General features: G+C 37.2%; 6 protein-coding genes and 1 long non-coding RNA gene across 9 annotated transcripts; 4 read left to right on the top strand and 3 right to left on the bottom strand.

The window, feature by feature from the left end:
• Positions 1-5,976: 5,976 nt before the first annotated feature.
• grxcr1a (glutaredoxin and cysteine rich domain containing 1 a) lies at positions 5,977-11,282 on the top strand (the record flags this gene model as incomplete). Its single annotated transcript, XM_079839269.1, has 4 exons — positions 5,977-6,378; positions 8,336-8,575; positions 8,664-8,729; positions 11,103-11,282. 4 exons carry the CDS (start codon positions 5,977-5,979, stop codon positions 11,280-11,282), a joined length of 888 nt encoding a protein of 295 aa, XP_079695395.1.
• Positions 11,283-15,509: 4,227 nt separating this feature from the next.
• slc30a9 (solute carrier family 30 member 9) lies at positions 15,510-30,312 on the bottom strand. Of its 2 annotated transcripts, none has more exons than XM_079838416.1 (20): positions 30,192-30,312; positions 29,398-29,543; positions 29,074-29,265; positions 28,852-28,869; positions 28,726-28,764; positions 28,544-28,643; positions 28,354-28,446; positions 27,690-27,772; positions 27,531-27,589; positions 27,252-27,319; positions 25,250-25,352; positions 23,586-23,641; positions 23,362-23,497; positions 22,090-22,129; positions 21,927-21,998; positions 21,685-21,792; positions 19,285-19,450; positions 18,276-18,405; positions 17,954-18,067; positions 15,510-16,847 (listed from the first exon to the last, which is right to left on the bottom strand). In XM_079838416.1, the coding sequence occupies exons 2-20, from the start codon at positions 29,504-29,506 to the stop codon at positions 16,803-16,805; spliced, it is 1,731 nt and encodes a 576-aa protein (XP_079694542.1). In that variant the 5' UTR covers positions 29,507-29,543; positions 30,192-30,312; the 3' UTR covers positions 15,510-16,802. The 2 variants fall into 2 exon arrangements, with proteins under 2 accessions (XP_079694542.1, XP_079694541.1); XM_079838415.1 differs by having other exon boundaries at positions 29,398-29,546; positions 30,192-30,281.
• Positions 30,313-31,285: 973 nt separating this feature from the next.
• top6bl (TOP6B like initiator of meiotic double strand breaks) lies at positions 31,286-38,846 on the bottom strand (the record flags this gene model as incomplete). The annotated part of the gene is made up of 16 exons (XM_079839268.1): positions 38,134-38,846; positions 37,878-37,986; positions 37,714-37,764; positions 37,498-37,610; positions 37,237-37,314; positions 36,980-37,035; positions 36,300-36,368; positions 35,947-36,149; positions 35,629-35,760; positions 35,266-35,442; positions 35,060-35,181; positions 33,254-33,364; positions 33,025-33,123; positions 32,883-32,934; positions 31,445-31,719; positions 31,286-31,336 (listed from the first exon to the last, which is right to left on the bottom strand). Exons 1-16 carry the CDS (start codon positions 38,152-38,154, stop codon positions 31,286-31,288), a joined length of 1,719 nt encoding a protein of 572 aa, XP_079695394.1. The 5' UTR covers positions 38,155-38,846.
• On the top strand, positions 38,265-42,507 carry grhpra (glyoxylate reductase/hydroxypyruvate reductase a). The gene is made up of 9 exons (XM_079838280.1): positions 38,265-38,504; positions 38,859-38,989; positions 39,069-39,141; positions 39,245-39,361; positions 40,489-40,577; positions 40,909-41,010; positions 41,119-41,254; positions 41,436-41,566; positions 41,686-42,507. The coding sequence occupies exons 1-9, from the start codon at positions 38,422-38,424 to the stop codon at positions 41,805-41,807; spliced, it is 984 nt and encodes a 327-aa protein (XP_079694406.1). The 5' UTR covers positions 38,265-38,421; the 3' UTR covers positions 41,808-42,507.
• Positions 42,353-43,184, bottom strand: tomm5 (translocase of outer mitochondrial membrane 5 homolog (yeast)). The gene is made up of 2 exons (XM_079838281.1): positions 42,954-43,184; positions 42,353-42,645 (listed from the first exon to the last, which is right to left on the bottom strand). The coding sequence occupies exons 1-2, from the start codon at positions 43,180-43,182 to the stop codon at positions 42,611-42,613; spliced, it is 264 nt and encodes an 87-aa protein (XP_079694407.1). The 5' UTR covers positions 43,183-43,184; the 3' UTR covers positions 42,353-42,610.
• A 209-nt stretch (positions 43,185-43,393) lies between these two features.
• LOC307139553 (uncharacterized protein) lies at positions 43,394-45,674 on the top strand. Of its 2 annotated transcripts, none has more exons than XM_079838550.1 (4): positions 43,394-43,832; positions 44,680-44,871; positions 44,955-45,037; positions 45,147-45,674. In XM_079838550.1, exons 1-4 carry the CDS (start codon positions 43,649-43,651, stop codon positions 45,183-45,185), a joined length of 498 nt encoding a protein of 165 aa, XP_079694676.1. In that variant the 5' UTR covers positions 43,394-43,648; the 3' UTR covers positions 45,186-45,674. The 2 variants fall into 2 exon arrangements, with proteins under 2 accessions (XP_079694676.1, XP_079694677.1); XM_079838551.1 differs by having other exon boundaries at positions 43,451-43,832; positions 44,955-44,987; positions 45,147-45,576.
• Positions 45,675-51,880: 6,206 nt separating this feature from the next.
• Positions 51,881-52,722, top strand: LOC307139437. Its single transcript, XR_013818132.1, has 3 exons — positions 51,881-52,017; positions 52,101-52,183; positions 52,293-52,722. It is a non-coding gene; the product is annotated as an uncharacterized lncRNA (long non-coding RNA).
• Positions 52,723-65,439: the final 12,717 nt, after the last annotated feature.

The following is a 65,439-nucleotide window of genomic DNA, read 5'->3' as shown; positions in this document are numbered from 1 at the left end:
AATATGAATTCTGTTAAACACACATGAATGTCCAACCTTGTTCCCACTCCCACCCTCCATCTGTGCTGATCAAAAATGAGCGGACGAACATTTGGGGGGATAAAACTGCATAAACAATGCAATTTGAAAATTGTATTGACACCGTACCTTTATATAAAATAAAATAATTTAAAAGGAACCTAAGCAACATATTATTTAAAAAGTTAACTTTTTAAATGGACTTTTCACCTCAAAATGAAAAGATGGCTACATTTCATATCCATAAATGTCAATTCTCAGGAAAGAAACCATGTTTTTTAATATTTAAAAAATAAAAATGCATTATATTTAAAAAACACGCTATACTGAATCAATCTTGCCCTTAAATACAGTAATCTATTCAGATTGTACAGGCACGTATCTCCTTTCATGTCTTTCTGTAATATTTCCCCAGCAAAATTATTTACTTGTTTTTTTAACTGTTTATGTCATATGTTTTATGCACTTGTTATGCAATTAAATGAAGAAAAAAATACTGCCCACAATAGCAGCTCACATTAAAACATCATGACTCATTCATATTTCCTGCATGCACAAAAGTTCAAGCCACACAGTGACATCTTATTCTCCGGTAAACAGGGCCTGGAATTATCTGCGCTCAAAGCAGTGGTCAGAGGTCATCTCTGTGATAAATGAGCCATCCGCTGCAGCCCATGAGCCATCCGAACACTGCTCCTATCAGGCCACACAAGATCTGCACTCACTGCCGGCTATGAGTGTCATCTACACTTATTGACAGATTAATGTTTCTGTGTGCTTGGGACCATTCGATATTCAAAGGAATGCTCATGCATATTTATGAATAGCATGTTGATTATTTTTTGGAAGAATTTCTGAGGTGAGAATGAGATTATACTTTTAAATGGATGGCATCAATATATGAGTTAGAGATGGACTAGACTAGAATAGGACTCATCGAGGTCATGAAGAGTACCAAGAGCAACACCTGTCAGTCAACAGTCGGATAGCACCATCTGTCCTGGACAGAGCTGGCAACCTATCAGCCGATACAATAAGAAAGTCCCCTTAGAATTGATGGATCTGCTAATAGCTGAGGATTCTGAGACATTTAAAGCATGGGTGGAAAAAGACAGTATGCTCAACAGATATTGATTGATTAATAAAATTAAAAACAAAGACACTGTGCATGTTTATTTTGCTCATAAAAATGCAGGGTGTGGTGTAAGGTGATTGGGTATTTTGTGTCTCTAGAAAAGACTGTCACAAAATAAAGCAAATAAATGCTTCTTTTTTTTTTCGTCTTTTTTTTTATTAAATAAAAGGTACATTCATTAAATTGCTTATGTTGTGCTGGTCAGTATAGCTGTAGTATTGGGGTGCTCCCAATCAGTTCCCTAGCTTCCTAGGTCATGAATCAGTATATGGACAGTAAGGACCCTGGCTCACTACACTGGAACAAAGTCCTCATTGTACAATCGCTACTGGTATTTATGAACAACAGCAGAACTTATATATTGTTATTTATGGTAAAAACGTTGCTTGTTACGTACATCAATTGCTTTTTGTGTCATTATGTGTACATTGTGTAGGGCGTTGGCTTACGTGATTTATGTTTCACGCATATGTTTCACGCTTCAGAACTTCCTTGCTTATTGGATTGTGGGACTTTTTAGGGAGCAAACAGTACACAGGATTGAGACAGCCCTTAAAATGGCTGACTCCCTGATCAGTGCCCTGACTACTAAACTAGGGAGCTGATTGAGACACACCGATTGTGATTAGCAATGCAGTATACTAATTTTTACCTTAAAATGCCATTTCTACCTGATTTAACCCATAAACATGGTTTTGTTGGAATGAATTAATGTATTAAGGTTGATTTAGTTATGTTAAATAATATTTTGACTTATAAAACTGTTCAAATTCAGCTACCATTTTCAGGTTGCCATTGTTTTCAGTGTAGTAGCAAGTAGTAGCCTATTCACCTGGTCATGTGATTATGCTGCGTCCAAAAATCAATTTTGAATAAGTAATTACTTCACGACAGCTAAAAAAAGTATGTTCTATATAGTACGTGTGTGTAGTATGACCATGAATGTAATCCGGATTTACTACATTTGCCATGTTGTCCTTATCATGTGACCTACCAGCGTCAATTGCGTCGCTTAAATGCAATTCATAAATTCTCTCCTGTGGCCCCATCGGATACTATTCCATTGAATGCACACTCCATAATGTCTCAGGAAGAAGAAGGCCACCCGGGTACTTTTTATGAGTACTGTGAATTCGGACATAGCTACTTCTTTCACTCATTAGCACCAACGCAGTCCTGACAGATTGTAGCAATTGATCAGTAAGATCAGACTCTGCCCCCTGCTGGTGTAGGACTTGAAGTGAAAGATTGAACCCTCACATTTTGAATTGCCTGAGAACACCTTTTCAATTATACAAGTAATATGAAACCATATTTATCACTTATTTATCACTCATACAATTCAATAATCCTCTTATAAAATCCTGAGCCACAGGTTATGAATTTCACTGTTAAGCTCTGAAGCTCATTTATTTTGTTTATTGAACCATATGTATAAATCATATGAAATGCTCCATTGAATAATGGGATTAAGGCAAATTAAACCCTCAAATTTCTGTAAACAACATGGATTTATATTAATCTGCATTGTTCTTAAAAATGATGAGGTGGTTGGGTCAATCATCTCTGTGACTCATGGTGATCCTTGACTTAATCATGCTGGTGCGATGGTGAGGACAGACGTGTTGAAAATAGAGGTTGTTATAAAAAAAAGCAAGAAATTGTACAAATAAATACCAAGTGACCTGACATATTTTTTAAGTTCTTAGAAAAAGTCCAAATATGCTTTTGTAGAGAAGAATACAATCAAACAATAAAATTCTAAATTGAAAATAATCAACTAAACATTTTATTCTTTCAGATTTTCCCCGATTGAAGAATCCCTCAAACAAGTGACCTTCAGACACATTCGTCAAGTACATGCTTTTGTGTCAATGTTCTTTGTTGATCTTGAAGCAATATTCCTATAAAAAAAATCTCCTAACCAGTCTGACTGGATGGTTAGCAATGTTAGCCATATCAACAAGGATGTTGATTCAGGAACATTAATAATAGACATGATGAGCCTTGAGCACTGATCACTGACACTGACAGTCACAAACTCTGACATGAGATAATTTAGTGAGAGATCAGTGAGTGAAAGATGCTGGGGAACAGACACTGGCGTTACAGAGAAACCCCTGAACTGGAGATGAGAGAGAAGCATAACCAGGGCGGATTGAGATGATCATAGGCAGAGTTACTTTAGATGAGCTCTCCAGCTCATGGTTCACCATGAGGAAATTGAAAAAGTCCCTGAATAAAACGTACGCCTCTGTCTGAGTATATTGGCATGTGGCAGAAAATGGATGATTTATTGAACTTCAAAGTGAATATAGCCCAATATTCATCAGGCACCAGCAATCTGTTTAACTCAGATAACTCCTTTAGGAGTGGCTGACAGGCTGAGGGACTTCTTAAGAACAGACAGATGCAGCATGATAAATGAGAGGGCACAAAGAGGACATTTCCAGAGGTTTGTTTCTCTGTCATGTGCCATAATTACTGACTTAATGTCATTACTTCATACAATAATGACTTTATAGCAATGATGCTTCAGTGAGAATATGAAATTTAAAAAGGTGTAACTAAGATAATCAGCACTTAAAATAATCAGATCCATGAAAGCAGCTTTCCTGTGTTGATATATTTCATGTTGAAACAGGACGTTTGGGTGGGACATATTCAGTCTTTGAAGTAGCCAATAATATTCATGAACTACTGTATAATTTGCTACTTGCTAGTCGGTTACATAAAACACTACCATTCAAAAGTTTAGGGTCAGTAACACTTAATTTTTTTTAATGAAATTAATATTATTCAGCAGGAATATATTAAAGGAATATATTAAATTGATAAACATTTATAAGATTTATATTTAAAAATAAATGCTGTTCTTTTGAACTTTCTATTCATCAAAGGATCCTGAAAAAAATAATCTCGGTTTTTAAAAATGTTATCAATATTTCACAATATTGCTGTTTTGACTTTACTTTTCATCCAATAAATATACAACATTGGTAAGCATGTGCTTTCTTTTCAAATTAAACAAAAATAAAATCTTACTGGCCCCAAACAATAGAAGTGAAGGCCTATAATCTAGCTAAAATAAAATAAATAAATAATAATGGCCTCCTAATAATCCCTATATATATATATATATATATATATATATATATATATATATATATATATATATATATATATATATATATATATATATATATATATATATATATATATATATATATATATATAGGGATTATTAGGAGGCCATGATGGACAGGGGCCAATGGGCAAATTTGGCCAGGATGCTGGGGTTACACCCCTACTATTTATCGAAGGACATCCTGGGATCCTGAAGCTTTAACTTTCATATTCACCAAAGCCAATTTAGTTACCAAATTATAATTTATATAAATAAATTATTTAATTTAAAAAAATCCTAAGCTGCTATGACTTAATACATTGATGTAATGACGTAATAATTTGTAATGTTTTTTGTTATTTTTCTAATTAGTTTGTTCTATTTGTTATTAGCTTGTGCTATATTCCTTCGCCAATAAATTAATGAAAGTATAAATATATTCGGTTGCAGGTGGTATTGGGGGAGAAGCATTCTCATTAGAGAGCATTTGATTAGACAACAATCGCTGGAAGGAACATTTTAAATTTGGTCAATTTACACAAATAGATGACTTCAAAAGTAATAGATAAAAACAAGCCACAAATCTTTAACATAAAAAATGACAAAAATCTTTGATACTTTTGACATTTTCATTTCCTGTAAAAATGCTCACTTAAAAAGGCCCTACAGACCGTGCAGACAGAAAACAATAATCTATCTATAAATGGCTTTGTTCCTTTAACGGATAACGCATTTTCATCAAGTGACACAAGGTGTGGGTCGGCCTAGCGCGCCAACACACAATAATATGGCTCAGTCCACTTCTGCATTGCTGTTGAAGTCACAGAGCAGCTGCAATGCTACCTGCAGCCCCCACTGGAGGGCGGATGGGTGCAAATGCCAGCCAATGACAGTTGAGCTCCATTTCCCCTCATGCTCAAGCACAGCAGGTGTTTGCATGCAGACCGAGCGCAATCTTCTAAGTGGCATGAAACTGCAGTGCATTAAGAAGCTCTATGCATTGGGAACCACAGTTGCTAATTAAATAGGAAAATGTCTCTCCATTTTGCTGACAAGCAATCATAAAACATTTACCAGAACTTATAACTCTTGAAACCTTACAGAGCAAAGCAAATCAATGTCCCTCTCAAATTATATGAATGCACTGTAAATTGCTGTCTCAGCTAACAAACATAGCTAATATAATTTATAAAGAGAATGTTCAACTAAAACGGAAAATGATGTCAAGTTAATGTATAATTATTTCTAATTCTTTATCTATAGGCCTACTATGAACGCCAAAGTTGTTTTGCACATACAGGCTTTGTAACGACACGATTGTGAGTACATTTAAGTGATTTTTTTTCTCACCTAAATGTCACAGAGACAGGCAAACTTTCGGTCTGTGAGTCAAGGCTATTCATTGTCAAAAAGAGAAAAATCTATGGCATGATCAATTATTTAAAAAGACTATCAGTTTCTTCATGGTCGGTTTTCTCGGTAACCATGGCAAGGCCACATGCATTATTAACATGTACAGGAACACTGGTGGTGAGGCTGACGGTAACTCACAGATCAGTCTCTTTCCGGGTCTGCTCGCTGTGCCTGGGCTCTGGGGGGAAATCATGGAGCAATACCGGGGCTAACTATATTCATCCACCCATGAATCCGAGGGATTAAAATGGCTTTTTCTTTGTGGACCATGTAAGTCGACGCAATGGAGGAGGCTTTGTCGAGACCGGAGGATGGAAAGAGGCAGAAGAGGGTGAGATTCCGGGTGGCCTCAGGGAACAGCGGGCGGGTTTTGAAAGAGATGTTTAAGGATGAAGGGCCATCGGATTCCCTGGATTCAGACTGCACCAGCTGCTCCGAGGCAGACCGGGCCAGCACTCCATCCACCAGCGGGGAGGCGAACGGCCACTTGTGTGGATTCTTGGGCTCAGAGCTGGATGACAGTGGAAGTGAACCCGATGACTTGCTGATGTTTGCAGGGGGAAGAGACAAAGTGTTGAGTACCAAACGAGTGAATATCCTCAGTAAAAACGGGACGGTTCGAGGAGTCAAGCACAAAGTCAGTGCTGGCCAAACGCTCTTTGATAACTTAGCTAAAAACAATGGGGTAAGTCATTGAGGGTCAGCTTTCTCAAGCTAAAATCTTTCATCTTTGACTGTGAACGTCGATGCACATTAAATGGCAAACATTACCATTATCGGACCATTCACAGCCGCTCAAAAGCTTTCAGGAATTGTTTCTTGTGTCCTCAACAGGGTCAGAAAGAATCTCTTTCCTCAGCCACTATTGGTTACAGAGCCTGTTCTCTTCTCTCAGGTTTTGGCCAGACAAACAAGCTGTCCCACTGAGCAAGATCACTGTACGATGAAAGATTAATGATGCATTTCTTTAAGTGTTTTTGGCTAAGTTAATCATCTTAATGTATTCTCAGGACCTCTGCTTTGTTGTTGAGCACTAAAACAGCTGCTGAAAGCTTATGTCTGATATCAGATGTAATTTTATAGCCTACCATTTGTAACAGGGTAAATTGATTTTCAGGAACACAATGAAAACTACTACATATAAAGTCATTATTTAAATAATTTGATACTATATGGAGCCCATAAATGTACAGAAAATGAGACAGGAGGAAATATACGTCAGCGCTTTTACGTTTGCTCACAAAAATGCTGCGTTACCCCAAGAAACTTTTGCATTTGCTCGAGAGAAAGGATTTTGTATTCCTCCAAGAAACTTTGTAGAAGTTTTGCGAGCGAATGCAAGGTTTCTGCATGCAAAACTGTGACCTCTCACAAAAGGATAATTTTTCCCCCAATAAAATTCACACACAAAAGCATTGGAATATATGATGTAACCGTAATTACTAAGCATTGTAAATACCACGTGACCACTGCACCACCTGACCGCTGCAGATTCATTTGGCCGTTGATAGTTTTGCCATAGAAAGGCAACTCCCAGTCCGAGGACGTGAACAGCTTTAAGTATCATGTCACATGTTGTTATCTCTTTGATTTTCCATCATGTACCCTTAAAGGCTTCGTAAACAACTTTTGAAGATGTTGATTCTTTAGTTTGGGCAGTAATTGGTTTACATAAAATGTACACCTTACACTGCTAGTGAACTTGGGGAGAACTGACTTGACCATGACACCAGTTGGTGAAAAATCCATTGACTGCAAAAATGTCCGTTTTGAGAACAGTTCTAGCATCATTTGTTTGAGATGACACTTTTAGTTTGATATGTTGTTATTGGAATGAAATTCAGACAGTCCTAAAGTGTCCTGTCCAAATATTCACTGCATTTTCTCCTCCTGCAACACTGAATCTTTATCCACATGGTTCGGTTTGTTAATATAGTAAAACGTGTAAATGGTTTATGAGCTGCTATTTGATGTCAGATAAGGATAGTACAAATCAGTAGTGTGACAATATCTGTAATATGCACTGTCAATTAAAGTGCAGGTTTTATTGGCACGTCGTGCTTTAATCTTAACACATGCTTGACTTACAATGCTACTGTATTTGCACTATGATTGGAATTGCTCTGTTTATGTTCTTATTGAAATCTGAGGCCTAGTACATTTTTTCCTCAACTACAAAAAGTTTCTTGTAAGATCACATCAACCGAACAAACTTGCACAAGGTTTCAGGTCCATCCTCACATCCAAAATGTGTGAAGGTTGAGTCTATTTTTGTTCTTTGCAAAGGAAAAAAAAAAAGCTTCACACTTCAGGGGAGCTGCTCTACTAAGAAAAGATGCTGAAGGTCAATCTCAAGAACAGTGACTCACAAAATCAATAGATCCTGTTCAACTGCTGCCTCATGTTACCTGAAAAGGCTGCTGCAAACCTTGTACAGACTTAGAAAGCTAAAATAACGTTTTATTTTGCTTTTCACTTACAGTTAGAACTGCGCTTTAAAGATATTGAACTTATCTATTCTTTTAATACTAAATATTTTGATGCAAATTCCTTTGCTTGCTCTTGGAATCAAGCGAGATGTGATTGATTACTATTGAGAGACTTTCTTCTAACACCAGACGTCTATGTTTTCTTTCTCTCAGCCAGAACTGACTCTAGAGTTCGGGCGAATTGTAATCTACACCACCAGTTTTCGAGTGGTCAGGACTACATTCGAGCGATGCGAGCTGGTCCGAAAGATCTTTCAGAACCACAGGGTGAAGTTCATAGAGAAGAACATTGCTTTAGACAGTGAATATGGAAAGGAATTGGAGACACGCTGCAAACGAGTGGGTGAACCTCCCTCACTGCCTGTGGTCTTCATTGATGGACACTACCTAGGGGTCAGTGGTCAAACTATTGCTTCACAAAACATCATTTTGCCAATGTTTGAACTCTGAATAATGATTTGCGTACGTTTTGCTAATCCAGGGTGCAGAGAAAATACTTGCAATGAATGAATTAGGGGAGCTTCAGGATCTCCTCACCAAAATTGAGGTATTGATATTTTACACTGAAATATATATTCCAAAAGGGACTTTCTGTATAGATGAACCATTTTGGGTTAACAGTTCTTAAAATAACCCCCCCCCCCCTTTATTTGGCTCTTTACTGCGTCTATGGTTCTATGAAGAAACTTTAACTTCTGTAGAACCTTTCCATTTCTGCAAAAGGTCCTTTAGATTACTTTATTAGATTATTGAAATGTTCCTCGCACTAAGAAAAAAGGATCCTTTTAAGAACTGTTCACTGAAAGGTAATTTTTATTTTATGTATTATGAATTGTTATTTTATGGCATCTTTGCAGTGGCCCACTATACCTTTTATTTTTAAAGGGTTAGTTCACCCAAAAAATTACTCGTTCCAAACCCATAAAACCTGGTTCAACCTTAATTTTATGAAGCGACGAAGTACTTTTTGTTGCGGAAAAAACAAACAAAAATAACTACTTTATTCAACAATTTCGTTCTAGCCTGTATCAGTTTACCATGCAGTTTCCGTTGTAAGCAGAGCAGCGCTTGCAGCTCTGTCCTTCGGATGAGATGTTAAAACGAGGTCATGACTCTCTGTGGCCATTAAAAATCCCCTTCGATAAAGAGTAGGGGTGTAACCCCGGCATCCTGGCCAAATTTGCCCATTGGCCCCTGTCCATCATGGCCTCCTAATAATCCCCATTTACGATTGGCTTCATCACTTGGTCTCCTCTCCACCAATATACTGGTGTGTGGTGGGCGTTTTGGCGCAATATGGCTGCCGTCGCATCATCCAGGTGGATGTTGAGGAGATTCCCCCTTTCAATGTAAAGCGCTTTTAGTGTCTAGAAAAGTGCTATAGAAATGTAACACATTATTATTTATTTATTATTAGTGCTTTCGAGTTCTACGGCAGCCGATGCTGTTCACGTGAGCATCACGACGCATGCGTGTGATGATGATGCGGGAGCAGAACTGTATTTACAACGTAAACTGCATAGGAGACTGGCACAGGATAGAACGAAATTGTTGAATAAAGTCGTTATTTTTGTTTGTTTTTGCGCACAAAAAGTATTCTTGTCGCTTCATAAAATAAGGTTGAACCACTGGAGTCACATGGACTATTTTAACAATGTTTTTTTACTACCTTTCTGGGTCTTGAAAGTGCTCTAAGCGATGTCACACGTTTTTTAGGCCAAAACATTTTTTGTCACATACAGCAAACATCTCCTCGCTATCCGCTAGCTGCCTGTCCCCTGAACACACTGTAAAAAAAACGCAGTCTCTGTAGTCCGCCTAAGCTCCACAAACTGCAACAAAAACAAACTGGTGCAGGCTGGACCATGAAGCACAACAAACAGTGCTCCAGCCAATAGCCGACAAGAATGATTTCCACCCCCAAATCATTCTTGTCGGCTATTGGCTGGAGCACTGTTTGTTGTCCTAAAAAAACGTGTGACATCGCTTAGAGCACCTTTAATTAAATTGCTGTCTATGGAGAGGTCAGAGAGCTCTCGTATTTCATAAAAAATATCTTCATTTGTGTTCTGAAGATGAACCAAGGTCTTACGGGTTTGGAACGGCATGAGGGTGAGTAATTAATGACAGAATTTACATTTTTGGGTGAACCATCCCTTTAAGGGTGAGATGTGAAAAACATTTTAAAAATCAGAAGAACACTTTTCCATTACACCCTAATAAAATCCGTAAAATGTACTATATTAATTTGATAGAATTTCCATTATTGTACCTGTATTTTGAACTTCATTGCGTTGTGTTTTAGGGTTAATGAAAATGTCTGTAAAATTACTGGATAATGTTCTGGTAATTTTCTGTCAGTACATTATCCGTTTTCTTTTTTTACAGTATATAAAGAACCTTTTGTGCAATCAGAAGGTTCCATGGATGTTAAAGGTTCTTCATGGAACCATACATTTCAATAAAGAGCCTTTATTTTTAAGCGGAGTAACCAATAGCCTACTTAAAAATATTGAAAAGAACATTGGTTATAATTGCTCAAGTAAAGTCAAAAGTCAAATCTGGTTTATTGCCATAGTTTATTCTGTAAAGGAGAACAGAAGTGGTTAATGAGAGGAAAGTTTTATCATTGCTTTACACATACACTGTAAATATATCAGAGATTAATATTATTTGCATTACATTTTCTACACAGATACATTTCAATATTTTTCTATATGCTATTTTCAAACAAATAGTGTCAATACATATAATTACATTAAAAAAAAGAAATATACAGTACAGAGCAGCTCAGAATAGTGGATAAAGCCAAGATTGCATTTGTCTTATTTTATAATAAATATATAAAGCATCACTCAGATTGTATCTTAAAGAGCACCTGCATTCAAATTCACTCTCATTTCTCTCTGTCTGGTCGTAGAGGGTTCAGCACCCCGACACATGCCAGACGTGTGGGGGATTTGCCTTTGTCCCGTGCCCTATGTGCCATGGCAGCAAAATGTCTGTGTTTCGCAACTGCTTCACCGACTCCTTCAAAGCCCTGAAGTGCACAGCGTGCAACGAGAACGGTCTCCAGCCCTGCTCCAGCTGTTCTCACTAAGGTCCTCTCTTCAAGTGCCTGCAACCCGTTCCCAACACCATCTCCACCCCCAGAAGCCATGTATAAAACAAGAGATGCAAAAAGAACTGCTATTTGTGAATAAACCATTTTTTTATTTTAGAAAATGTCCTTTGTGTCTACAGATGTGGTTTTTACCATATTTGATATTTAAAAATGATTATTTATTACAGCATAGTTTTTTTTTGTTGTTGTCACATGCCAACAGATGTCTGGCAGCATTACCCAATCCAACAGCATGGATGCTGTCTGTCACTGTAAATAAATATAGCAATTAAGCAAATTAACTACTGGTTCAGAGAGGCATATCAGCTTTCCGAGCCCTATGATCCCAGCATGAACCAAAACTCCAAGCATTATCTGGTAAACATCAAAACGAGTGGTGCTGTTCCCTATTGTGAAAAGCTCAGGACTGACAAATGACACACAAAAAATTGACATATTAGTTTCATTATTTTCCAGCCAATCAGAGATTTTTTGTTACGTACACTATATTTAATTATTAAAACTTATGCAGGAATCAAATTGCATGACATTGAAACAGGATGACCTAATGTCTGTATACGAATATCGCTTTTCAGTTCAATTACAGGGCTGATTAAACAAAGCTTCGAATCTATTAATAATTCAAAAGAAGTCTAAATCAAGTGCATCACAATGATAACAAAAATAATCACCCATAAATATACTCGAGGTCGGCAGAAATCCCTCATAAACAGCCGGGCCGATATGGAAGTATATCTCTGTGCTTTCATAGCCCTGTACAATGCTGCTTGATTCTGGGTCTACAAGGCAGCATTGTAAAGAGGCTCAAAGCTCAGAGTCAACCATCTGTGCGTGATGTCTACTGAGGGTACATAATAAAACCACTGGCCGTCTCTCAAAATCTAGTGAGCAAGAGCAGCATTTTTGGACATCATGTTTGAGCAAATGGCTCATAATGTGGGTATGATGCCCCTTATGCTGTCTAGCTCGTTAGGTTTTCCAGACACAGCCAGTGTCACATTAAGGTTAGCCGAATAACAATACTGAAAGGTAAAAATAACACATAAATATAGTGATGTTTTCATTGAAATAATAAAGGTGGAGGACGTGGCCATCAAGACAAGGCATTTAGCGCCCCCTATTGTTGTGTTTGCAATGACAAACATCAATAACAATAGGAAAATTCACACGAATATCAAATATCGACAGTCGATAAACAATTCAAAGATGCAAACACGGGATATATAACACTTAAACTCAAACAATAAACCAACAGGGATACAATATTCATGTAATTTAGATAACATATACTGTGAGCAAAACACAAATATATCGTGTGTCTGTCATTTTATAAAGAAAAAAACAGCTAATTAAACAAAACGGGCGCCATGTACAAAATCGGCACATTTAAAGAACCTCCGCAGAATCAGTGATATGTTTTGATATATAAGAATGTCAACGACAATGTACATTTTCCCCTTACGATTTATAGAGGAAATAATATCCATTTGATCAAAAGAATAAACACTATACCTTAACAGGCGTGATTTTACCCTCAGCCGTGGGAAGAAATCCGACGTTCAGCCGCGGTGTCTCTACCTTTCTTCATGATCACCATCACAGATGCGCCACACGTTTCTCATGTCCCTCTATGGCTGTGTCTCATAGCCTTGTGTGCTTCCTACATAGAAAGCATGTTTGAAACCGTAGGGCGCAATCGAGTCAAATGCTCGCAACGCTGCTCACTAAAATTTGACACACAGCCTATGTACAATGTCTCTGCTGCTTAGATGCATCATGTACACCGCAAACTGAAATCACGGTTGCCATTGACCATAGCATCCTATATGATGCTACATTTTAGGTGTGCAAATCAATATGGTTCCATTATTTTCAGAAACGCCTTTATAATTGAAGGTTGCAACGCCAATGTTATTTTAACATCCTAAACTTAGTTGTTTAAAAAATAAAATGACATGAAATTACATATATATAGGCTAGGCAAAAACAATGGGATTTTTTTCATTCATCAATACATTTTCAGGTTTCGGGTTTAAAAAAAAAAACTGAACTTTGTTTAAAGATGATTCTCAACTATGTTATGAAAGATTACAGAATTAATTGATATACCATTTTACTTTATGCAATATGTGGGTATAATGGCCACACGTGGGTTTTCCCATTCAATGCAATGTCTCTATACACTGGATAAAATTGCCATATTAATGTATTCTTGGAGCTAAATGTAATGAAAAAAGAAGTGTAATAATGGGAGCAACATTTTCATAATAATATCTAATATTTTATAGGAACATTGATATGTAATTTCTTAACCTATTCACTTTTTTGTTTCTCCCAAAATGCCTGATAAACACGCTTTAACTCCCGGTGTCCTCTTTAATGGACATAATATGAAATCAACGCCCTGTTTTGAAACAGAAAGTCATATTTTGATTAGAAACCCCAAACATTTTTCTGAGATGTTGATTTATAACAAAATGTTTTTAAATGTGTCATATTTAAATAATCCCTGAATGTGCTCTTAACAGGACATGAAGACTTAAAGGGATAGTTCACCCAAAAATGAAAATTAGCCCATGATTTATGCCCATGAAGTCATCCGAGGGGTATATGACATTCTTCTTTCAGACGAATAAAATCTGAGTTATATTAAAAATGTTCTGGCTAATCCAAGCATTATAATAGCAGTAATAGTTGCTCTGTTTTTGAAGTCCATAAAAAATGCATCTGTCCGTCAAATAACGTGCTCCACGCGGCTCTGGGGTGTTAATAAAGGCCTTCTGAAGCGAATCGATGCATTTGTGTAAGAAAAATATCCATATTTAAACATTTATTTCATTTTTTTCCATGGCTCTGCATCAGCCATCCTCGCGCCATCACTTCCGGCGAATAAGGTCAAAATACATGCAAAATACCGGTGCGATCATAGATATATATACATAGATTCCTCATCAGTGCCTGCGCTGATCGGTCGAATGAGGAATCTACGTTTATATATCTTTGACCGCGCCAGTATTTTGACCTTATTCGCCGGAAGTTATGGCGCTGGGAAAACTAGATGACATTCGTCTGATAAGAGGTAAAAAAATAACAAATACTGTTCGTTTTCTCACAGAAACCGATCGTTTCGTGTCTTAAGACATCCATGTGTTGCCACGTGCCGCATGGTTTAATAAGGATTCTTATGTCTATGTGTTTTTACTCTTGTTGCTCTCATACTCTAAAATATCCCCATTGACATGCATTATACGACTATCACACTGCAACGGTTGGAGTTAAAAATCTTCATTTGTGTTCTACTGAAGAAACAAAGACACCTACATCTTGGATGCCCTCGGGGTAAGCAGATAATCATAAAAATTTCGTTTTTGGGTGAACTATCCCTTTAAAACTGTGACATGTATGGTGTTGGAGAAATTCACTAAAATAATGTCCTCATACAAGGACAGTGGCACCCAGGAGGTTAATAGAAAGACAACATTTCTCAATGTTAAGTGGTCTCTTGTATATAATTTGTCTGGCTATCACCAGACCAAGCTCAATTTAAGATTGAACATTGGTCTGGGGAGTCTGCTATGTACTGCACAAGAGGCGTGATAAAAGAGCATAATTCAAATGACTCTGTACGCAATTGGATAGTCCTTCAACCAATCAGACAACAAGAGGCGTGATCAACAGGCAACGACCCATCGCTTCTCTATCCGTCATAGTGTTATACCCGCCAATAGCGCGCCAGGTGGATAAGCCAGTCTGTGATTGGTTTCTGCAAAAGTGTGACAGAAGCAGTAGAAATGAATGTACAGGTTTCCAGACTGAGTTGCAGTGCGAAATCAAATCGCTGGCAGATCAGGCTGGGTTTACCCAGTCTAGTATATTATATATTATAAATGTAATTCATTTCTGTGAAGGAACATTTTCAGCAGCCATTACTTTAGTTTTCAGCACCACATAATTCATACAGTTTTGTGTGACAACCATGATGTATATTTTTCAGGATTATTTGATAAATAGAAAGTTCAAACAGAAATATTTGTAAACATTATGTACATATTTAATGTAACCTTTGATCAATTCAATGCATCCTCGCTGAACAAAAGTATAAATTCCTTTCATAAAAAGAAGAATCTTACACCAAACTGGTGCACAATAGCACATATTCACCCCCCCCCATCAAAACAGTAAAAAAATAAAAAGACAACCATTCAATGATTTAATAAATTATTTGCAATTTATTAATCAATTTTCTTCAGTAGCTCCAAACAGCTCAAAGATCAAACCAAACAATCAGACAGTCAAATAAACATATTTAAAATATATATATAGTCTTAAAGCCTTCTCCAAAACAAATGTCAAATTTTTAACCTTGAATGTGTTCATCCAACCTGCATTAGATAAGGAAATGTCTGACTGTTCTGAGCAAGTTTCAAAGCTCTGATCACATTACAATGTTTAAAAACCTTATACAGGTTAAGACTTCAGCACAAGAGAGCACATGACTACCACAAAATGTAATGTTTGCATGTGTAATGAGGGTATTTTCAACGGGCTTCTTTTTCAGATATCAAAACCAGAGTGTTGTATTTTCACAGTTAAATCATTTGAAAAAAAAAAAAAAAAAGGTGACAATTCAACAATGCTAACCCAGAATGTATTTGAGTGACTTTAGAAAGATGGATCTGTCTTTGCATATATACAATTGCTTTCTTCATTCAGTCACACAAAATGACAGCATAAACAGTGTCCCAAAAGCAGCATGAGGACATAAGTACTGTTAGCATAGGAAGGATGTGAAGATCTGAGCAGTCTTCGCCAGAGATGCCTGAGGTGGGCGATAGATACTGATAAATGTGGATATACTATATAAATATAGGTTATTAGTACTATTTTTTATCTATTTTAAATATGTGGGAATTCCAAAATAATCTTAAGTTTTTAAAACTATTTTAAAGCACAGCTCCTTTCTTTCAATAACGACATCGCCTGAACATGCCATCATCTCTCTGAATCCGGAAAGTAACAGAAACATTTTTACATGTAATTTGAACCTGTGCTTTTACATAGCAGAATGGACAATTTACCCTTCATGGGAACGATTCCTAGAGATATCCTGTTCACCAATAGTTTGGTGTTATGCAATAACTCCTGTGAAACATGACCGTTTATGCTGCTTTGCTTGCAAAGAGTAAAATGAAATAAGACATTGGTCCTTTTATATTTCATGGACATGATTTTCAGATTCTGATGGTACAAACTACCATCTAGAACTGTAATCCAATGACTGTAAAATAATCTTTATTGAACATGTCTCCATCCAGTTGGAGTTGTTTTTGTATCTGCTAAAGTTTTGCCATCTTAACCAGCTACTGAAACCATGTACAGATTAGTGCTTTGGTGATGTGGGATAGGTGTAACGTAAGACCTCAGCTGATCGTCTGTTTGGAGAGAATGGGACGGGAGGTTCTCCTTCCACTTCATCCTGATCCCCATATCATGGCATTATAAAATCTCCAGATCCACATGCCGCACCTCAGGATTACGTTGCTGTCGAAGATACAGGAGTTAGGTATCAGTAGAGGAAAAATAAAGACAAAAAAAAAGTACTAACTTGTTCTTAAAGACATTTGATTCAACAAATACATTACTGTCCAGAAGTTTGGGGTCAGTAAAATAAAAAAAATAAAAAAATGTTTTGAAAGAAATTAATACTTTACTGTTATTCAGCAAGGATCCATTAAATGTGACAGTAAAGACATTAACATTGTTAAAGGTGCACTATGTAAATTTTTTTCAGTAAAATATCCAAAAACCACTAGGCCAGTGTTATACATTTTGTTCAGTTGAGTACTTACAATATCCCAAATGTTTCCAACTATTTGTAAATCGTGAGAAAATTGCTATTTTAACCAAGGAACAGGGACGTGTGGGGAAGTCGCCTGTCAATTGCGTCATAGCTGCGTTACGCTTGTTTTTATTTTGCTGAAACGCTTTACTCTTACTGCTGTGTGCAACAAGTGTCATAGCAGCCGCCGAGCGAGTAACGTCATAACATGATTTTCAACACACTCAGATGTATATGATAAACAGAGCTGCGTTACCTCAAATTCATGACCGGAAAAGCGGAAGTGGCGCCGGGGACTGTGGCATAATAAAAGTCCCGCCGGCGACTATGCCATAATAAAAGTCCTGTTGCTCGCGAGGCTTGTGTTCCGCTCTTCTTATTAACAATCGCTCCAGTGGCCTTGCTCAGCTCCCACAACACACAGTCCTGCTCTGCTTCATACTACAGTAACGTTAATAAATCGCATCCATGAACATCCCAAGTCCTATCCCGATTCTTTTCCACCGGCTGTCCCACGATTCTGCGCCGAAACGTGGCGTCATCAAACTACGCCTTTGTTTTGAATAGGCGACCTCTAGTGGACGGAAAAGTTACATAGTGCACCTTTAATCAAAGTATCCTGAAAAAATGTTTGAGCAGGAAATCAAATATATTAGAATTACTATGGTGACTATGGTGCACCATTGTGGCGTCTGCTGAATGTAGTGCTGAAATTATTCTGACAGCTAACCATACATCATGCATGTCTGATGAGTCATGGTGGTCAAATTTACAGAGATAGGGATTTTGACTCAGTCTCATCAGATACCTTAAGTTCTTTCTCCAGACGGTCCACCTCTGCTCCTAAGGTGTCAATAATGTTCTCCCCGTGCTTCAGCATAAAGTTCTCCAGCTCCTCTGGTGTCTTCACCTGCTGAATCTCCTGCAAGCCAAATGCACACATTTAGCACACATAATTGTACAACTGACATGCAGAGCTCACAAAAATGGATTCTTCAGCAAAAAACTACCATCAATTGTTGAAAGTGCTAATAGTAAGTAACTTCTATGCAACCACAGACAGGCCTCAAACAAACACTAGTCACATCAGATGATCTGCATCAGATCAGAAGCCTCGTCTCTTCACATACGTTGAGGATCTGTTCTATGTCTTGCTTCTCCAGGTATGAGCGTGTCACCACTCTCCCATCAAAGTCCACCTCCGCCTTGAAGCGCACTTTGCTCAGCCCCATATCTGTGGCTTTGACATCATGAATCGCCCTGGAGACAAAATGACCTGCAGTGAGGACATCAAATCTAATTTCATCAAAGCAAGAACGTACAATGATGTAAATCTGTCCAGGCAAGCTTATATTTGAGAATGTGACGCATGCCTGAATTTGAAAAGCATTTGAATCTGGCTGCTTCTGCTTTGGTGATAAAAGATACATTTTTTGGGGGTGATTTTATTATTGGGATATTGCATTGTTCATTACAAATTATTTATTTGTGCACATCTTTATTTATGTTGTAATCTTTAATCAAAATAACTTCCATCTCTTTTCTTCTGATGACGTGTTTTCTGACACAAAGGCAGCACATCCTGTCATTCACATGAGATCACAGCAATAGCAAACCACAACCATCCCATATGCCAGGGAAACGGCATTCCCTGGTGGCCTCTTTCAGGAGGATAATGCGCCCTGCCACAATGCAAAAATGGTTCAGGAATGTTTTGTGGCGCACAACAAAGAGTTGAGTTTGAGGTGTTGACTTGACCTCCAAATTTCCCAGATCTGTGGGATGTGCTGAACAAGTCCGATCCATGGAGCCCCCACCGCGCAACCTACAGGACTTAAAAGATCTGCTTCTAACATCTTAGTGCCAAATCGCACAGCACAATTTCAGGGGTCTAGTGGAGTCGATGCCTCGACGGGTCGGGGCAGTTTTGGCAGCAAAAGGGGGACCAACACAATATTAGGTCATAATGTTATGCCCAATCGGTTCACGTCACAAATCAGTGAAGAAAAGACTATCGCAGCTTCCATTTCATGCTGACTTCAATGTACTCTTATGATCTGTAAAATGGCAGCTTGTTATGCAGACTGCAGGTACACGTAGAGGACATGCAGCAGAGAGAGGCTGGGACAGAGGACTGACCTGACAACAGGGTCATTTTCCAATAACTCTGTGAGCTTCTGCACATGCTCAGCCTTGATGGAGCGGCCCAGCAGAGCCTCTGTGTTAGTGTAAATGAGGAAAGCAGACACCGTTCCTAACAGGGTGCCCACACCCAGAGAACCGAGACTGTCATAGTAGGGACTACCTATGTAGAGGGAGAAAGAGAGAGGGGATCAATGCAGAAGAAATGCAGGTCATAATGAAAAGAATTTGGACATGAGCTGCATTGCAAGTCATGTACCATCCATCAGAAAATAGTATGTGAGTGAGACTAGTATTAGTAAAACCCAAACCAAAAGTGCTGATGACGTACTGTCAAATTAATATAGCAACTACCATGAATAAGATGTATTACCCACAGCCCATTGCATTATGGAAAGGTTAGACATTTTTAAAATGTTATAAACAGCAATGGCAACAGCATATTTGGTAACACTATTTTAAAGTGTCATTGTTACACGTTACATGTAGTTACTATAAATTGCTAATTACTATAAATTGAGTACATGTAGTTCCTTAATATCACTCGGTATTACAGTGTAACAAAGACACCTTAAAATATGCACATTTTTATAATAATGAACTTAAAGGGTTAGTTCACCCAAAAATGAAAATTCTGTCATTAATTACTTACCCTCATGTCATGTGACACCCGTAAGACCTCCGTTCATCTTCGGAACACAAATGAAGATATTTTCGCTGAAATCCGATGGCTCAGAAAGGCCTCCATTGGCACAATGTGCTTTACACTCTCAAGACCCATAAAAGGTACTAAAGACGTCGTTACAAAGTCCATCTCACTACAGTGGTTCTACAATAATTTTATGAAGCGACGAGAATAGTTTTTGTGCGCAAAAAAACCCTAAATAACGACTTATATAGTGATGACCGATTTCAAAACACTGCATCATGAAGCTTCGAAACGTTATGAATCTGCAAGTCGATTCATGATACGGATCGCGTGTCAAACCGCTGAAATCACGTGACTTTGGTGATCCAAACCGCTGAATCGACTCACTGATTCATAACACTTCGAAGCTTCAAGATGCAGTGTTTTGAAATCAGTCATCACTATACAAGTCGCACTAAAACTATTCTCGTCACTTCATAACATTATTGTAGAACCACTGTAGTGAGATGGACTTTGTAACGACGTCTTTAGTACCTTTTATGGGTCTTGAGAGTGTAAAGTACATTGTGCCAATGGAGGCCTTTCAGAGCCATCGGATATCTACTAAAATATCTTCATTTGTGTTCCAAAGATGAACGGAGGTCTTACGGGTGTCCAACGACATGAGGGTAAGAAATTAATGACAGAATTTTCATTTTTGGGTGAACTAACCCTTTAATGGTTAAGCAATAATGAATCTTGAGGTAATCAATTTGCCTAGATGCCAGCATAGACACATAAATTGTCATCCTATCTTACAACATTCTAAAAATTATGTAGCATCATCAGCAAAGTACATTCTTTAGTGTGCAGAAGTACAGTACCGTTCAAAAGTTTGGGGTCAGTAACATTTTTGTTTGTTTGTTTGAAAGAAACTGAGACCATTAAATTGATCAGAAGTGACAGTAAAGACATTTATAATGTTATAAAATATTTCTTTGTCAAATAAATGCTTAATGAGAAATGTTTCTTAAGCACCAAATCAGCATATCAGAATGATTTCTAAAGGATCACGTGATACTGAAGACTGGAGTGATGATGCCGAAAATTCACAGGAATAAATTATATTTATGATATTTCTCAACAGTTTTTACTGTACTTTTGAACAAATAAATATTGACTCGACATTAATAAGATTCTTAAAATAAAATGCACAAAATGGGAAGGGATGCAGAAGTCTTTAATAGCACAATAGAGACCTCTAGTGGTAGAAACAAAAGTGCTATTTTTCTTTTTAAGCTCTGCAATGTAAAATAACACTGCTGTTAGTTTCATGGTTGATTACACTTCAATAACATACAACTGTAGTAAAGCACCAGATAATAAACTAAGCTGAAACTGCCATCAGGGCTGTTCTCAAGCATGAAAGGAGGTTTACTGAATAGAGTATTTTCCAGATCTTTACACATATTTCCCACAAAGCCATGCAAGCCACAGGGCAAGAGGAACTAGCTTCTGCACAGCCGTAGATGTTGACTTTGTGAGAGAACACTAGTGCGTAGAGAGAGGTGGATTTACAAATTTAAAAAGAACATCAGCCGCTCTTACAATGTTATAAAGCTCAATCCCATATGCTTATTAAGCTTGACCCTGTGGCCGAGACCTTAGAAGGAGGAAAGAATGACATACATCATGAAACAGGGGGGTCAGGTATGATGACGCTTACTTTACTTCAAAAGTCTCATATTTATTCTTGAGTTTATTTTTACCTGTAAGAGACGTGAGTCCCATACATCCAGCTGCCAGCATCACTCCGAGCACAGCAGCAGCATCCTCCAACAGGACCACGTTAGTGCTGGGGTCTCGACTTTGCATCACTGTCGTCCACAAACAAACAAGAACTATCATCTGATCATCTCAAAATTGTGTTAAAACTATAATAACAGTCAATTAGCATCCAAGCTATAAAAAAAAAAAAAAAAAAAAAAAAGGTTAACCAAAAAGTACATACCATACTCATAAAAGGACACGTCTTGTTTACGTGCACTCTTCTTGATCTCATTAATGGCCACTAATAGTGTAGCTTTATGGGAAACCAGCAGATAGATGATATTAGTGACACTGTCAAACCTTTGTGAATGCTAATGAAAACATACAAGAAGAAACCACTTCACCTCCTTCAGAAACCAGAGATCCTGCTAAAATACAGTATGCCTAAAAAAGACAAAAGACAAAAAAAAGAAAAAAGAATAAATAAATAACAGTAAACAGCTATATACACTACTGGGGGGTATTCAAGAAAGCAGGTTATGTGACATACCCAGGTATGTTTAAGAGTAAGTAAGCAGATAACCTCAACTTTCGGTTCCAAAAACGGAGGTAACTTTCAGGGTATGTAAGTAGCCATAGCAACTCACTCTCTGAACATGCTCCAGAGCAGGTTATGTTCCAGGGTTAGTTTGGTTGAGAGGTATTCAGATGCGTGTTATATAATTAATGTAGTTGTACCTAATTTGTTTCAGTTATATAATATACAACATTATATATTAAGTCTAAAGAATTAGAATAAAAAAATTTATTCAATTCAAATATATTTATTATTTATTGTCATCTCACACATGGATCTGCATTCAATTAATTAGCATCACACAAACAATATAATCCTTATTCTCAGTGAATAAAGATTACTTAATAAATAAAGACATTGAAAAAAATGATTGCATAATCACCAAATAGGTGGTGATGTGCATTAAGTAGGTTATGTAACTCGCCATCAAACAAAAGAAGAAGAGTAAGTAGAATGGCACGCTTTTTCTTTGCGTCTGTTTCCATGGTGAATCATCGATTCATCGCTCTGTTGAGAATGTCTTGTGTGTTCACGGTTAACATACTCGGAGTTGTCTGAACTTACTCCCGGACTCGTTTTTGGAACCAGCATACCTTGAGTAAGCAAGGTTTGGGTTAATCAACTGAGAGTTCAAGGTATATGTGACGGTAAGTTAACCTTGCTTTCTGGAATACCCCCCTGTTCAAAAGTTTGAGGTCAGTAAGATTTTTTAATACAGGTTTTAACCCTTCAAAGACACATTACATTGATCAAAAGTAACAGTAGACATTTATAATGTTACAAAAGAAGATTTTAAATAACTGTAACTGTACATTTTAAATAAATGCTGTTCTTTTTAACTTGCCACTCAAAAAAACCTGCAAATAAATGTATCAGGGTTTCCACATAAATATTAGGCAGCATAACTGTTTTCAACCCTGATAATAATAATAAGACTGGAGTAATGATGACATTTCAGTTGTCATCACAGGGATAAATTACATTTTAAAATAGATATGGAAAAATTTTGGTTGTAAAAAAATTTAATTTTGTTTTGCTGACTTTACTGTTTTTGATCAAATAAATGCACATCTACAAGTTCTAACCAAACGCTACTAACCCAGAGTAGTGATTCTATTGGCTGAGGGTGCAGGAGTCCCATAATGCCGTGATACCAGGACAAGCCAGCACCCATCATGAAGATGCCCACTCCGCTGATGAGAGAGGCGATGTAACGCATGTTGGAGAAGCCGTACCTTTAATAAGAAAAGACAGTAGGTTTAGACACGACCTGTGGATATGGAGGTTAACACGGATGGATCAGTCTGCTTGAGTTGTACATACGGATGGATGGCATCTGGGTTCCGTACAGATTGACTGATGCCTATTGCAAGAAGTGCCTGTGAGAGATAGAGTAAAAGAGATTAATTAAAAGAAGGGACATGTATATACATGTCTTTCTAATAGGGATGCATTGAATGTTCAGCAACCGAAATAAGTGAAAAGGGCAAATAAATATTACTGAACAATTATGTTTTTGATAACGCGATCAAATAGCAACCAGTGGAAGAATTGCTGTTTGCAGACACTGTTCTGGTGAAATGACTACTTTAGAGGGGGTACAGCTGCAAAAACTTACAGCACTAAAAAAAGTTTAATTTATCATTTAAAATCAAGACAACCCGAACAGCATGTAGAATACGAGAAAGACACTGTGACAGCAGCAGCTTCTTCCTTCCAGTCCCAAACTATCAAAAAACAGCAATATTTAAATATTTAACAATTTAACATTTCTGATCCAAGGTAATTGTCTGCTCCAGGCACAAGCACTGACAGCGAGAGACTGCATCTCATGTCATCGAAGAGAAGAGGAACCGACTTTCATGTGAGAAAGCAGAGAAGCTACTTTTCATAAAGAACCTGACACTTTTCCTGAAGAAGTAGGCTAGGCAGGCTTATGTCTAGGACGATTATTCATTTGTTGTGGGTTCATTCACTTTTCAATGTACTTTTTTGTTGTAGGGGTACAGAGTATTCTTTCAACAGTCAGTTATTGGCCTAATATAGGCCATTCAAGAAGGGGACTCAAAGATGGCCAAATAGAAGTATTTTTATTTTACTAATATTGTGCTTTCTTGGTATGATGTCTGGTGGAATGTTAAAAAAATGTTCAGTGTTAAATAAATATTTTTAAATTGTAATTGATTTTTTCTTTGAAATGCAAGACAAAATAGTAAAACACTCATTTTGACTTAAATTCATGCAAAGGTGGAAAAATTGGCAAAAAAACAACAACTTTCAAATGACAATGAACTTTACATTTTTTATATTTAGAGACTGAAATTGAAGTGTCAAAAAATTAAAAATCCTAAATAAAAAAAAAACTTAAATAATAAATAAACCTTTGCTAACAAAATTGCTTACATTGCAAATGCACACAAGGTTATTTACTACAAACTTATACAGAGATTTTCCAGACCTTTCCCTGACCTTCTCTTCTCAGTAAAGTACGGGTGCAAACAATTGCTGAAAAACAAAGCCTACTTAGCAGTCAGATGTCCATCTGCTGCAAAAGATGTGAGCGCAACGGTTAAACACATCTGTCTAGCGCACGTTCACATAGAAAAACAATCAGCACAGCGGAATGCAAAAACGCATTCTCTGTGAAAATGTACTACTAGGCACTCAACTGTAGTGTCATGTCTGAAACAGTCTTAACGCTAGCTGTGAGCATGCACCATTTCACGTTGTCACATTTATTTGCACCGGAACTGTGGATTGCAGCCTTGAAACCGAGTACATTTGGACTTTTCTTTCAAACTGCCAATAGTTGTCAGGAAAACACTAACGCCTCTTTTCACCTGTCAGTGTCCACTCGGTGTATGAAGGAGTTGCCTGAGCCCCGCGTTCTCCTCTGACATGAAGAGCAGATAATATGACAGAGGCACCTAGAATGCGTTGCATACATTTTTGTGTAAACCTAAAGACAAACATGAATGCCACCTCACCTGATTGCAGGTATCAGCCAGCGAGTGGATGGCTTCTGAAAACATACTGGCAGATCCCGTATAAACCCACGCCAACAGCTTGAAGAAAAAATTCAGTCCATTTCTACAGATTACAAAAGTGAAATTAGACACTTATAGATCTCCACTTGATTCATTCATATTATATAGCAAAAGTTTATTCAGCAAGGATTCATTGAACTGATCAAAAGTGACAGACTTTTACATTGTTAAAAAAAAATTCGATTTCAAATCAACGCTGTTCTTTCAAATTTATATTCATCAAAGAATTGTGTATTTCTATTAGGGCTGGACCCGAATATTCTAATATTTGTTCGGTGGGTTGGTATTCGATTTTAAATTTTGGGATTCGAATATTCACTTTTTTTTCCCCCCAACACACCTGGCATCCCCCTGGTTCTCATTCGCGTTTATGTTTACACTATAAAATCTGGCGAAATACAATACTCTTTTTTACAATTATCTTATATAGCCTAGCCGTTTTTAATAGGATGGACAGTTGAAGGAACCCAACCTCATTATACTTAATAAATATATTCGCTTCTAAATTTAGAAGGTTGCCTACTAAAGTGTTCCCTGCAACTGGAGTATTCCCTGTCTAGAGCGCACAACTGCATGAGCTTGAATGGACAGAAGCGCATGCCTGAGCTTGTATTTTGGGTCAAGTTGCGTTGGTTTGACATTGTGGAAAATAGAATAGAAACAAAATGTATTGGCTTTTTTACCCGTTAGGGATGTGACAGTTCGGCCGTGCACATTTTACTTTCGGTTTAGAATTAGCGCCAATTCTGGGCCGGGTTGCTTGAATTGTGGGTTCATTAGCCTATTATTCTTAATGAAAAACACTACAACAAAACAGTACAAACTCACTTAAAAAGTGCTTTTACATTTTGCTTTGAAACTAAATATTCCGCTATCATCTTGTCATTCAGCTCCTCACCGTGATGAATGAAATCTGACTCCTGCTGCTGGTCTGTGCTGTGACTCTCATCAGCTCACACTGTATTAAGCAGACACGTACAGTTTTTATTTGTAGTGTCTGTTCTCTAACTGAACAAAATTATTTTATTACTGTATTACGGTGTGTGTGTGTGTTTGTGTGTGTGTGTGTGTGTGGGGGGGGGGGGGGGGGGGGGGGGGTGCAGTGGGCAAGTGATGTAACCGGTGTTATTATCAATCTAAATGGATCTTCTGCCAAATATAGGACGTTGTTACTGGGACGTAACAGACCTGTGTGTTTTGTATCACTAGTGAGTGACCGTTCTCGGAGCATACAAGCCCTGCCTATGCGAGGCGCGCTGCGTCTCGAGATTCCTGCCTTTATTAGAGAGAAGAATATGTTCAGTCCCTTCCCTCCGAAGCTTCGAATATTCAATGTTGATTACTACCGAAGCTTTGAAGCGCAAAAAATGGTATTCGGACCAGCCCTAATTTCCACAAAAATATTAAGCAGCACAACTGTCTTCAACGTTGATGATAATAATAACAATAAATGTTTCTTGAGCAGCATATTAGAATGATTTCTGAAGGATCATGTGACACTGAAGACTGGAGTAATGATGCTGAAGATTCGGTTTCATCATCACAGGAATAAATTATATCTTAAAATATCTTAAAGTCAAAAACACTTTTTCAAAATATTATTATTTTTGCTGTATTTTTGATCAAATAAATTATTATTACACAAATTACACATTACAGTGTCCACAGAAAACACTAGAAACGGCTTAATGTAACTGATTCCTCAACACATTATTTGACTTGCTGTATAATTTACTAGACACAGATCTGGTTGTTTGAAAGACAACAGTCAAATCAACATAGGGCGTGTCAAACCTCATGTGAGAGCACATGCCCTATAACTCAATATCCTTAATCTAATAGATATTGAGCATGGGGTTGGCTTCTCCTTTATGCATAGAACTCATTCATTGACTGACTGGCCCTGATATTGATGGTGGTGTAACACAAACTTAAGGCTTACATGCATATTGCTACCATCACAACTTTTCCCGGCCCTTCTAGAAATGTTGCTCTCTTCCTAGACCGAGGCTATAGGAGACACACACAATATCAAAAACACAGTTAGCTGAAAGCACAATATAAAAACCTTTTAGATTAAATAAAAGCAGAATGATCACACAAGACCAATATGAAAAAGCACACAAAGGGACAGAAGATTATGAATCATGAGGACTGGATACACCCAGGTATTGGTAACAAAACACAAACATTATATTGACAGGTTTGTACTTGTTCTTACCTTTGTGTTTCCCCAGAAGTCCTTGTATTCCTTCAACAGCTGCTGATTTCTAAATATGTCTTGAATGAGAAAGAGAAATACAAATGTTTATTAAGTCAGCAGATGACATGAAAACAGCAGAACGCAGATCATGCAGTAAATGAGGAGAGAATGACATACTTTCTTGGTACTCCTTTTCCACTTCTTTCCTGAGATTCCTCTCTCGAGTGAGTGCCTCTTGACTTCCCCATACATCCAGCGCTCTAAATAAGAACACCAAAAACATGCTCATTCATCTCTCTACTTATATTTTTGGATACTCACACCTGATGCCCAAAAGAACATAAATTACAGGTAAAAAGTTTGGGGTCAGACTTTGAGAGTGGTCAGTATGATTTTTTTGTGTGTTCTTCTGTCTCTTATGATCAAGGCTGAAATTATTTGATCAAAAATACAGTAACAACAGTATTGTTTTGAAATATTATTACAATTTAAAATAAATGCCTTCTATTTTAATATATTTTTTAATGTAATCTGTTCCTGTGATGCAAAGCAGAATTTTACTCCAGTCTTCAGTGTCACATGATCCTTCAGAAATCATTCTAATATTCTGATTAGGCAATAAATAAACATTTATTATTATAATCAATGTTGAAAACAGTTGTTGTTGAATCATGTTGTGGAAAACATGATACATTTTTTCCTAGGATATTTGATGAATAGAAAGTTCAAAAGATCAGCATTTATTTGAAACGTCTTTACGGAATAAATGTATTAATTACTCAAAACAAAAATCTTACTGACCCCATACTTTTGAATGGTAGTGTAAGATAGTTGTACAAACTTTGCCTCCACATCTGACCGCAGGAAGACGGTGAAGGCTTCTGTGTCATCATGGGGACTACGTCGACGGATTTTTCTAAGCTGCTCAAGGTCACTTTGAACACACACAAAAATGCATAGATTCACATGTAAACATGGTGGAAGGGCAGCAAACTGCAAAAGCAGTTTTGCAGTTCACTTGTTAAAAGTACCTGGGTTTGAGGCAGAACTCGTTCATAGCTCTGACTGCGGTGATGAAATTATTCTGGGTGTATTTGATGCCATAATCCCTTTTTTTCAGCACAGCCCGTACTGAAAACACAAGAAACATACAGTGATAGTTAAAATAAATAGAATCCTGATTAGATTTTCTATGAATAAAAGAATGCACTACCTTTCACTTGAATGCTCTCTGTTTTCGTCAGTTTAGAATCTCAAATGCAAAACAGAAAGAACAAATGAATAAAAACCAACCTTTAATATAATAAATCATAATTACCACACATATATTTTCACTTACCAGAGCTAACTTTAGGACCTAAAAGGGGCAAAGACAATACCAAAAACATTAGCAGGGCTCCAAAAAAATCTCTCTCTCTTTCACTCACACTGTATACAGTATTTATGTACTCAGTGTTTTATAGAAACAATATATATATATACATATAAATTAGCTCATTTTAGACATTCAAATGCCTATGAACAAGCATTAGGAAATGCGGCGTCACTAGGAGTTCATTACCAGCTATTTTTGCAGAAGGTTGTGCAGCTTGAGCTTTCTCAGTGGGTTTTGGGTCTACAGGGCCTGCTGGAGATCCATCTTTACCATTGCTTGATGTGGAACAGTTCTGGACCTGTGTCCACGTTAAGGAAGTGACTCTGGAATCAGGGAAGCTAAACCAGAGTTTGTGCAACCCTCCTCCGCTTTGCCAACCTATTGAGAATCACAGTTGTGTAATCAGAATAATTCCTGGATGTTGTCCAGGATTATTGCATCTAATTGAAACTACCAATGTTGAACGACAAGATATGAAACCCAGAATGAATCAGATAATGATGCTCTTACCAAAACATGGCTTTGCTATTTTGAAGGGTCTCTGAGACAGAGGGGCTCGTTGTTGCAGGTAGAACTGGCAGAGGACTTTCCATGGTCTATGGGCCAGGCAGGGGAACATCCTTTCTGCGGCAAGTCCAGGAGACACAAACTGAATCCTGCTGGACATTTACATTAAATTATGTTAGTAACTTAAAAGTCCCTGAATGCATGTATAACAATGACGCATTTCAATGGTAAAACAGGAGTGTGGACTAGTCTAAAAACATTAGAGAAACATGATCATGTGTACAAACATGACATTTGTCAGATCTCTACGCACAAAACTCAACACATTACACTGGATTTTAAAACAACCTGCTGGAATGAATGTTGTCCACAATCATAGTGACTGTCAGCGAACTTAATTAGCTAAATTGACAGAGGGATCCATTATAACGTTAACCTCTCCGAACAGTTACATACAACATTTTCAATTCATTAAAAGTCAAAGTTAGTTAGATTAGCATAAGATTAGAATTACCACCCAATGATATCAGTACCCCGCTAGGTAGATATCCCGTCACTCCGTCCCTGAGCCCAGCAGCAGATGTCTACCCGTGCGACTTTAATTTCTATCAGCTTAAGTGAAGACTGCCGCTCAGTAAACAACACACACTGCTGAGTATGACTGCAGCCGGTGTCTTTCAGTTAGCCTAGCCTGACAGCTAGTTACAGCTTAGCAAGATGCTACAGTTTCTGGGGTATTTATATACATATTAAACACCGAAGCGGAAATAAATAATAGTCCGTAAGGCATGCTTTACCTTTATGAAGCTCAGTCCATTATTTATTAGTGTTGTTCGACTAACTCAACGCAGTCCATGACGAACATAACACAGTAAGCAGTGAAGAGTAGACGGAGAGCTCGCGAGATCGTGAGCGATTGAACGAGAGCGTTATTATTTCCACTGTTCCACTGTGTCTGCAGTCTCGCAGAGCGGTCTCGTAGTGGAGGAGCCCCTCACTGGAGCACTGCTGTCAAGAAATTCAAAACTATATCTTTAGGGTTTCAAAATTGGTCACGTTCTATATTTGTCAGGTTTTAAACGAACATAATTATACAGTCTCTGTTGGAAGATAAGCTGGTTTGATGAAAAAAAAAGTGGTTTTGTAAAGAAATTAATATGTAGGCCCAATTACATACAGGCCTATGATATACAACTATCAGTGTTGGGCGGTAACTAGCCTATAATACAATGTAAGTAATAATATTACAGTTACCATCCAAAAAATTACTACTAGTTACTTTGTCACAATCGCTAATGATTTGAAATTCTAAAATCCAATCATCCCTATCAATTTTGTGCGTTTGTGTACGTATGTAACGTCACCAACGTAGCAAGCTTGCTTCGTCTAAAGTTTAACCATTATTTTAATTTTGTCAACATGTCATAATAAGTAGAAGTTGTTTAAATAAATACGATTTTAATAATCAATTTAAATAAAATAAATGGTGGCTTTTCATCAGTTTGAGCCAGTTGTACTCTTCATTTATAATGGAAAAGTAATGTAACTAGAAGTGTAACTAATTACTGGAGTAATAATACGTAAAGTAATAATATTACATTTGAAAGGTGTAACTAATGAGTAATATATTACATTTTTTTGAGTAACGAGCCCAACAACTATACATGGTAGTGTATGTCCTGGCTACATTTAACATAGATTTAACTCAAACATTTAGGATGCATTCATAAACAGGTGAGGTGTTTTAATGTAGCCAACAAAATAGAAAGACTTCTATCTTTAACATACATAAGAGTAGAATATACAAAGATAGATAAAAGAAACAAAATTATTTCAACACATGTTTTGAAGATGTCAGAAAAGCAACAACAGAATCAATCTCATTCGATTCTCAGTCCCATTCAGAAAAGTTCTCGAACTCTTGGAGCCACTGCTTTTCCACCTTCACAAAGAAAGATAACAAAACAATTAGGATATGCACAGTATACACATCATTTGTGATTGAGTTCTGGGCTAGTACCAGATTGAATAAGCAGCATACAGTATTTACAGTAATTATAGAGTTATCCACCTGTTCATTATTTAGTTTAGCCAGGCTCAGCAATGAGGGCATGTCTGCGATCATTCCAGTTTGCTGACTTTGAGGAAGCTGTATAGGGGACCCGGGACTTCTCTGGATGTTTGCTGCCTCAAAGACACTGTCCATGAAGGTGGCGGAATTCTCAGAGAATGGCTCTGAGCATTGCCTCTTTTTAGGGATAAAGCTGAAGGAATCAAAGTCACAGTGAATCCTCTTAGAAGACAGTTCTGGTGGATTTTCAACCGCTGAAAAAAAAGGATGAATCAACATGTTTCAAAATTATATTACAACTCTATTAATGATTTCTGTGGTCAGTAGCTCCCAAAAGACATGAAATGAGAATAACTATGATCACAAACTGCCCTGTATCATAAGAGTTCTTGGCAGAATTACTATGAAGCCTATTAAAGGGAGGGTCTAATGCTATATCATGCATTCTGACTTATTTACACTGTTAAAGAGTTGGATTCTCATGCTAAACAGCCCAAATTTCCAAATGTTGGACGTATGACGGAGTATTTCTGTGCTAAATACACTCCCTCAGGATTTGAATAAGTTTCGGAACGTTTTTTTCGAGTATGGCTCTGTATGATGTCATAAAGGGCGGAATTGCTTGTATGGGCACTTCTCCCGGATGAGAACTTGGGCACATCAACCAGAGCGAGAGCAAGAGTGCGCACATCAACAAACTTTGTTTGGGTTACAAGAGCCATCGGCATGTCACCAAAGAAGTGTGTTTTTGGTTATGAGGGAAAGATAACCTTGTTCAGCTTCCCAAATAACCCATGAGTCGAAACCGGTGAGTGAAACTGCATCAAATGTCTGTATTTTGTTGAAATATAGACATTTGATGCAGTTTCACTCACCAGTTTCGATTCATGAACGGGACAAAACAAACACACTTGCAGAACTCTGTTGCTGCTCTGGAAAAACAAACTGCATCCACTGTTCCCTTAATGCTGGGTTATTTGGGAAAGATAACCTTCTCCAGCTTCCCAAATAACCCAGCATTAAGGGAACAGTGGATGCAGTTTGTTTTTCCAGAGCAGCAACGGAGTTCTGCAAGTGTGTTTGTTTTTTCCCGGTCATGAGTCGAAACCGCTGAGTGAAACTGCATCAAATGTCTGTGTTTTGTTGGCAGTCGGTGTGTATAATGTAAACAACACAAACTTATATTGAATAGAAAGTTATCCAGGGATAAAGCCATGATGTATTGTCTGTGTGCTTGTGACTCTTTAGCTCCGCCCACACAAGCTTTCGGAAAGAATCGGTACAGCGTATCTGTCTTTTATCAATATGATAAAACTAAAGACTCTTTGGAGAAATGAAGGATGCAATACTCTACAGGTACTCAAGATTAACATGAGACTGGCAGAAACTGTGTGTGTTATGTACCCTTTAAACTTACCTTCCTCCCAGCAGTCAAGACTACTTTGTTCAGGGTTAACAGCCTCCACCACCTTTCAAGATTAAAATCACAAACATTTATAAAGAAGGCAAAATCATAATTGCAGAAATGAAATAATGTGAAACAAGGTTTGCAACAGCACCTTTTTTCTGTTACACGTGTGCTTCGGGGCAAAGCGGCCATCCACAATGCTTTGAAGCGACTGTTGTAGCGATACACGTAACTCGCAGGAGCTCTTGACCTAAAATAAACCCAGTTTTAAACATTTTATACAACGTTCACAAGCACAGTTCTTAAGAATAAGTAGTTTCACTACTTGAAATGTGAAATGTGTTTTGGGAACCAGTATAAATTATAGCCATATATTATACCCTCATGCTATCAAAACAGGCTCTTCGAAACTCTCCACTGCTGCTGCTGGCAATTACACTGTTCACTGAGCTCAAGACAATGGATAAGGCAGAATCCAACCTCTGCCTGGCCTGAAGTACACACAGAAAATATGTCTGTTTAAACAATGACTAATCACTGTAGTTGTCACAATTTTTCCATGTACAGCACTGTTCAAAAGTTAGGGTCTGTCATTTTTTGAAAGTCTCTTATGCTCACAAAGGCTGCATGTATCTGACAAAAAATGCAGTAAAAACTGTAATATTGTTTGTGAAAAATTATTACAAATTTAACCTCAAGCCACCCTTGCATAACATCCCTTAATCCCGCCCTCGTGGACACATTTGGGCACGAAGGTCACAAGTGTGATTCCAATTTTTTTTAATTTTATAAATGTTATATCACCTTTGATAAAATTAATTCTATCAATTTATGCCTTTTTTGTGATTTTTGGGGTATTAATTAATTAATTTACCTCTAAAAGTACCATATTTTTATGTAAAATATGCTTATTTTTATGTTATATTTAATATTTCTTTAACTTCAGTAAAAAAAAAAACATATCAGCAAGTCCAGAGAGCCAAAACCTAAAAATATGGTGACCTATGATGGTATTATTTTCTTTTTAAAGCTAAAATATCAATAGCCAGTAGATGGCAATATAACTCAATGGCTGCATATGGGCTGAACTCTGTAAAACCATGATTTAACAATTTTTTTTTTAATTGCCCAGTTATTGGATCATTTAATTCCTTGTGTTTTTAATTTCATGTGTGAGTGACCGTTTTTTATTTGACAAAAAGAAAAAACTAAAACTCACTCTGTTATAGGCTCATTCAACGGCTTTCAATGCAATGCTTTTGTTGATGTGTGTGAGCCACATTGAGAATGTTGTATAGGCTCACTCCTTCATTTGTGTGTATGTATGATCTGCATTGTGTTGGATTTATTGGACAAATTAAAAAAATATGCTCGGAATTACAGTTTTATCCATTCATTCCTATGGGTGCCCATTTTTGTCCACGAAGGCGGGATTAAGGACTTCTTTTTTCCAAGCACTTAACATTGTAGGATCGAGTCAATTTTTTGTGTGTTCAGGTGGCACACTTAGGAAAAGTAGTCAAGTCTTGTACCGTTCAGATTAAGGATTTTTAAAAAACAAAACAAAACAAAACGATTTTGCGCAAGAAACATTTTTTATTATTATCAATGTTGAAAACAGATGTTCTGCTTATTATTTTTGTGGAAATAGTGATTTTTTTAGTGACCCAAGATTTTTTGATGAATAGAAAGTTCAACATTTCAACACTTATCTGAAACAGAAATATATGTAGGATTTCAGTACAATAAACATGTTGATTTTAGTTTTTAAGAAAGTGTTGTTTTTCCCCCATATATTTTTAGATAACTGGTATCTCAGACAAGTTTATAGTTTGCCAGGTCTACTTATGTATATGGAAACAAATAGGATGTCCAAAATTAACAAAGAAGTCACAGTTTTTATGCAATATGGGGAGGAAGAAAGATCTTTCTGAAGATGAAAAGCATGAAATGGTGCAATGTTTTGCAAAAGGCATGAAAACAACTAATATTGTGCGAAAACTGAATGGAGATCATCAAACTATCATACGATTTGTGAGTAATTTACAGCACAAGAGAACTTTGTAAAAGGTTCTGTCAAAAAACATATATATATATATATATATATATATATATATATATATATATGACTGACCTAAACTTTTGAACAGTAGTGCAAGTAAACTCCATTAACAGACAAATCTTACAGCGTGTCTTTTCTGGACTATGTTCAGTGTTTTTTTCATGGTAGACTGTAGAGTCGTCCTCACTTGATCTCCGTTGTACCAAAGAACTGCATCCAAGTGTCTCTCGAAAACCTCCTCACTGCCTGACACATTTAAAAGCAGAACTTCAGCAGAAAATATTAAGACCTTAAGACGTCTACGTGATAGGGCAGCTAAATGGAACTCACTTATAAAGTCAGGGATCTGGGAGCAGAAGGGGTCAGTGTACCGAATGAAAATGAAGACCGTCAGAGTCTGCTCGACAGCACGGCTCCTTTCTGCCTCAATGTTCTGCTGTACAACATCACTAGTTTCCTGACTGTAGTCCGTTTCAACAGAGAATTCTACATCAGAACACAGAGAGCCTATAAAGAGAAAAGACTAAATAATATATACACATGCTAGACAACTGTCTGAACAAATTTAGCCTCAAAGCCAATAGTGATTTGTGCTATATGCTTTGCAGCAAAGCTGCCACCCATAAAATTACAACAATGAGTGAACTGGCTCTCAGTTTCCCCAATTTCTCCCCATTTAGTCCTGTCATTTACCTTGGATTGTTTGTGCTTCCATATAACAGACTTTAGAAAGGCCAAGATCTGCCCAGGAGAGTGAAGTAGCCAAACTCTGGAGGAAACTCATTTGTGTTGGTTGCATTAGAGGCATGCCACATGGACTGTACACTAGCATGTGTGATGAAAGTCAAGGAAAACAACACAATCAATTTTGTTGAATAATGCATCAGAATCATATTATATATTTTTTTACAAAAAACAAAAAAAAAGACCAATCATATTTGTAAGGCAAGTAGCCTAAAATCAGATGCATGCTCTTAAATTTAAATAACGATTAGTATGTGACCATTATGAAGGATATCCGTATGCGTGAGAGATGGGAGGGCCAGTTGGAATACTGATTCATACAGGGTGCAAGTGTTGCCATGGTAACCATGCTCATTTCCCCACACAGTCCAGCTCCTATTATGTCAGTGGGTAGAACACAACTCAATGTGTCTCCCAGTACTGGGTGCATTTTTGGACAGGATGGGAAACACCGCACAGAGAATGGACTCCTTCAAAATAAAATTACAGAATCAAAATGTGTAGAAAAAAATGCAAGTAAAGACTGATATTCAGGATGTTAAAGCTGAATGGCCAGTCTTGTGTGTTGATTCTGCTTGACACTAAGTTGGTCTATTTAAAACAATTTCGCAGCAACTGACTGTCCGTATGCGGCAACTTCCATAGAAATGCGGTGATCCATCCCTGAAACTCTACTTCCTGTCGCTCCACTATAAAAGAACAAATATAGACTATTACACACAAAACTTTTTTTTAAATATATATATATTAATGAGAAGGTTTAAAGAGTAGACCTGTAAGACTTCAATACAGAGATGAGTAAAAGCAAAAAGATTTGGGTTTTTATTACTATTATTTGGGGAGGTTTTTTTAATTGTTTTTGAGAGAAGTCTCTTATTTGGCTTGATCAAAATTACAGTAAACAGTAATATTGCGAACAAATATTGACATTTAAACAAACTGTTTTCTATAATATATTTAGAAATTTACTTTATTATGTGATGGGAAAGCTGAATTTTTAGCATCATTACTGCAGTCTTCAGTATCACATGACCCTAGGATTTGTTGCTCAAGAAACATTTATTATTACTATAAAATGATTGTGCAGCTTAATATTTTTGTGGAACATTTGGCAGTTTTTTTTTTAAGGATTTTTTTTTAGTAAATAGAAAGTTCAAAAGAATGGCATTTAGAAACAAACATTAGGCTATAAATGGCTTTACTGTTTTAATCGGTTTAAGCTATCCTTGCTTAATAAAAGTTTTTTAAAAAACAGACCCCAAACTTAATAAACAGCAGTGTATATATTTATTCAGATAACCTGAACATTTTCTTGTGTGTTGTTGAATCTGTCCTAATCTCAAAGATGATTTCCACCTAAAACATATAAAAAAGGCAGAGTCAGATCTGGAGAAAGAATAATGGTTTTACTCATCATGATAAATATACACTTTTATAAAACATAACTCACCTTGATGATGAACGTTTTTGTTTATTTCAATGTAATTGTGGGAAAGGATCAATCTTGTTAGAATAGTTTGAAATAGGCAGGTATCAAATGAACACCTCTGGTCTCACCTGCGCATGAACCAGACTAAGTCTGTGCAGAAACTTTTGGATCTCTGACTGTTCCTCCTCCACTGACAGACTAGTAGCCTTTCCGATATTTTAAAATGAATATAAAACAAATTATAAATAATAAGTAAAATATATAACAGTAACAGTATAACAGTATAATAAGTAAATAATGACAGTATACATGCCTAATGTAAAACAAAAAAAATTAAACACTAATTAAAGACAAATTAATTTTAGATTATTTAGTAAGGAAGCACTTACATGAAAAGAATAGGTAAAAAACAATGACCCAAATTTTTCAGTAAACCTCTGAAGCCCTTCTTGATGAGCACTCTCACAAGGTGGGACCTGTAAAGAAAGTCTTTCCATAGTCTCTAAAAAAGGAAAACAGAAAAAAAAACAACGTCTTAACTAAAATCTTAACCTATTCACAAGTACACTTATCAGTGAAAAGGCTAGTCTACACCCTATACTCACCCTTCAAAGCAGACTTAGAAACTTTGCTACACCAAGCACCAGCAGCAGATACTGTGAATGACAAACCGTTAATGAAACATTAATACAAATCATTTATCAAGCTTACACAATTAAATATTTTCCAAAAAGTCAGAATGACTTTAGTTTCTTCGGGGTTTTTTTACCGGTTAAAATCGACGGAGATTCACATAGCGCCCTCATGGCAACCATCAGACCTCCAGGCCGATTACACCCACCACACTTATTGACTAAAGTCAATAAACACCTCAAAACCTGCAGAAAATTCGAATTAAACCAGTCACACACCTAACACTCACGTAAGTTAATAGCCGCGAAAATACAGCTAAACGTACCACAAACGTGTAAAATACATTTATAGCAAAACAAACAAAATAAATCCCACGTTGAATGTAACGTTACCTGTCGTAAATTAAAGCTCATTTTCAATCCCCTTCCAATTTTTATCTGATTTGAAAACTGCCTCAGTCCAGCACGCCAGAAGCCACAGGTGCGCTTTCCATCCGCTCCATTAGATGGCGCTAAAGCCTGGTGATGAACGAGACTCTTTCGGGCACTGTCACGGACTTTTTAGTGCTTCCCACCTTGTAGCCTATGTAAATAGGGAAGTCTGTGTGGATTTCTGCTGTTACCGGGTTCAAAGTTAAATATATTAGACTAATCCATCCGTTAAACCTTTAACTGTGCAGGATGAGCGCACAACAGATGCTGAAAGTGTTCGTCACGAGACGCATTCCCCAGGAGGGCATGAAAATGCTCCAAAAAGCTGGCATGTACGAAACTTTATATGGTCTAGTAGTATTTATGCATGCAATATATGCAACTTTTGCATGTATAAAATGTCTGAGATGCTATCCGTGGAAGGATACAATGATGGACTGTAGTTTGTGTCAAAACTGTTGTCTCAAAACGGCAGCAAGCCTCAAGGATCTTTGGAGGCAGATAACAGTGTGCCTTCACTCCTGCAGTGACCTTAGCATGCTCACGGTTGCACACGTTGATATTTTACTAATAATGTAGCACAACATCATTTAAATGAAACAACTTGTACAAACTTGTGTAAATCTGAGCACTTTTCGTTGATTCAGACGCCTCTGTTTTTCACCGTTGTGTGTGTGTGTGTGCAGGTGTAATTTGTCAGTGTGGGACTCTGATGAGCCTGTGCCCCGGGCAGAACTTCTGAAGGGGGTGGCAGGTGCTCACGGGATTCTCTGTTTACTCTCAGACAAAATTGATACTGAGGTCTTGGATGCGGCTGGTAAGAAAAACCTCAGAATAAGCTGTAGAACAACTGCAGGTATAGATACATTGATAACCTACATATTAAATATGCTCAGGACCCAACTTGAAAGTGATCAGCACTCTCTCTGTTGGATTTGACCACCTTGCTATAGATGAGATAAAGAAACGGTGAGTTTGTGTTTCTGTAAGCTCAGAAAGTGACAAAATGGGCAGTGGACCATAGTAAGGATGTTCATACAATTTAAACTCATATACTCTTTCTTCATCCCAGGGGGATAAGAGTAGGCTACACTCCTGATGTTTTGACGGATGCTACAGCTGAGCTGACAGTGGGTCTGCTCTTGGCCACTGCCCGACGTCTTCCCGAGGGTGTAGAAGAAGTGAAAAAGTAAATCCGACACCTTTTCGACTACATCATATATCACAGCTTTTAACCGGTCCAATGTTCAACATAATCTTAAAGCATTGTTGTGATAGTATTTTCTTCCCTATTTTGATGTGATGAAACAAATGTTACTCACTGCAGAGTGAAATGACGTCCAGCTCTACCTCTCTGGATGTCTTATGGGTGGAGGTAGAGAGTTATGGGAAGGATTAGGGTACGGTTGGATATTCTAGCTCCACCCATTAAGCCTAAATTACATTCAGAGAGGAGCTGGACTTCACTCTCCACCCATGGCTCTGCAGTGAGCAGAGCAGCCTCTCCAAGTGGTATAATGGTTCGTCATACAAGAAAAAAATAGGTGGGACTTGATTTTGTCCATTAGGAATTGATTAAATTGCTTTTTTCCTGTAATCTCATTTGAGTGATGGGTTGTCCTGCCCTCGTGCCAGTTAACAAGTCATCAGAGAAGAAATGTAAGAGGGAGGGGAAGTAATCAGGATTAAAGATTATTAGGGCACATAAATAAATAATAATAAAAAAAGATTTGCACGGATACATCATTTGAAATAATTACTATGGTGACTTTAAGCAAAATCTTGGAATTTAGAACCGAGTCAGTAATCTAATTTTTAGAGATGCACCAATACTAAATTTCTCAGCCGATACCAATAGCCGATTATTCAGAATGATATCTGCCGGTACTGAGGCTCTACAGCGATCTGTCATGTCACATTTAGGAGCGTCAAAACTGCATTTATTGTTTGAATTTCATGATAAAATGGACAGAATTTGAAAGATGACACTTTATAGAGCCTGCTTTTATGTAGTAATTTTTTAACTGTGAATGCGCTATTGTCGTGTTAACTTGCCCTAAATTCAAAATGAGACATTTTCCACACACACACAGTATGAGTTGCAGTCGGACGCGTTTTTCCGCACCCTTTTGATTGACAAGATACCATCGGCCCTGATCATCGGCTGTTTTTAAACAATCGGCCAATGGCAGATATAGTAAAAATAATAGCGCTTATCCACCGATACCGATTACTGGCCGATACATCAGTGCATCTCTACTCATTTTATTATGAATTATATTAATTTAATATTAATATTTTCTTCATCTCTCTCAGTGGTGGCTGGAGTACATGGAAGCCTCTGTGGCTGTGTGGTTATGGTCTTTCGGGCAGCACTGTTGGAGTGATAGGATTGGGTCGCATAGGTACAGTATGAAGGATCAATTTTTCCTCCCTTCAGTAGCATAAATAAATTACCAAGGCATCTGCTCTGTTACAGACACCATCTGTTGTTTTACTTCAATGACATATATAGTGCAAACAAGCCACTTAACCTTGTTACCATATGTAGTGTAATATCTCAGGGTAATTGAAGACATCACCCAATTTATGTTGTGAAACTGATGAAGGTGGATACTTTTAGACCTGTTTTATCTTGACAATATCATTATAGGGAAAATTACTTAAAAAAACAAAAAAAACAAATGAAAAGCATTATGACTGATAGATTTTTTTTGTTTAATCCGTGATTTGCAGGTTTGGCCATTGCAAGGCGCCTGAAGCCGTTTGGTGTGAAGAGACTGCTGTACACAGGCAGACAACCCAAACCTCAGGCCCAAGAGGTTGATGGGGAATATGGTAGGAAAAGAAAATGCTTTATGCCACTCTATGTATGAATCTAGAAGGGATATGAAGATTGTATGATGGCCTCTTGTCTCATCATTGTCAATTCTCTCTCTCTCTCAGTGCCATTAGACACTCTGGTGAGTGAGAGTGATTTCGTGGTGGTGTCCTGTTCTTTGACTCCTGACACTCAGGGCGTTTGTGACAAAACCTTCTTCAGCAAGATGAAGAAAACGTCAATCTTTATCAATACCAGCAGGTATACCTCACTAGTGAAAACAGAGCACCAGTGAAACTTGTTTGATTCTTTATTGCTATAGCTGAATTGTCTTTATGCATTTTAAAAGGCATTACATGCCTTCTTTTAAACTAATCTACTGCTTCTAGTGTCTTTGATTGCTAATACTAGACTGAAGAATACTGTATTCTCCCTTCTCTAGAGGGGCAGTTGTGAATCAAGAGGACTTGTTTGAGGCCCTCAGCAGTGGTCAGATTGCAGCAGCGGGGCTTGACGTCACAACCCCTGAACCGCTGCCCACTGATCACCCACTGCTGACCCTTAAAAACTGTGGTGAGCTTTACATCTTGCTAGTACTCGTGTACATTGTAAACCCAGCCCGTTTTGCCACCTAAAAGCCATGTCATAGTAGAAATAAACCTTGTCTAACTTGGTTTTATTTTGTCTTACAGTGGTCCTCCCTCATATCGGCAGTGCCACCTACTCCACACGTGGTGTCATGAGTGCACTCACTGCAAACAACTTGCTGGCAGGCCTGACAGGCTCTGAAATGCCTAGTGAGCTGAAATTATAGTGTTCTAACTTGTGCCTATAAATAGAAAAAAAGTACTGTGACATCTAATCATTAAATGCACTACATTAACCATATGAGATTAGATGGGACAAAACGTATTAGAATTATTTCACTTGGATACTCTCCATTATAACTGGAACAACACAAGCGTTGATGTTTATCTTGCTCATTGGTTTTACTGTGATGTTTAAAATTTGAAGTAATTCAACCCTCAAATGGCATTATGCACGTCAAGTTGTTGATTAAAAACATGAAAAAAATATATATGGTGTTTATGTAACAACATTTATTTAAACTCCTGTATTTGGCATCTCATGGAGAAGCACATTTTAAGAAGTTTAAGTAGTTACATTTTCTAAACATCAGGATTTGAATACAATGTGAATTTAATTGAAAACTTAATCTTTTTATAATGCGTGTTGAGTTTACGCTCGTAACACATTTGAAATTAATCTCAATGTACCACTGGTGTATTTGATTTGTTGCAAAGTAAATGTAATAAATCTCTGCTTTATTATCCAAGTTCAGGTTGACAACTCCGTCAATGGGAATAACTGATGAAAGATTTATTGCTTAGACCTTAGTGAACATGACAACATTCTGGTAGACATCTCGTTTGCAATTGATATTGGATGAGAACAAATTAAGTACGTTCAATTGCAACCAGTAAGAAATTAAATAAAATAAATGTCATGAAGTTACAGCATCTCTTCATTAACTGCCGTTGTAAGTGACTGTGTGCAGCATCGTCCAGGTCCTGCATGCTCATCTGTACAGGGAATGTTTCTGTCCATGGTGAAGCTTCATATGCTGTCAAGCTTCTTCAAAACATAGGGTGCTGAAAAACAAAAAGCCACTTATTAACATAAACCTTATGATTGACATGAATAAACGTTGCTCCCTGCTAGACTCAGAGCTCAATAAGCTGCAACTGTACATTCTGCATATATTATACTATAAAGGTGACCTCTATCATTCATATCCATAAAGACCATATTTAATTGATAGGATGCTGATTAGACCATCAATCAGAACGTCTCACGCGGTGCCACGAGAAGCGCAGTAAAAAGACACCGACATAATTTCAGTTTTATAACGATCACACGTGCACATCTGATCTAGCCAAATACATGCATGAATACTCACTGACTCGCAGAAGCGCAACATAAAGCAGGAAGTTGCGAACAGACGTGATGACATCCTCGCGCATTTTTTTCTTCATCTCCTCCGGGTCCATCTTTGGCCCAAGTCCCTCGAGTTTAAACATGTTAAAGCTGGAATAAACGATTATATGTGCCTGAAATAATCGCTCCGAGACAGATTCAATCCAAGAGGCATGCGAAAGGGGAAATACGTCATACCGTATTTCCTGCATGCTGCTAGGACCCTCGCTATTAGCCCACTACGCTGTGCCTGATAGTAAATCGAGTGTTGTCACAATACATGTATGATTAAAAATAATCCGTTCCTTTTATAATAAAATGTATTGAACTCAAAGGTGAATATATACTCAAACATGTCAAATATATTCCAGAAAAAGAATGGAAATGTGCCATTTAAATCAGGCAAAAATAAAAACTCCTCTTGTCACGGCTCATTGTTTTGATTTTTGGTGCGCGCTTCTGAAACGCCTCTCGCTCTCTGTCTGTGTAATGAAAGACATATAGCTTATTAAACTAATGACTTTATTTATTTTGTGTCGTTTTTAAATTATTTCATATAGACACTGCCTGTCACACATATCCTGGCGTTTATTTAGTATCCCGTGTGGCACCGAATGCTTTAAAGGCACGAAGATTGTAGCTGCAGACTAAAATCCACATTACTGTATTTAGTGAATCATGGACCCCAATGGACTAATGTCCAGTAATGTTTGTCAGACACATATGAAATGGGTTAATGGATTTACTGAGATGTCGCCCATCTGTTTACCCAGTAAACGTAAACGAAATGATGGGAATAATGTAAATGGCAACGACGCAGATGGTCCTAAGGGTTTTCCCTCCACAGAGAGTTTGAAGAAACGTAAGTATGGCTCTTAGTTAAGGACAGGGCTCAATCCTTATATGCATTGATTTTGAACTTAGGTCTCACAAGTCAAAATAATTGTAAATGTAACTTATTAAAAATAATTGAATTAAATGACTTAATTCAAAATGACAACTGATTGAACGAATGAAAGACCTTATTTTGAAAATGTAAACATAATACAATACAAACTAATAAACTGACAAAGACAAAAAACAATATTAACTTATACATGTCCGAAAAGGAGTAGGAAGAAGCATAGTCTTATTTAATCCTACACTACTTAGAAATAATAATCAGTTTGGCTTCAAAATTATATCTTAATACATTATGTGCAATTCAGTTCTCTCTCTCTCTCTCTCTCTCTCTCTCTCTCTCTCTCTCTCTCTCTCTCTCTCTATATATATATATATATATATATATATATATATATATATATATATATATATATATTAAATCATCTGTGAGAACACCTAGTCAAAGCTCTTCTTCCTCCCTGTACCTTGAAAAAAAAAAACAGTACAAAATTATGGTTTTCACATTGTATCTGTATATAGATTATTCTGTACATGCATATTTTATCTCCTACAATTGCAAATACAATATACATGAAGTATTTCAATTATAAACCTAAACATACACCAATCTGGCATTTAGCAGTTCCAGTTGGCTTATTGGTGGATAGATCCTGTTAGAATTTGATTATTATATTATTATTATATTATTTATATTGTGATATAGGATTTACTGCATTGATAACATTTGTATTAGGAAAAATTGTAAGTGTACATTTAATTGTACATCATGTAATGCATTTGACTCTTGCGAGTTGTCTTACCTCTAGGTGGTTTTGTCTTGATTGATGGCCAGAGAGGTGTGTACTACTCCGAGAGCTGGGAGCCCAATGGAAGCACGTTGTACCTGCCTGTAAATGGCACTTTGTTAGCCAACATCGAAAAATATGATCAGATCAGCTTTGAGCAGGGCTGCTTCTGCATTGGCAATGCAGCAGGTGGATTTCAACAGAAAGTCCAAGGTACTATGTTTAATGTAATATTACCTTTTGATTGAAATGGGTAGTTAAAATCACTAATAAGAAAATCTCTTTTGCTCATGTAGGTCAAGCAATCCATTGCTGGCGATATAGTGAACGTGAGCGAAAGCTTTTCATTGCACTGTCTTACTTGTTCACAAACTTGCAAGTGAGTTTAATGTAAAAAATAAATAAAAAATATATATATAGATATAGATCCATGCATGGCAGTTTTTGTCTTCTCATCATCAAACTATCTTTCCCTCCCAATCCTGTAGATGTTCCAGGAAGTTGTCAGCACTCTTGATTGTCTCTGAGGATTCTGGATACACAGAGTTAGCCAGTGTCATCTAAACCAAAAAGCACAGACCAACCCTATGTTATTTAGCACAACATTTCTCTTCCTTGTCTTTTTTAACATTATTTTGCCTATTGTGATATCAATTGACATATGTGCCTTTATGACAGTCAATTTCTTTTCTGTTACAGTGCTTTCTTGTATGACTGTCCACAATCAAAGATAGCAGTCGTGTTTGATATCTAACAAAGTGTATTAAGTTTTACTAATATGGATACTGATTTGTTTTGCATGACAAACAGTTCTAAGCAATACTGCAGCCTCAGATATCGCTGTGAACCAAAACAACATGAAAATACTGTATTTTAGATACCGGTCATGTGACACTTGTAAAGCTTGTTTCTCGTTTTGTTTGTTCTGTCAAAATACATTCCTGTTGTATTAGTTTTGATTTTGGTGACTTTTTATATATGTATTTTTTACAATAAAAAGTAGGACTAAGAACTATAAATCTGTTCAAAACCGTCCAATGGCAAAATGTTGCAAAATTGAATTGAACTGGGAAAGGGCTAATGTCATAATGTCATGTACTCTCAATATTGCTCCCTCTTGAAGTTTGATCAAGTATAGAGTTTTAGAGGCTGTTCACACTCCCCCTCCCTCCTCTATCAGTCTCAGCGGGTATCTCCATAGATCATTCATTGCGTAGATCCTGTGTGAGTCAGACTGGAGAAATAAGAAATAAGATTGAGTGGAGAAACTAGTTGCCGTTTATTAGTTCTTCGTGACTTTTCATGAGGTGAATGAGTTAATGCAATAGCCTATGTAAAATAGATTAGAAGCCGTTTTCCTGTTTGAAAAAGTAGCTTCATTACTCATATTGCCATTTAAAACTATTATACAAAGTGTACAATGGCTATTACTGTTTAAAATGAATTGCTCAGCTTTAATGGTTATTTTGAGAGTACAGTAACTCTATTCATGTAAAAAGCAGCTGGCTGATGGTGAATGTTTCAGTTATTATGACTCACAGAAGGGTTATAAACACAGCTGGCGACCAAGATTCAATTGCAATTTGATGCAAGAAGAACTTTTTGGCACCAATCTGATTTCTTACTTTTAGAAGAAAAAAAACACCATTAATGCCAAAGATTAAAATGAACTTTGAGTAGACTTTAAATTAAATGGAATTTTAATTAACATACTAACAATAATGACTGAAATGACTTTCAATCACCCATTCAATCTAAAATGCGCACGTCAACGAATGATGTTAATGCCATCATCTAGTGCACATTAAATTAATTGTTATTACTATAATTAACTAGATTTTATCTACACTCCTAGAAGAAAAGGTTCTGTAAAGAACCTTAAAGAGTTTTGTCAGGCATAACATTGTAAGGGTTTCCATCAGCCTTGGCTCGTCTGTTAGGTCCCCACCAAAATATTACTAAAACATATAGCCTACTTTTTATATACACTAAATAATAATAAAGTGTACTCGTTTTCAGCATTCTGCAACAAATATTTGTCGGACTATTGTAAGTCATAAAGTGAGCATGATATATTAAAATTTAGCGGATGGATCCGGCAGGCTTGAATCAAGGTAGCCTACTAAAGGCCAATTTATACTTCTGCGTCGAGTTAGTCGGTCTCAGAGCTCTCACCAGCTCTACAGTGCCCCACAAATTTCCAATGTAAATCTGTGGTGAAAAATGGAACTGCAGCGGGTTCTAATTGAGAGCCATTGGGGCAAGTTTCAGACTGCACCTCTTATTTTCACTTTGCCTCACGTAAACTTCACTTCAGACCAAGACGATATCCCGTCTGCTTCAACAATGTATCTGCATCAGGTCAGTGACTAGTGTCATGTCTGCTTATGTGGAGTAAAATATAAAATAAATGAAATTACCCTTTAGTTTAAACGTGCTAAAATGAATAGCCTAAATATAGGCTACAGTAGTTTTGCTTGTTTGTTCTAAGAATAGACATGATCTTGTTTTCCTCGCTGGAATTTCTTATAGGCTACACTTTGCAACATTCTAAAACAACATTCGGAGGCAATAAATACATTAAGGCAATGGCATTGTGCATCTAAAGTCTGTCAATCATCTTCAAAGCTCCACCCTCAGGCTGAATAACAACGCAAGGCCATTAGAATTCTGATTTGTTCAGAGTTTAGAATAGAAATCTTACTAAATGTTTATCATAAACTAGTGCTAAGACCCAGAATTTGCCCTATACCTAAGTTTACTGACAGGAGCCGCTACTGGTTCCCATCATAGGATCATTTTATGGATTAAATTTTAATTCATTTGTTTACATTTTTATGAATCAATTTTATGAATTAAACAGCTTGTAAACATACTTTATCACTAGAAAAAAATGAAATAACTCATCAAAACAATAAAGTATGTGCAATCATTAAGACATTTCTCCTTATATAGAAACCTTTTGGAACATTTTGTCAACAGTTGAGTAGTTGAGAATGATTTGCTAAAATATTATGCATCATATAATTGCTGAGCATACTGTATATATGCGGATAAAGTTACATATACTTATATATCCAACTTGTTGTATGAGCTGTGCATTAATAGGCTATAGTTTATATTCAGTACATCGCAAAATTCCTGCCAAAAAAGATATAGGTATACATGCTAATTTGCTATTCTGAATTCAGCCAATGACTGTTTTCGAATAGGCCTATGTTTCCTGAACACTTCCTCCTTCTATTGGTTAAACAAACAGAAAACCCTGCCCCAGACTCTCTCCAGTGGCAGAGCCAGTGTTGCTATTTCTCCTTATATAGAACCTTTTTGGCATAAAGCGTTCTTTAATTACGGGGCAGATTAGACACCATGATCAGGAAGGTGCTTCATCCAGGGCGAAGCTCGGCCATTGCACTCTGACTATTCTGACCCCTGCAAATTCCCCAAATGTGGGAATCTGCATAATGTACAGGTAGTGGGGGACTGCGTCCGTGCTCTCCCCTGGAATTGGGGGTCAGACTAGTAACCTGAAGGTTGCGGGTTAGATTCTCAATACTGACCGGAAATGACTGAGGTACCCTTGAGCACCTCTAGGTGGTTTTGTCTTGATTGATGGCCAGAGAGGTGTGTACTACTCCGAGAGCTGGGAGCCCAATGGAAGCACGTTGTACCTGCCTGTAAATGGCACTTTGTTAGCCAACATCGAAAAATATGATCAGATCAGCTTTGAGCAGGGCTGCTTCTGCATTGGCAATGCAGCAGGTGGATTTCAACAGAAAGTCCAAGGTACTATGTTTAATGTAATATTACCTTTTGATTGAAATGGGTAGTTAAAATCACTAATAAGAGAATCTCTTTTGCTCATGTAGGTCAAGCAATCCATTGCTGGCGATATAGTGAACGTGAGCGAAAGCTTTTCATTGCACTGTCTTACTTGTTCACAAACTTGCAAGTGAGTTTAATGTAAAAAATAAATAAAAATTATATATATAGATATAGATCCATGCATGGCAGTTTTTGTCTTCTCATCATCAAACTATCTTTCCCTCCTAATCCTGTAGATGTTCCAGGAAGTTGTCAGCACTCTTGATTGTCTCTGAGGATTCTGGATACACAGAGTTAGCCAGTGTCATCTAAACCAAAAAGCACAGACCAACCCTATGTTATTTAGCACAACATTTCTCTTCCTTGTCTTTTTTAACATTATTTTGCCTATTGTGATATCAATTGACATATGTGCCTTTATGACAGTCAATTTCTTTTCTGTTACAGTGCTTTCTTGTATGACTGTCCACAATCAAAGATAGCAGTCGTGTTTGATATCTAACAAAGTGTATTAAGTTTTACTAATATGGATACTGATTTGTTTTGCATGACAAACAGTTCTAAGCAATACTGCAGCCTCAGATATCGCTGTGAACCAAAACAACATGAAAATACTGTATTTTAGATACCGGTCATGTGACACTTGTAAAGCTTGTTTCTCGTTTTGTTTGTTCTGTCAAAATACATTCCTGTTGTATTAGTTTTGATTTTGGTGACTTTTTATATATGTATTTTTTACAATAAAAAGTAGGACTAAGAACTATAAATCTGTTCAAAACCGTCCAATGGCAAAATGTTGCAAAATTGAATTGAACTGGGAAAGGGCTAATGTCATAATGTCATGTACTCTCAATATTGCTCCCTCTTGAAGTTTGATCAAGTATAGAGTTTTAGAGGCTGTTCACACTCCCCCTCCCTCCTCTATCAGTCTCAGCGGGTATCTCCATAGATCATTCATTGCGTAGATCCTGTGTGAGTCAGACTGGAGAAATAAGAAATAAGATTGAGTGGAGAAACTAGTTGCCGTTTATTAGTTCTTCGTGACTTTTCATGAGGTGAATGAGTTAATGCAATAGCCTATGTAAAATAGATTAGAAGCCGTTTTCCTGTTTGAAAAAGTAGCTTCATTACTCATATTGCCATTTAAAACTATTATACAAAGTGTACAATGGCTATTACTGTTTAAAATGAATTGCTCAGCTTTAATGGTTATTTTGAGAGTACAGTAACTCTATTCATGTAAAAAGCAGCTGGCTGATGGTGAATGTTTCAGTTATTATGACTCACAGAAGGGTTATAAACACAGCTGGCGACCAAGATTCAATTGCAATTTGATGCAAGAAGAACTTTTTGGCACCAATCTGATTTCTTACTTTTAGAAGAAAAAAAACACCATTAATGCCAAAGATTAAAATGAACTTTGAGTAGACTTTAAATTAAATGGAATTTTAATTAACATACTAACAATAATGACTGAAATGACTTTCAATCACCCATTCAATCTAAAATGCGCACGTCAACGAATGATGTTAATGCCATCATCTAGTGCACATTAAATTAATTGTTATTACTATAATTAACTAGATTTTATCTACACTCCTAGAAGAAAAGGTTCTGTAAAGAACCTTAAAGAGTTTTGTCAGGCATAACATTGTAAGGGTTTCCATCAGCCTTGGCTCGTCTGTTAGGTCCCCACCAAAATATTACTAAAACATATAGCCTACTTTTTATATACACTAAATAATAATAAAGTGTACTCGTTTTCAGCATTCTGCAACAAATATTTGTCGGACTATTGTAAGTCATAAAGTGAGCATGATATATTAAAATTTAGCGGATGGATCCGGCAGGCTTGAATCAAGGTAGCCTACTAAAGGCCAATTTATACTTCTGCGTCGAGTTAGTCGGTCTCAGAGCTCTCACCAGCTCTACAGTGCCCCACAAATTTCCAATGTAAATCTGTGGTGAAAAATGGAACTGCAGCGGGTTCTAATTGAGAGCCATTGGGGCAAGTTTCAGACTGCACCTCTTATTTTCACTTTGCCTCACGTAAACTTCACTTCAGACCAAGACGATATCCCGTCTGCTTCAACAATGTATCTGCATCAGGTCAGTGACTAGTGTCATGTCTGCTTATGTGGAGTAAAATATAAAATAAATGAAATTACCCTTTAGTTTAAACGTGCTAAAATGAATAGCCTAAATATAGGCTACAGTAGTTTTGCTTGTTTGTTCTAAGAATAGACATGATCTTGTTTTCCTCGCTGGAATTTCTTATAGGCTACACTTTGCAACATTCTAAAACAACATTCGGAGGCAATAAATACATTAAGGCAATGGCATTGTGCATCTAAAGTCTGTCAATCATCTTCAAAGCTCCACCCTCAGGCTGAATAACAACGCAAGGCCATTAGAATTCTGATTTGTTCAGAGTTTAGAATAGAAATCTTACTAAATGTTTATCATAAACTAGTGCTAAGACCCAGAATTTGCCCTATACCTAAGTTTACTGACAGGAGCCGCTACTGGTTCCCATCATAGGATCATTTTATGGATTAAATTTTAATTCATTTGTTTACATTTTTATGAATCAATTTTATGAATTAAACAGCTTGTAAACATACTTTATCACTAGAAAAAAATGAAATAACTCATCAAAACAATAAAGTATGTGCAATCATTAAGACATTTCTCCTTATATAGAAACCTTTTGGAACATTTTGTCAACAGTTGAGTAGTTGAGAATGATTTGCTAAAATATTATGCATCATATAATTGCTGAGCATACTGTATATATGCGGATAAAGTTACATATACTTATATATCCAACTTGTTGTATGAGCTGTGCATTAATAGGCTATAGTTTATATTCAGTACATCGCAAAATTCCTGCCAAAAAAGATATAGGTATACATGCTAATTTGCTATTCTGAATTCAGCCAATGACTGTTTTCGAATAGGCCTATGTTTCCTGAACACTTCCTCCTTCTATTGGTTAAACAAACAGAAAACCCTGCCCCAGACTCTCTCCAGTGGCAGAGCCAGTGTTGCTATTTCTCCTTATATAGAACCTTTTTGGCATAAAGCGTTCTTTAATTACGGGGCAGATTAGACACCATGATCAGGAAGGTGCTTCATCCAGGGCGAAGCTCGGCCATTGCACTCTGACTATTCTGACCCCTGCAAATTCCCCAAATGTGGGAATCTGCATAATGTACAGGTAGTGGGGGACTGCGTCCGTGCTCTCCCCTGGAATTGGGGGTCAGACTAGTAACCTGAAGGTTGCGGGTTAGATTCTCAATACTGACCGGAAATGACTGAGGTACCCTTGAGCACCTCTAGGTGGTTTTGTCTTGATTGATGGCCAGAGAGGTGTGTACTACTCCGAGAGCTGGGAGCCCAATGGAAGCACGTTGTACCTGCCTGTAAATGGCACTTTGTTAGCCAACATCGAAAAATATGATCAGATCAGCTTTGAGCAGGGCTGCTTCTGCATTGGCAATGCAGCAGGTGGATTTCAACAGAAAGTCCAAGGTACTATGTTTAATGTAATATTACCTTTTGATTGAAATGGGTAGTTAAAATCACTAATAAGAGAATCTCTTTTGCTCATGTAGGTCAAGCAATCCATTGCTGGCGATATAGTGAACGTGAGCGAAAGCTTTTCATTGCACTGTCTTACTTGTTCACAAACTTGCAAGTGAGTTTAATGTAAAAAATAAATAAAAATTATATATATAGATATAGATCCATGCATGGCAGTTTTTGTCTTCTCATCATCAAACTATCTTTCCCTCCTAATCCTGTAGATGTTCCAGGAAGTTGTCAGCACTCTTGATTGTCTCTGAGGATTCTGGATACACAGAGTTAGCCAGTGTCATCTAAACCAAAAAGCACAGACCAACCCTATGTTATTTAGCACAACATTTCTCTTCCTTGTCTTTTTTAACATTATTTTGCCTATTGTGATATCAATTGACATATGTGCCTTTATGACAGTCAATTTCTTTTCTGTTACAGTGCTTTCTTGTATGACTGTCCACAATCAAAGATAGCAGTCGTGTTTGATATCTAACAAAGTGTATTAAGTTTTACTAATATGGATACTGATTTGTTTTGCATGACAAACAGTTCTAAGCAATACTGCAGCCTCAGATATCGCTGTGAACCAAAACAACATGAAAATACTGTATTTTAGATACCGGTCATGTGACACTTGTAAAGCTTGTTTCTCGTTTTGTTTGTTCTGTCAAAATACATTCCTGTTGTATTAGTTTTGATTTTGGTGACTTTTTATATATGTATTTTTTACAATAAAAAGTAGGACTAAGAACTATAAATCTGTTCAAAACCGTCCAATGGCAAAATGTTGCAAAATTGAATTGAACTGGGAAAGGGCTAATGTCATAATGTCATGTACTCTCAATATTGCTCCCTCTTGAAGTTTGATCAAGTATAGAGTTTTAGAGGCTGTTCACACTCCCCCTCCCTCCTCTATCAGTCTCAGCGGGTATCTCCATAGATCATTCATTGCGTAGATCCTGTGTGAGTCAGACTGGAGAAATAAGAAATAAGATTGAGTGGAGAAACTAGTTGCCGTTTATTAGTTCTTCGTGACTTTTCATGAGGTGAATGAGTTAATGCAATAGCCTATGTAAAATAGATTAGAAGCCGTTTTCCTGTTTGAAAAAGTAGCTTCATTACTCATATTGCCATTTAAAACTATTATACAAAGTGTACAATGGCTATTACTGTTTAAAATGAATTGCTCAGCTTTAATGGTTATTTTGAGAGTACAGTAACTCTATTCATGTAAAAAGCAGCTGGCTGATGGTGAATGTTTCAGTTATTATGACTCACAGAAGGGTTATAAACACAGCTGGCGACCAAGATTCAATTGCAATTTGATGCAAGAAGAACTTTTTGGCACCAATCTGATTTCTTACTTTTAGAAGAAAAAAAACACCATTAATGCCAAAGATTAAAATGAACTTTGAGTAGACTTTAAATTAAATGGAATTTTAATTAACATACTAACAATAATGACTGAAATGACTTTCAATCACCCATTCAATCTAAAATGCGCACGTCAACGAATGATGTTAATGCCATCATCTAGTGCACATTAAATTAATTGTTATTACTATAATTAACTAGATTTTATCTACACTCCTAGAAGAAAAGGTTCTGTAAAGAACCTTAAAGAGTTTTGTCAGGCATAACATTGTAAGGGTTTCCATCAGCCTTGGCTCGTCTGTTAGGTCCCCACCAAAATATTACTAAAACATATAGCCTACTTTTTATATACACTAAATAATAATAAAGTGTACTCGTTTTCAGCATTCTGCAACAAATATTTGTCGGACTATTGTAAGTCATAAAGTGAGCATGATATATTAGAATTTAGCGGATGGATCCGGCAGGCTTGAATCAAGGTAGCCTACTAAAGGCCAATTTATACTTCTGCGTCGAGTTAGTCGGTCTCGGAGCTCTCACCAGCTCTACAGTGCCCCACAAATTTCCAATGTAAATCTGTGGTGAAAAATGGAACTGCACCGGGTTCTAATTGAGAGCCATTGGGGCAAGTTTCAGACTGCACCTCTTATTTTCACTTTGCCTCACGTAAACTTCACTTCAGACCAAGACGATATCCCGTCTGCTTCAACAATGTATCTGCATCAGGTCAGTGACTAGTGTCATGTCTTCTTATGTGGAGTAAAATATAAAATAAATGAAATTACCCTTTAGTTTAAACGTGCTAAAATGAATAGCCTAAATATAGGCTACAATAGTTTTGCTCGTTTGTTCTAAGAATAGACATGATCTTGTTTTCCTCGCTGGAATTTCTTATAGGCTACACTTTGCAACATTCTAAAACAACATTCGGAGGCAATAAATACATTAAGGCAATGGCATTGTGCATCTAAAGTCTGTCAATCATCTTCAATGCTCCACCCTCAGGCTGAATAACAACGCAAGGCCATTAGAATTCTGATTTGTTCAGAGTTTAGAATAGAAATCTTACTAAATGTTTATCATAAACTAGTGCTAAGACCCAGAATTTGCCCTATACCTAAGTTTACTGACAGGAGCCGCTACTGGTTCCCATCGTAGGATCATTTTATGGATTAAATTTTAATTAATTTGTTTACATTTTTATGAATCAATTTTATGAATTAAACAGCTTGTAAACATACTTTATCACTAGAAAAAAATGAAATAACTCATCAAAACAATAAAGTATGTGCAATCATTAAGACATTTCTCCTTATATAGAAACCTTTTGGAACATTTTGGCAACAGTTGAGTAGTTGAGAATGATTTGCTAAAATATTATGCATCATATAATTGCTGAGCATACTGTATATATGCGGATAAAGTTACATATACTTATATATCCAACTTGTTGTATGAGCTGTGCATTAATAGGCTATAGTTTATATTCAGTACATCGCAAAATTCCTGCCAAAAAAGATATAGGTATACATGCTAATTTGCTATTCTGAATTCAGCCAATGACTGTTTTCGAATAGGCCTATGTTTCCTGAACACTTCCTCCTTCTATTGGTTAAACAAACAGAAAACCCTGCCCCAGACTCACTCCAGTGGCAGAGCCAGTGTTGCTATTTCTCCTTATATAGAACCTTTTTGGCATAAAGCGTTCTTTAATTACGTGGCAGGTTAGACACCATGATCAGGAAGGTGCTTCATCCAGGGCGAAGCTCGGCCATTGCACTCCGACTATTCTGACCCCTGCAAATTCCCCAAATGTGGGAATCTGCATAATGTACAGGTAGTGGGGGACTGCGTCCGTGCTCTCCCCTGGAATTGGGGGTCAGACTAGTAACCTGAAGGTTGCGGGTTAGATTCTCAATACTGACCGGAAATGACTGAGGTACCCTTGAGCAAGGTATCTAACCCCGATCCCGCTCCCAAAATGGCTGCCCAGTACTCCGGGTGTGTGTGTCCACGGTTTGTAGTGTGTGTGTGTGTGTGTGTGTGTGTGTGTGTGTGTTCACAACTCACTACTCCTAATGTTTGTGCACTAACTTGGATGGGTTAAATGCAGAGGACAAATTCCGAGTATGGGTTACCATACTTGGCCTTCACATGTCACTTTCACTGAAAATTGAGTGAAGAACCCTAGGGTTCTAAATAGAAAACATCTCTTTATTCACTCTTTTTTTAAGAGTGAGTACATTAACTAGACTTTCTAAAGAAAATATGAGTAGTGTTTGCTCATGCAAACTCGGAAGCTTTTATAATACATTCGTTGGCGCATTAAAGACTTAAGATCTTAAACAGGTGTAGTTCATCACTTTGAACACTAGACTGCAGCATAGCACAGCTGACACAGCTGCTAACCTAAACATGAAATTCAAAGTCTGGATATCAAGTCACATGTATGGCACAGGGCTAGGGGGCACTAAATAAAAGACAATAAAAAAGCACCCTCACCTGTTTGTTGTTGTCTTCAAGAATAATGTTATCATGCCTGACCTATTTTTTTTTTACTTCACTTTTATATAATCTATATCTACCACAAAGGAAGGGATATTGACTACTCCCTGCTGAAACCCAGCACAAAAAGTGTATTTTTAACTCTTCTCAGGTGGGGCTAAAAGCAGTAAGCACGCTTCATTAAAGACAGCAGACACCTGTGTTCCTCCTGTGAGGATAGAGTATTTAGCTCTCTATCACAGACTGCTAGAGCTCTCTCATCCTGTCATTTCAGCTGGTGGGGACATTGGACACACCTAACCTGAGCTTCTTCCTTTGTAACTGAGAATCTGATTAAATGAGGCCTGGTTGGCTCTGACAGATAGCGAGTGCCGGTGTGGTGATGAGAAAATGAGCTCTTTATCACTGCCTGAGAGAGTGAGTCAGCATGTTTAGCGGGGATGAGATTTGCTCATTTCAAAAGCTTCTACGTGGTCACCGAACAAACTCTGATTCTGCACTTAAACATTCGACGAGGGTACATTTAGTTAAATGGAGATGTAAATCATTTTGAATTTAACTCTGCCTATTTATCCAGCTAATATGCCATTAAAGAGGATATTGCTATTGCGATAATGGCAATTATTATGATAATGGCTTGTACGTTTCCCTAAGCATTTATGGTTTCTCAGACTGCAGGCTCGCATTTTGGTTAGTTACACATAAGGGAATACTAACAATTTTATTTTGTCCTTAACATGAACTTGAGAAAAAAAGTGGCATATGAACTAAAACTAGTCATAGGAATTTCTGTACAAAGATTCAACAGTCAAGGTAAAACAGTTGAATTTACAGTGCCCGCCACTAATATTGGCATCCATGGTAAATATGAGCAAAGGCGGCTTTGAAAATAAATCTGCTTTGTTTATCCGTTTGATCTTTCATTAAAAAACCCATGTTACAAATCTACCTAGAAGAGGACATGTGTCTATATTTGTCCTAATGCATGGCGAGGAGGAGAGTTTAAGTAGCCAAAGACCCTCCAATGGAGAACTGCAGAGATAAGTTGAGTATTGGGGTCAGAAAGCCTAAAAAAATGTATCAAACATATAAAAAATCAAAACCTGACCGCTTCTGCTAGAAATCTTTTAATGGGTCGTGGTTGGATCTTCCATCAGGACAATGAATCAAAACAAACATCAAAATCTACACAAAAATGTGTCACTGAGCACAAAATGAAGCTTCTGCCATGGCCGACCCAGTCCCCTGACTTGAATAAAATGAGTGGGGTGAACTGAAGAGAAGGAGCACCAACATGGAGCTGTGAAGCTGAAGGAATCGTCTCTGAGTCTTCTTCTATAATGCCTGATGAGTTTGGAGAATATCTGACAAGTGATCAGAGCTGTCATCTTGGGAAAAGGACGTTGCAATAAATGCCAATAATTGTGGCCAACGTGAACTAGAGAAAAACATTTGAAGACTTCCAATGCAAAATCCTATAAAAGCCACCTTGGCCAAAAATTAAATAACGATAATCCGCACATACGTTCATCAAATACTTTCACTTCAAAACTGCTAAATCCCAGTCTCAGCCTATTCAGAAATAATGGTAGGGTATAGGTAGCCATACAAAAATGCTAATTTTAAAGAAATGTCAGATGGACTTAGAGGCTTTTGCATCTGAAGTCTTCATTTATTTCTTATTTGTAAGATTTGTAACATCTTTACATGGGTTTTTTAATGAAAGATCAAACGGATAAACAAAATAAAGTACTATTTACACAATCAGCTGACTTGTAGCGTCCCATCTTGTAACATCACGTCCTGTTTTTGGTTTGTTTACATGTCTTTGGTCCGTGTTGCATTCATTTATCAATCGAACCGCACCAGAGTTTGTTTGGAAGCGGACCGAGACCCATCTTTTTAGCGGTCCCGGGGCCTATACCATGAAGCCGGTTTAGCTGGCTAGCCAGATATGTTTAAGCTTAGTTTGTGCCAATCCTGGGTTTTAGGTACCATTAAAGTGGTTTGGCTTTTAGCCATGTTCATCTCCATAGTAACTTACGCTCCACGGCTAACCTGCTCCAGGGCCGGTTATGTTCTGGATAAGACATCTCAAACTGAAATTGGACCAATCAGCTGTGAGCAAAGTGACACGCCTCTGATGCAATAAAGTCACTCCCTCTGTTTCTATCCAAATTAAAGGTCACTATAGCAAATGGTTTTTAAAGACTAACGCGTCTGGCTTTTAACAATGCTTATTTATAATAATAATACTTTTGAATGATTTAGAAATCATTTATGTAATTATACCCTTATATATTTTAGTTAATCAATCATTAATAGGCACTTAGTTAAAATTAATATTAATAGCCTATATAAAGGTCATACAAATAAGCTTTAAAATCAATAAATAAAGCTATAAAAATTACTACATGTGATCTTAAATGTTCAATTCTCTCTATATATCAACTAAACTAACTTCATAACTTTTACTTGCATTGACGTATAATATATTTCTTTAAGTTATCCTCTTTCATAGACAGCTCTTTTCTTCCTGTCTATTTGTTTAAATTCTTAATATTTTTCAATCATGTAATATTCTGCAGAAGAGAGAAATGCATCTCCGTTTCACTGATCCACAGCATGTGATTGGCTGTTCACTGCTGATGTCACAGCTAAACTCCTAAACTCAGGATCAAAGCCTGAGTTGACAGAGAAAGCTGATGATCAGCATCATGGGACCAACAAAGCCTGAATAGATTGGTTTGGTTTTGTCAACTCAAAACTAATCCTGTAACCCTGAGTTTGTTAAACTACCATCATGGTACAGGCCCCATGTCCGCTTGTTTGGTGCGCACCAGGGTTCGGATGGCAGCGTTCACATGTTCAAATGAACCGCACTAACCGAGCAATCGCACCAGGGTTTGTTTTAATCGAACCAAACATGACAAGTGTGAACGCACCCACCTTCACATGAAATAAAGATTCACTATGTTTTCTAATATATGTTGTTTGTACAACAAAAATACATCTTATTGTGAAAGATTTGTGCGTGCATGTTTTAATATTTTTTTAATTGACCTTAAAATTTTATAAAAATTTCATAACTGGATTTTCTGTTGAAATTTCTCTAATATGTAATAATATATGTAATAATGTAATACAATACATTCTTAAACATTCTTGCCATACAAAGAAATAGGAAGCGCTGCATGCTAATACGCTATTCTGAATTTCCGACAACGCCTGTTTTCAAACATGTTTCCTGAACACGCCCTCATTCTGCCATGGGTTAAACAAACAGAAACCCCACCCCAGACTCACCCCATTGGCAGATCCAGTGTTGCTATGTCAGGCTGGTCGGGCTGATCAAAAATCAATGTACTTTAACCATTTAACACATCACCTTTTAACTTAGCAAATAGGTTTTATATAACATGTCACGTAGGGCTTAATGGAGTCTTCATAAACCTTATTTAGAAATAAATGACCTAAAGCCTATCTTGCCTATGATGGAGGTTATGCCATCGAGTTAATGCTCGAAATTATCGCCACACCGATGCAGAGGCCAGCTGTAAGAGCTTCAGTCTGATGTGACATGAGATCAGTGCTTACAGGCATCTGTGCTTGTCTAGTCGGAGCCAGCTGTCCTGTGCTATGATTGAGATCACACCGGCTCCTCGTCTGTGCCAGACTAGCGGTGTTTGGCACTCACCATCAGCCATTATCCAAGACCCTGCAGCTCCTCCATGCACTGCTGCACAAATGCAGTGCAACTGCCATCTGCTGAAAATCCTGTCACAGTCAGAATCTTTTAACCAGTCAGTGCATTAGCCAGGGAATGGATTGCTACACAGTAAGAGCTGGATGGTAGATGATGATTATGGTTGGGAATGAAAGGGCAAAGGGGTGGGGTTAATCCAGACATATAATTACTTTACAGCAAGTCTTTACTTTGAAACAGCGCTAGCTTTTCAAGCTATAAACTGCCGAAAATTGAACTACTGTATAGTTATTAGTTATTAGAAGTAGCTACACCACAAACAATTAATAAAAATCGGCTAACTACGTTATATTTCTATAAAATACTGTTCAAAACTTTGGGGTCAACAAGATTTTTAATGTTTTTGAACGAATCTTTTATGCTCAGACTGCAAAAAAAAATTTGTATATAGAAAATGTAATTTATTCCTGTGAAGGAAACCTGAATTTTCAGCATCATTACTCCAAGTTTTCAGTGTCACATGATCCTTCAGAAATCATTGTAATTGCTGATATGATGCTTAAGAAACTTTTAAGAAAAAAAAAAACCTGTGATGCATTTTATTTTTTAGACTAAAAATCTTTTGTAGCATTAAAATGTCTTTAGTATAAGGGATTACGATCAATTTAATGCATCAGTGAGTAAAAGTATTAATTGAAAAAAAATTATTCTTACTGAATGCAAACTTTTTAACGGTAGTGTAGGCTATATAGCCTATAGTTTTTTAGTAATAAACTTAAAGCTTTAGTGTGTAGTATTTAAGAGGATCTATTGACAGAAATGCAATATTATATACATAACTATGTTTTCAGTGGAGTATAAATACCTTACATAATGTACCGTTATGTTTTTATTACCTTATGGATGAGCCATTTTGCGCCATCATGTTTCTACAGTAGCCCTAAACGGACAGACTTCTCTACAGAGCACTAGCCACTCTCTGCTCTCTCGGACGACAACATTTTTGTCTTGTGTCGGCCTCCGTAGTTTCTCTATGTGCTATGAAAGGGAGAATCACCGCTAGATGCCGGTAGAAATCACACACTGCACCTTTGATTAAGATTAAAACTTGAACAGATAAATTAGGTACAAATGAGTGAGAACAGCAAAGAAAAATAATGGTCCACACTGAAAATACAGCTCCAAAAATGTATTTACCAAACTGCGCAACATTTCGACCAGCCAGGTCTTCATCAGACACAATAACAGCACATGCGAAAGAAGAACATCAGCTTATTGCCTCTATTCACAGAACTCTAAATGTGCATGTGCATTACAACACGAGAACCTCTGTTGAAAAAAGCAGTACTTTTGTCACATTACTGAAAAAATTGATTTATGTGACTACCATCACTATGTTTATTTTGATATCCCAATAATTGGTTTGAACAGATTCACTTGTATTCATAGCACATTTGTCGCATATGATAAGTTATCCTAAAGGTGTGTGTGACACAAAAAATAAATACATTCTGAATGACTGTGTGAGCATCTTCACCCTCAATAAGTCATAATTTTAACAACATAGGTATCTTCAGTGAAGATAAGACTATATGAGCCATGTCAACAGAGGGTCCGAAGAGCCCTTGGTCATGCACACACTCACCTGGCTCTGTATAAATACCCATGCCGGGACAGGAGGATGATAGGGGATGGTGATAACTGGTTGTATGAATCAACACAGGCTTCTGAGAAAGCGAGCAGCCTGCGGACATGTTTATGCAAAAACATCACGAGAGGAAACAACATGGTGTGACTAGTGTGCGTTTACTCCTCTGTAGGGTTGGGAAAGGTTTTGCCGTGCCCTGTGGCTAACTGTCATATTCAAATGGTTCCCAAAAGATTTAAAAAAAAAATCCTGCTTGCACACTGCTTTCTCCTGACAGCTCTAAGTTTTACTATCATTGTGGGACAGGATATTTCACTTGACACTTAAAAGCGATACACTAAGACTCACAAAAGCAAAAGTATCAGCTTTCTCTCTTATACGAATATTCAGTAGGCCGCATATACAGCATGGAGATTACAACAAAAATGTATTTAACCTTGTCCCTCCATTTCTTAAAAAAAAAATCTGTCTTTCATTGATTCGGACTGAAAAGCCTTCATGTAAACGCCTCAATCGACCTGAATGAAATTTTGGATTGGGATTGATTGGGGTGGTGTAGAACTAAAATAATCAAATCAATGAGAAAAAACTAAGCAGGTAAACACTACAATACAACTATTTTATGAATTGGATCCAAAAATATCTTGCACTCATGTGCTGTGCCATGATGATTACCAGAGCCCTTTCAAAATCTGTTTACATACATTTTACTTCTAACAAACGTGCATAATGTTTTATTTAGTACTTATGAACTGGTCAGTGTAGTAGACTGAATGTTTAATAAATATAGTTTTGTTCGGAATACATAAATGCACTTGTAAAAACAATGCTACAGCCAGCTATTCTACTTTGAAATGTGCATTCCGTGTCGAAATCTCTTTGTGACCCCGCCCACTGCCATTTTACCCAATAGTATTTCTACAGCCCGGGTTGCCATTTGGTGGAAAACACAGCGCATTGCAGCCATAGAAGCCAGCAAATGAACTGAGATTGCAGATTATACCCAACCAAAAAGCCTTGGCATCTATCTAATAAGATCTATGACAAGAGACATATTAAAACATGCATAAATCAAGTCATCAACTTAGTGTAAAGCTCATCATCTTCCATTGTCAATTGGGTTCATTCCTGCTGCGTGACCTCAATCTGGCAAACCACGTGAGTGTTGAATCTGAGGAGGAGAGGACTATCTTCAATATTTTGAATTTGGAATGCGGTATCTATTTTTAACTCTAGCTGTCAATATTACATACTGCACCGTTACACATTTGGATTGGATTAATTTGGATTCCCAAAAATGATGAGGTACTTATGGAAGTGAATGGGACCCTTTTAATAAAGTCACAATATGCATGCTAATATGATTTCATTGTGAAAAAAAAGTATTGCTAATTTTGTACAAATTTGTCAAAATTGACAATGAAACACCCAAACCCCTAGCCTGACAAGCCAGACCCAACATCTTGATGTGGAACAACCATTGGCAGGGCTCAATCCGAGGGGCGGGATAAACGGTTGTTTTCAAATTCCCTCTGCACGCAATAGGATCGCTCTACAACCAACCAGAGCACCGAAGAAGATGAAGCGGAGCTAGTTGATTGATTAAACTTTTGCCGTATCCGGTCGGCAAAACTCCGAACACATCTTCCTTTCTTAAGAATGAATCAGTGAGTCGAATCATGATTCGGATCGCGTGTCAAACCGCCAAACTGCTGAAATATGGTGATCCAAACTGCTGATTCGGCTCACTGATTCATAACGCTTCGAAGCTTCATGAGGCCGTGTTTTGAAATCGTCATAAGTCGTTATTTAGGGTTTTTTTGCGCACAAAAACTATTCTCGCCGAAGTTATTTTAGAACCACTGTAGTGAGATGGACTTTGTAACGACGTCTTTAGTACCTTTTAAGGGTCTTGAGAGTGAACCGTGCATTGTGCCAATGGAGGCCTTTCAGAGCCATCAGAGTTCAACTAAAATATCTTAATTTGTGTTCTGAAGATGAACGGAGGTCTTACGGGTGTCGAACGACATGAGGGTAAGTAATTAATGACAGAATTTTCATTTTTGGGTGAACTAACCCTTTAACTCCAAGTCTTCAAGAGTCGCGGCCAAAGCCGGTTCGAAAGACCACTGTTTGCCAGCTTCTTTGTTTACAAGTAGCACTCTGAACCGCATCAACTCTACTGTCATTATGTTAAGCCCGCCCACCGACTCTATACACGATGTGATTGGCCTGACCAGAGTTTGGTTTTTCCAGCTCGCAAGCCAATGGAGAGTTGCTACACTACCCTGGCTGCAAATTACATTTGCTGCCGCTAGGGTGCATCTAGATTTCTAGCTATACCAAACTCCTAAAATGACTTTAAAAATTACAATTTAATAAGCTTCAAGTAATATACACATTATAGCAGAAGAATTAATGTGCTTTTAAAGGTTTTATTTCCTTCAAATTTATTACCCACATTTACTTTAATTGTAAGTGCCTCACTTTTTTTTAAGGTAATCAACATTATACCACAAATGTTGTCGATTGAGATTAACTTGATGAAACAAGAAGGAAACTATAAAGAAAAAAACAGACGCATTAAACTGTCTCAAGATTATGCCCATTTCTCTGTGATAGGCCAATTGTGGCTCACTGTCAGTTTGTGGAAGATTAGCAAAACTATACTAATCTTTCCGATATACTGTCTCGTATTCCCTCTCTCACCCCTTCTTTTTCATCTCTCCTCTTGTCATTAATTATGCTGGAGCTTCTGAGTGGTAACAGCCAGCGGCGACATAATAAAGAACTCTTATCACTTTTTCATTATGTTCCAAATCAGGCCTCCCGGTCAGTGGCTGCAGGATAACAGATTGGGCCGTGTAATATTAGGCCATGGTTGTGGACAGATAGTGGCCTGAGGTTGGATCTGATACACTATAGGTTATCAGAGTGATAAGGTTAGAGCTGCGAGATTGGTCACTCATTGGCACAGATGCTGGTTCACCAAGGGTATCATGTCAACAGCAATTATAGTCAGAACAGTATTGCAAATTGTTTTGCCGTATCAAAACAGAGCATGTAGGTATGTCATACCCTCTGTACATTAAAAACAATATTATCTATCCATCCATCAAGGTTAGACTTCTAATTGGAAAAGTATGTGTAACAAAGCAAACATTTTATTTTTATTTTAGCAAAACATTCTTCAGTTTTTACTTCAGTAATACCTCTTAAAATATAATCATCAAGACTATAATACCAATCTTCCCTCAAAGCGAAAACATCAAGGCCAATGACGGCATTGATGCCAAATATTAATACTAAGCTTAATAAATGGTGATTAAGAAGCTGTTTGATGTCACCATCTTCATTTCACGTACGTTCTCTTTTAAATCTTTTTAATGAGTCATCGTCATATAACTGTCATGCGTAGCTCTTTTGCACAGTGGGCTTCTTGAAAGATCTGAAAGACGCACACAAGCACACGTCTTTTATATTGCCATGGTAATGTGCGTATTCAGAAACCATTCCTGTGTGCTCAAGCTCATTCACATCAGACATTTTCAAACATCCTTGTTTGAACCCCATGAAGATCGTTACTTTGCAGATTGTCAAGACACTTATCGTAAGGATGAAACACGCACAGTCGCACACACAAAACATTACTGTCTGTATTAGCATGGTGACAGAGTCTACTTCACAGAACAGCAGACAAATTAAACTGCAGCTTCTAAGCTTTCTCTTATTTTGACTCGCTGGCTAACATCAAAAAAATAAGTGCTTGTAAATAACAGATGTTGCATTAGTTATAGTCAGTGTGCTTGAGCATATGGATGATGTGGAAAATAGAGTGCCTGTCAGTTATTGTAGATAAGTGCACATGCTGTTTACAATGTCTTTTTTATACTGCGTTTGCAGCTGTCTTTGTCCATTTACAGGAAATCAAAAAAGATTGTTTTCTAAATTAGCATAGTCAAAACTTTAGCCAGGGAAACTGCTACATAATGTCAGAAATTTTACAGAGGGAAAAAACACTTTTTACTTAAGGAAAGAAAAATAGGAAGACGACTAAAAGATAACAAATCCTTAAATTGCCCATTATGCTTCAGCCAAGAGTGGTGCTGCTGAGATGCCAGGTTGTTTTCAAGTTATCGAT

Source organism: Gobio gobio (genome assembly GCF_949357685.1).
Source record: "Gobio gobio genome assembly, chromosome: 16".
NCBI lineage: Eukaryota > Metazoa > Chordata > Actinopteri > Cypriniformes > Gobionidae > Gobio > Gobio gobio.
Note: the sequence above shows the minus strand (reverse complement) of the source record. Positions and strands in the feature narration are given on the sequence as shown.

Bases quoted from the DNA above. Each gene is read 5' to 3' on its own strand.
- tomm5 (XM_079838281.1), bottom strand. From the start codon at position 43,182: ATGCAGGAAATACGGTATGACGTATTTCCCCTTTCGCATGCCTCTTGG. The intron at 42,646-42,953 runs GTGAGTATTCAT...TTTGTTTTTCAG, and splicing joins TGTTGCGCTTCTGCGAGTCA to CACCCTATGTTTTGAAGAAG.
- LOC307139553 (XM_079838550.1), top strand. From the start codon at position 43,649: ATGGACCCCAATGGACTAATGTCCAGTAATGTTTGTCAGACACATATG. The intron at 43,833-44,679 runs GTAAGTATGGCT...TCTTACCTCTAG, and splicing joins CACAGAGAGTTTGAAGAAAC to GTGGTTTTGTCTTGATTGAT. The intron at 45,038-45,146 runs GTGAGTTTAATG...CCAATCCTGTAG, and splicing joins ACTTGTTCACAAACTTGCAA to ATGTTCCAGGAAGTTGTCAG.
- grhpra (XM_079838280.1), top strand. From the start codon at position 38,422: ATGAGCGCACAACAGATGCTGAAAGTGTTCGTCACGAGACGCATTCCC. The intron at 38,505-38,858 runs GTACGAAACTTT...GTGTGTGTGCAG, and splicing joins ATGCTCCAAAAAGCTGGCAT to GTGTAATTTGTCAGTGTGGG. The intron at 39,362-40,488 runs GTAAATCCGACA...CATCTCTCTCAG, and splicing joins GGTGTAGAAGAAGTGAAAAA to TGGTGGCTGGAGTACATGGA.
- slc30a9 (XM_079838416.1), bottom strand. From the start codon at position 29,506: ATGTTCCCCTGCCTGGCCCATAGACCATGGAAAGTCCTCTGCCAGTTC. The intron at 28,644-28,725 runs GTAGTGCATTCT...TTGTGTTTTCAG, and splicing joins AGAGAGCATTCAAGTGAAAG to TACGGGCTGTGCTGAAAAAA. The intron at 16,848-17,953 runs GTATCTGATGAG...TATCTTCGACAG, and splicing joins GTCTGGAGAAAGAACTTAAG to CAACGTAATCCTGAGGTGCG.